Below are 66,530 nucleotides of genomic sequence, written 5' to 3'. Positions count from 1 at the left end.
TTTCCATGAGAATAATTGAGTCCAGCCTTACATGGTCCTGATAGTTAAATGCTTCCTTATCACTTTAAATATCTTAAGACAGGACCTCTGTTTTAGCCACAAATGCTAGTATATATGATTCATCACATACACGTGCACGCACACGCGCACACACACGCACGCACACACACACACACACACACACACACACACACACACACACACACACACACACACACACACACACACACACACACACACACACAACCTCATCATTGATAACGACAACATCGACTTGACTCCTCTTTCTCCAGGAGAATAGAGGTAATAAATATTCTATGTTGGCTTTTTAACTTATTAAACAGATGGTTGAGTGTAATTTGGGCTGAGGAGATTACTTCTGTCGGATCCACGGCTGGCAGTGTTCCCAAATCTGAAGCCATCAAGAGTCAAGATTAATTATTGAAACCCAAGCACAGACACTGAAACATTCACAGGCACGAACCAAGTACAGACAATGCTCACAATCATATCTCAGGGTCTGTTCCACGCAAGTCAAGAGCACAGATAAGTCTTAAATAAAGTAGGATGTGTGGGGACTTTATTTTGGCTTAAATACATCACTATCTATAATGCATAAATCATGAGGAATGTGTGCAAGTCATCCCTCTAAATGCTTAGAGAACAGATGGGGCCAAGGATGGTGCATGCGCTGCTGTCAGCAGTTCAATACTCCAGTGACATTAAGATGGGGCTCCGCTGATCACGTTGCATGGCAAAGAGAGGGGCTCAGCCCTCTGGTGAACTCACGCGGGCTCCTGGGGAGCAGGAGTCTCAACTGGGGAGTTTGTGGGAGAGCCAGAGCTGGGGTAAGCCCCGCAATCCCCAACATTACTGCTGTCTTTACCAGTAACTTAGGCATGGTGTTGTTATCTGGATGGCATGACACAATCTGTGTCTACACTGACAAAGTAGTGTTTTGCCTATGTGTGTACCTTTACCCTAGAGATTTTTACAATTTCTAAATTATATCAATTAACATATGTATCCTACACCTTTTACCACCACCATGTATATGGCCCTTACAGCCTTGCCTGGTCGACATCGTCTGAAGGTACTAGTCATGTAGACACAGAGATCCGACAGACGCAGAGAAAGAACAGACGGGAGCACAAAGCACATGCTCTGCCCTACTGAAGAACAGTGATGAAGAGCCCCCACCCCAGCCCAGCCCTCCCCTCCCCTCCAGCTCTGCTGCTCCTCTCCTCTCCTCTCCTCTCCTCTCCTCTCCTCTTCTCCTTCTGCCTCCTTCTCCGACTCCATTCTGCGTTCCCATTTCCCCCCCCTCTGGAGTAATGAATAATAGAGGAGTGCTTGTCCTCCCTCCCTCAGCCAGTTAATCAGCGCTCGCCTGCTCGCCCTCTCCTCTCCTCTCCTCTCCTCGCCCGACTCCTTCCTCCAATAAATCATTCAGGCCCCCAATACAACACATCCATCAGCGCAGGCTAAGTGAGGAGAACACCACTACACCCTTTGACATGTCTACCCTCCTCACCCGCTCCATTGCTAGCGTCTGCCCAGCTGCACGCCTCGCCATCCCTCTTCTCACTTCCCCTGGATATACCTGTCTGCCTGCTCGCTCCATGTTTGCTTTTACATGTCCTCCACCTTGTCCATCCATACCTCTTTTACTCCCTACATCTCATGCTGGTCTGCAACATGGTAACAGAGCTAACAACTGTCACCTCACTCTCTCACTCTCTCTCTCTCTCTCTCTCTCTCTCGTACAGCATGTTTCCACTTCAGCTCTCAGTCCTCTAGTGTCCTCCAGTTACCCCTCCCTCCATCCTTTCTTTTTCATTACCCCTCCTCCCTCTCTCACCTCTCACTCTTTCCTTTTTCCTTCAGCATGCCTCTCTCATCCCCCTCTATCCGCTCCTTCTCTCCGCCATACACACACTTTGCATTGCAGCAGATGACGTCAGCCCAGCGGCAGGTTTTACACTGAATAGATGTCCTAGGCAAGAGGAGAACCGCCTCTACTCTCCCAGGGACAAAAAGCAGCCGAGGCAGAACTGTACAATTCCTTTGAAAGAAAGAGGCACATGATGAAGTGGGGAAAGGAGCGCAAAGAAAAGATGAAGCTAAGAAATGTGCAAAGCATAAAACTGCCAGTGTACTTTTTCTGTTGTTATCTTTTCTCTGTTTTTTTACTGATCATTCTGCTCTTGTCTCTTTCTACAGCTATTTCATTTGTCCAACATTTCCCCCGAGGAATATTGGATTTCATTTCATAGTGTTCACCACCACATCAAGCCTCTCTCTGGCATCTGCACTGGGCAGGGTGGCAATTACCATAGTCTCCCCCCGCCACACCACCACTCCTTGGCTCAGGGTATTAATCGCTTTAATTGTCTAAACGACTACTATTCTCCTTCCCACACACATACACATACACAAGCACGCACGCACGCACACACACACACACACGCACACGCACACGCACACGCACACACACATACACACACACACACACACACACACAGACACACACGCGCACACGCACGCACGCACACACACACACACACACACACACACACACACACACACACACACACACACACACACACACACACACACACACACACACACACACACAGTCATCCTCACAAAAACAGGCACACACGCTCATTGTTTAAGCCTTGAAGGCTGAGCCGTGACTGTCTCTCTGCACAGAATTGCTGGCTGGGTAATTCTCATCCTCTTAAACGGCCACTTCAGCACTTATTTCATTATTTATAATTTTCCTCATACTCATCAGAATCCCCCCCACAATGCCTGCGAGTGAGAATCGGAGTAAGCGGCTCAGATTGAGCCAAATAGTGTGTGCTGGGGGTGGGGGGTGGGGGGGGGGGGGGCAGGGGACAGTGTTGATAGCGAATGTAAATCAGAACCCTAGTGAGAGTCAGACAGGGGCCAGGACAAATGAGGATGAGAGAGAAAACATGTCACACGTGAGTTGAGTGATGACGTCTCATGTACGTTAAACAAGAAGTGGTGTTATATGCAGAGTCCATTTCTTTTTCCTCCAGACCTCACTTTTATTTTGAAGGTGACAATTATTTTTTTCCTGTCTGATTTTAATTATCCTTGTCATGTTCTCTCTATCTCGGCTTCCTAATGAGGAGCTACAGTGGTTCCTTGTGAGGTGAATGAAATTAGCCTTCAAGGGCTGAGAACAGAAACATTACAGCAAAACAACACCACACATCAATAAGTCTGGAGGAGAGTTGTGTAATACTGCCATTAGTGGCTGTGACCTCTGCTAATAGCATATTCTCCCTAGTGTTTTCCAAAACAAATTACATGCTACAGCCTACAATTCCCTTTTCACTTGGAAGTAGCAGAATTAACAGAAACAAACAAAGGCAAAACAATTATCACACAAACAAAAACATGTTTTACTGGACTTCCCACATTCGTATCATTATGCTCAATAGCACCCCTCAGGGCTAGACTACCATAGGATACATTCAACACTGGGCCCAGAGTATCATAGGAGATGATGTCCAAGCAAATATGTGTAACACCATAAACCCTTGTGAGGTGAATGTGGTGCGCAAGTGGAGGTGATCAAGGACGAGAAATGGAAGAATGTAAGGTGTAGCCACTGTGCCAGACCATTGAGACCATGGGCTAGTCGCCTTGACCGGAGGACTTGTATATGCACACTCACCGGTCACAAATAGCTAACAAACTATCTGATGGCACACGGTTGCTAGCACAGGTCTGCCTGTTTGCTGACATGAACTCACCTGCCTTTTATACTATCATTTATATTCAGAGCTTTTTTATTTTCAGAAGGCAATATGATATATGCTTGATAAATGCAGGTGGAGAAATTGCCTTCTAAATTACAGAAAATGCATAATAATTTGACATTTTGAGACAATCACCTGGAAAGATCCTCAGCATTTAGGACATTTTAGTCAATATAATAGATAAAACATGACTTGCAGAAGATCTTACATGCACTATACTGAACAAGCCATCTCATCCTAGACGAGAAATGTCAAATACAGTCCCCTACTCTATAGTTTTCAACTACTTTCTTTCGTTTGTACAACTGTAAGCAGATTTAGTTGAGCCCTACAATAACAAATATTTTAAAGCCTGTCAGAAATGGTGGTTTGAGTGCGTATGTCAGACCTTGTATATTTTCCATGTTTGTTTTGCAAGGGAAAAAATTACTCTCAAAAAGCCTCAATTTTAGTGTGCAAAACAAAACCATTTGAACATAAATGTGTTTGTTTCCTGTGCTGCAGACACATGTCTATTGCGTGTCTGTGCAGTCTCCCTTCCATTAGTGCGTGTGTGCTTTAAGCATCACAATGATTTGGAGGAGAGAAATCTGAAGAGGTCAGCTCATTTGTCTGTTTGCTTGCCTTGCTGTCACAAAGGATTATTTTAGCCTGTCTGCCTGATCTGTCCCATTCAATATGCCTGGATGATTTTTCATGTGTGAGGACTTGGGACTATGTGAGGACACTGTAAATGTGCTTGTGCGTGTGCATAGGGTGCTTGTGTCAAACAGCGAGAGTGGGGAATTCTGTGATTACATTCTCTCTGTTTGTTGTCCTGTGGTACTTCTGGGTCAGGCCTCCTAGAGGTCAGCATTTAAAGTGGATGCTTGGCACCAGTCCATTTAATTACCTGGAAAAATGAACGGTGTTGCCAAAAGATGTTAGACCCCTGCCAATGGTATTCTTAGAGTACTCTGTAAGATTACATCCACAGTGAGTGTGTGTGTGTGTGTGTGTGTGTGTGTGTGTGTGTGTGTGTGTGTGTGTGTGTGTGTGTGTGTGTGTGGTTCAGTAATAACCTGAGTGGTTTACTGGCAGAGATCTCAAGCCCCCTCTCCCAAACCACACAGTAGCCTACATATCTTCCAATGTCACACCTGTACTCACAGAACACTTCTTTCATCTGTGGAGAGGTCAGGGCAGGGGTCACTATGAGATTTCTATCTATAGTCTCTTCAGCTTAATTTCCCACTCCCATTGTCCAGCAGCATGCCTCCATCTCTCTGACCCTACAGGTGGGGAGGGTGGATTAGAGGAGGTGGGGAGCTGTTGTCCACTTGCATGTTATTACAGCTCCAAGGTCTTCACACTCTGGAGTTTATTAGTATGTTTTCCTTGCACATTTTTCTTGCCTATGATTGCAATGAATGTCATATGAGTCAGACACCTATTCCACAAATGAGTGGATTCATTTGTTGCTTCACCAGCGCCTCTAAGGGAAAAGAGATCAATTTCATCTTTTTCATTTTTTTGAAAAGCATGCCACTTTCATACATAGCAGTAATATACAAAACGCATACAAACCTAATCAGTTTATAACCACAATTTTGTTAAATGAGCATATTCTCAGTCAAAGGGTAGACTAGACTGCACAAAACCTCAAACCTTCATTAGTTTTATTTAGTTTTAGGGAGTAGTAAGGTCACAGGGTCATTTTGAAGATGGTGATGTTATAATGCTTTGAAAAGTGTTAGTTTAAAGTTGCCAATTAGTTTCGTGTAGCGTATGTTTGTCTCCTGAGAATGCTTTATCAGCACATTCCCAGTCATTGTGTTATATGATATATAAATTTAATAATAAATAAATATATAATATAAATAAAATGATGAAACCAATGTGCAGTGTTGCTTTCTCTCTCTCAGTCATCTTTATTTTGACTGAAGGTAAACAGAGATATTCTTACTTAGAACATATATTATAGTTTATAATACAGTTTAGGTGTGTCTAAAGTGTCAGAAGACTCATTTTATCAGGCTTTTCTGAATGCCCACAGATAGAACTGAGGGGTTTGGGCATGTGCAGGGAACTTTATTAAATAACCTGCATAAGCCCATGGGATTTTTATTGATTGCTGTCATCTCTTTGCAAGCTCCTTTTAGTAAAGAAGGAATGTAGGACAGCTTTCTGTATGTACTCCATTCCATCCATTTTTAAATGTGAAACTTAATTCCAAAAAAATAGCAGCAGGAGTGGAGAGTAAGTGGGTCACAGGGGTGAAGCTCAAATGAAAGAGCTTACAAGGGTTAGCATACTCTATAGCTGGAGGGACACTTCACAATCTGGAGCAGGACAGGAGGTTTCCGTACTTACTCATCGGTGTTCAAATAAAACCATGCTTTGCTTTTTTTCTTTTCTGTTTTTCTTTTCCTTCTTTTCTTACCTTCATCTGTCAACTTCATACACCGACACATTGGCAGCTTAATGGCATTCAGCTGTTATGTCATTGTTAAGAATTCCGTATACACTTATATACTTCCACAACAAAAAGACAAAGGCAAGCTGTGAAGAGAGGCAGACAAATGTACAATGACATTGAGAAGAAGAGCGTTTAAGTATTTATAAAGGCATGGCTGGAATGGATCCAGATACTCAGCATGTGACTTGGCTGGCTTTAGGACCCAGTGATTTGTTGGGGGGCTGGACAACATAGCTGAGGAGAGCAGAAATGTGACAATGGGTAAAGAGCAAAACCAAGAGAGATGAGGAATGAAGAGAAGGAGGCAAAGGTAGCTGTGAGAACGTATAGTGCTGCTTGTTGTAAATCACTACAAAGCTGAGCGTGGTTGAAAACAATATTGCTGCTATACACTTGCAGCATTTGAAGAGCTACACATCTCTACGTTGAGAAAGGACATTCAGGAGGAAAAGGAGAGGAAGGAGAAAAGAAGGATAAAGGACATAATGCGGAAAAGAGGATGAACAAATGCAGAGCACATCACCAGAAACTTCTGTCCTCGCTACAGACACGTTCATCTGGCAGCAGCGCAGGAAGATGTGAGCAGCACCTGCAACCATAAACAGAAGAGCAAATGCCTAAAGCAGGATAAACATCCACCTGGACAGCCAAACTTCATCACTCACACCCATTCACGTCTGCTTTCTCACAAATACGTACTATACACTCAACAACTACAACGCACGCTTCATTGACAGGACAAAATGAGTGTGATGCTTGGATCTTCAGGCAGGAATATCTTGTGTTCTGCTTCTATCCAACGTTAAGCTGAAGCTGAGTAAATGCCTAGAGCCCAGACCAGCTCTGGATGAGCAGAGGTAGAGAACAGAACAGGGTAAGTCCTCCTCAAGGAGCACTCAGAGATCACATTAACTACACTGGGACTGAGTGGCTTTCTCTTTGCGCTGCTCACGGGTATAACGGTCATTAACTTGATGGATGTCTTGATGCAGCAGGCTGTGGAAACAAAGAAATCAAGAGTAATGGAATGTTCCAGTTCTACAACCAATTTTCAATTCATAAAGATTCTAAAATGTGACGCATAAAATAACGCATGAAGCTAATGTTGAGTTTAATTGTCTTTAATTGGCATTTGTTTCACTGCTTTGTGTTAAAGTACCATAAAGCCAGAGGCTCCTTTGTGACAATTAACCATGGATTTGTTACATCATTGCCACAGGGGATAAATGTAATTCTATTAAGGAAAGGGCACATTGTTTAGAGAAGAGAACCGCCCAACCAACAATGACAACACTGTCTTGTGTAGTCCTCTTGTGTATGGTAAAAAAGGTTTGCATGATACATAATGTTGGCCTGTCATACCTGAGATTGAAACAGAGTGAGCATAGATACTGTATGGCTTTGGCAGAGAAAAGGGTGCATTACAGTAGGCTGTGTAACAGTGTTTCTGACACAAAGCATCCCCCTGTAATTCACAGACTGACGTAATGTAATTTTTTCCACCTAAATACACTCACGTGCAAACACACACACACACACACACACACACACACACACACACACACACACACACACACACACACACACACACACACCTCACTGGCCCCACTGTTGTGATTCACACCCTGGGCATATTTTAATCTGCACAGCGAGGGTTTCATGTGGGCTGTCCAGTGATTGATACTGAATATTGTGTGTGCCCTCTGGGTGGTATGAAAGATCTGTGGACTGAATGAGCTGTCCAGCCTGAGGAGGTGGGATCCAAGGCAATGTTTCTTCTCTTCTCATGCCCACGCGCTGGCCTGTGGGCTCATGCCATTCTGGTTAGGGCTCAGCCACGGGAGCGCTAGACCGCTGTTGATCTTAGGAAGCAACAAACATTGACTGAATAATTTAATATTTACAACAATATCCAATTGAAAAGATTTTTTTAAATATAATTCCACCAGTAACCCCCCCACCCCCCAACCCACACCCCCATGCTGGGGTGTGGCCAGATACTGATCTTAAGGTGTTCAGGGTACATGTTTGACCTCCTTTGCTAAAGCTTATAGGAAAGCAATCACACAAAAGCCCATGTGCTTTCCACTTTAGGATTTATACACCCACCCCGACTCCCACTCCATCAAACCAAGCATCCACAATTCAATAACACGGCTGAATGCTGCAAATGCAGGATGAGCACAGAGAGTATCATTAAGACGGCCCATTTGTCATAAAAAAACGTTATCTGCGCTCCTTACCCTCCATCACATCATCTTTTGGAATTCTTGGCCAGGTTGGGGGATTTCTACAACAGTTGTCTAAAATAGACTTTGACATAAATATCAACAGAACATTTGGTGCTTGCTGCTTTTGTTAATTATTATGTTGATTTGATATGGCAGAGCAATGGTGTGTTAACGCTTTTGGACTTGGGAGGTCTGGCATGAAAAAAATATCCCAGTTGTGCAAGAGGCTGAAATAATAAGTGCCGCAGGTGAAATGTAATAAACAAAAAAAGCAGCTATACACAAATACAGTACGTCCAGTCAATTTCACACACAGATACACACATCGAGTGGGAGAAAGAGAGCGAGAGCGTGATAATAAAAACAAAACAACATGGGGGGAAACATAGCCGTGGGCGAGGAGACTGCTGAGCCTCTATACAGTATGCTACCAACATTTCCATGGAAACCCCTATACGTTTGCAAACATGCTCATTCTTTTTCCTCTCTCCAGCCTGTTTTCTTTTCTCAAGTGCACATAATAGTTACAGCTATATCAGAATGGGCTGAAAATGATCCGTTTCTTAAGACATTCCCACAGCCCCTCCTCATCCTTCCTCGGAGAGCACAGATGTACTGCTGAGGGGTGGAACAAAACAACTTGGTTTAAGAGAAGACCTTAATCACCCAGCCAAGATGCTATTAGTGCAAATGACTCCACAGAATGACAAACTGCAAACCTAATCTCACCAAATATGCTCATTCATAGGGTCATCTCAAAAGGAAAGCTTTTATCCTTTATCCCATTCTAATACAAAGGAACATGATGGTGTGAGTGAAACCATTTTGTTGATAGGCTCAAGGTCTATGCTATTCTAAGCTGTCTGGTGCAATAGAAGGTTAAAAAGTCAAAGTCAGACCCAGTTTCATTTAATAGGGAATGAATTTTATAGATTCAGTAGTCCAGAGCAAATGAATGCCATGATAATCCATACTGCCTGCAAACTGTCCATAGTTTCTGATTTGGTTTGGTTGTGGACATTTTCTGGACATCACAGACAGTACACAAAAATATTTGTCATAACAAGCTCCTTGTCGATGCATTTTGCTATTGTGATAACTGCCTGTGTACCAGAGGAAGACGAGGCATGGAAAGAGAGAATGAGAACTAGAGGGGGGTGCACTAGAATATCTTTTCTCTTTAAAAGTGTCATTGGAGATTTGCTGTCCTGGTATCCTTTTCTCAACCTGACGGGATGCTTCATAAGAGAGGCAGAAATCAGGGAGGGGAGGGGAGCAGGCGCATAATAGCGCTGACGGAGCTGCTTTGATGGTGAATAGGCACTCGCTATGAGAGCATGTCACGCTGAGTCTGTCCTGGATTTGTCCTCGTCCTCCTCTTCTTTATCTTCTTTTTTTCTCTCTCATCATATTCTTCTTCTTCAGTCACAATCCAATTCCTTCTTTTTTCTTCATTCCTCTTATTATTATACCAGGGCCAGTTTTATCTCCGCTCTGAGTTCTCTACCTCAGCCTCATCCTGTACTCCTCAGCACCCAGTATTGCACTTACAAATCATTTTGGTCTTAATGTCACTCTGTGACAATGTTACTAAAAAATGCAATGGTGGAAGTAGAGAGAATAGCAACAAGTTGCACAGAAAATCCAGCACGCAAATATAATGGAGGTAGAACTAACTGTACATGCTTGTGTATCATCAAATTGAATTTAAGGATTTCCATCCCATTTTCATCACCAAACTAGCAGATACAGAGTTCCATCTGACTGCCCTTGAGGCTTAACGGCATAGTACATTAGTGAGTGTCAGGAGATAAGGTCAAGAGCTATGAGGATCGGCAGGACTTAATTGTTGACCTTGGGGAATGATTTTCATCAAACAAAGGACAAGATGTTTTTGTTTTGAGCACTGAGCAAGTTTATTATCAAATTATGAAACAGCTTAAAAACAATCAGGGTTGGTCCAGGCATACACCAATATAGTGACACAACACACAGCTGATTTTAGTGTCCACCACAATTCAGCGGCACCATACAGGGATCTGAGCTGTCTTACAAATGTGTTGTATTTAAGGTTAGCTATCTATGGCTTACAGCAGGGTTTTTCAACTGATTGTTGACCAGGGACCACCATTTTGACTAATTATGTAACCCCAGGATCACCAGTGAATAAAATACTGATTCCTACATTGCAACTACATTACTGAATCCATGATCACAAGTAGGCTGCGGACCACTGGTTGAAAACCCCTGGCTTACAGAATTGCAAAGGAGGAAGAATTAGGGCAAGATTGTGGATGGTTGACTGCAAACACATGTGAAAATATGTGTAAACCCAAATATATTATGGCAATTTGTTGGTGTTGGACCAATTGTCCAATTGTCCCCCTGTCCAATTCCAGGTTGGCACATGTCTCCATATACCCAGAGGAGGCTCAACAGATCTTCAGATGTGAGGTTTCAGTTTACAACATCACACAAATGATTTGTCATCTGTCTCATTTTAATTTCAGCATTGCCATGGTGTACCTGTGGTGAATAGCAGTACCGGCACCAGAACAAAGACCACCTCCACTGTCCTCCATAGAAGGAACTGGAACCTGTACTCAGCAGACCTGATGCATTAAAAATGCATGTCCCCAGGGGACAGCTACCAGCACAGGTAACACACACATAGCCATCTGTGGGACTCTGATTTCCTCAGTGTGGTCCTTATGTCTTCAAACAACAACATGACAATACGTCTGTCTGGATACTAGAGAAAAGACACAAGAGGTCACTGCTTATATGGCTCCATGTCAGATGTATTGTTGGTGTAAAGCTATTAGGCAAAGAACTAAGTGAGTCCCTGAGGGAACTGTACATAGTTTCTGTTCTGCATTCATACATCATTTATTTGTTACAAGAAAGAAGGACTTCCTTAAAAAAAAATTGTATCTTTACAACAGTATATCAAATTGCTTTTTTGTTTAACTTTTAGGATACAATAGGAAACAATTTTGGACTGAATGAAATATTTCTTCAGAGATAACAAAGTAATTGACCAAATGACCAAAACATGGACAGACTATAACAATGTGTGGAATGGACAATGTATGAAAACCCTTGATAGAATTGTCTTACGTTTTCGATGTCAGAGATTGTACTCTCTCCCAGCTGTTCATACAGATCTTCCATTGCTGAATCTTATGCACAACACAAACCATTAGCATACTGATGAACACTGAACCACTCTATCATGTAACATAAGAGATGTAGAGAGGAGACAGGCCACCCCTGGGAGCAAATAGTTCCTGACATGAAAAATGTGGGAGATTAGAACACTAGCACACTCTCTCTAGGCACGGTCACTTGTGAATATTAAAAACACGAGGACAAGCCAGGAGGATTTTCTCTTTCCATCACAATTTCTTTCTTACCCGTGTCTGGGAATAAACAACACAATACAACACAAATTGAAAAATTGGATTAAGCATGGATTATTGTGACATCTGCTGATTCAGACTGGCTAAATCTCTATTCTTAATCCAGACATATTCTCGAGGGGCGAGGTGAGAAAGCAGGCCACTGCTGGCTGCTCATCATACTTCCGATCTGTCGTATCAGTCTGGGAACAGAGCAGTGATGGAGACTTTCGATGAACTGGAGCATCCCTTGCTAGGTAACAGCCCAAAAGGCTCTTGTATGGGGCCAGAGGTTAGTGGTGGAGTCTACAGAGGCATTTTGGTGAGGTGTGAGGATGAGAAAGCACTTCACTCTCTGGCCTGGAGAAGTTACTGTGCGTCTGCAGACATCCACCACCAGCAGTTTCTCGATCCGTGCTCTCTTCCCAACACTTTGGACTCTCTCTACTCCACTGGCCCCATGTGGGTCCCCACAGACTCCCTGGGCCTGCATAGTAAGGACTATCTGGAGACCACCTTTGTGGACATTGGACCCAACTCCCCTCTTGAGAGGAAACTGCTGGGGGAGGTCAAAGATTCCCACAGCTTCTCTTATAGTATGGATGATGAGGATGACCTTCTGCCAGATTTTGAGGTAAGAAGGTTTTGACTATCATTAACTCAGGTGACATACAGTCTTATGCTTGTCTTGCTGGTTATATTTACCAGTGAAGAAAAGCAAAGAGGTCAGATTCAAGAGTAAAGGGTTTTATAGAACTGAAAGGAAGTCTTCTAAGAACAAAATCCTGTGATTAAAAAAAACTTGAAGATTCTATCATTATGCAGCTCTGGGTTACTAAAACAGGGCAGAAGGGGAAAAGGGCTATAGTATTAAATATAATGAAATGGAGGACTGATGGATATTGTGGAGAACTGCACTAAGCCTAATTTATAAAGCAGGTGCAAACCTGATTACTTGAAGAACATGATGACAAGAGGAACGTTCTATTACTGATATTATATTATATTATATTATATTATATTATATTATATTATATTATATTATATTATATAGAATGTTCTATTAAATATGTGATAATACTGACATGCCAATTAAAGGTATCCAATGTAGTTTTGGATTGGTTTAGTTACTGGGCAGTGTCAGAGTATTTGTATTTTACACAACTGTCATCATGGCTAGCACCCTCCCCCCTAGGTACATGTAGATTTGTTTACAAACAGGCAAAGATCATTTCTGGAAAGCCATGTCGACTGGTATGGCTGGTATGGCTGGTTCTCAGTAGAGGGCTAGGAGATGGTTCTCGGTAGAGGACTAGGAGATGGTTCTCAGTAGAGAGCTAAGAGATGGCTGGTTCTCAGTAGAGGGCTAGGAGATGGCTGCTAAGGGTGCACAATTCCCCCTATTACAAGTTAGTTTACCATCAAAATGATTTTGAAGCTGTTATGTTGAGGTAAAACAAAACTTGCATAGTGTGAGAGAGAGCATTTACATTTAAAAACACTAATACTGTCTATGCAGTACTCCATGTATTGGAAAATAATGTATCTATACTTATGTAAAGGAGAACTATACAGTTTCTTTTAGCTTAATTTACCTTAACTCGACAGCTTTGGAGTCATTGGAATGGTTATATGACTTTTTCTGGGGTGAATGGTTGGCATCTCACTTCCCCCTAGCGTCTGTGAGCGGAAAAACCAGCCTTGCAACTTTGAGGAGTTGAGGAGATTGGAGATTGAGGAGTGTCATGAAATATCTACTCTGAAGCTGTAGGGGGAGCTCTGCAGAGAAACCTGCGAGCAAAAAGTGAGAAAACAGCAAAGAAATTGTCAAAACTGCATAGGGCTTGAAATAGTAAAACCAAAGTCCTTTTAGGCAAGTTCCTCCACTCGGCGGCCATATTACAACGCTTTTTGGGCACTCATCGGGCATCCTATTCGGCAGAAATGCGCGTGCGCAAGGCTTCACAACACCAATCTTGCTCCAGCGGCGAGTTCACAACACATGATTGGCACGATGTCTTCACAACACATATGATTGGCTCAATGTATTCACAACACACCACATGATTGACTCAATGTATTCACATGTCGACGTTTTGCCAAGGAAGGGGTGGGATATGTGTAGACAACAGCCATATTGGCGTTACAAACTAGCTTCATGCATTTCTATGGAGGATTTTTTTGAGTGCTGTGTCTCCTCATTAGAAAGTCTCTGGTAAAACTCAAATACAAAATATAAATCTTGTTTTTTGGCCATGAAATAAAAAATAACCTCTGCTCAGCTCTCACCCAACAGCACCGGAGGATTTGGCTGTCATTGCACAACAAATATGCAATAAAGATAATTCAAAGACCATTTTTCTGCATCAAAACAGAAACATATGTGCAGTTCACGTAGAGCACAAAGTAATTTAGATGTAGGCCCTCTTTTGGGACATGCTCCACATACAGTCAACACACAGATCAAAATGACGCTCCTCTGTGCTCTGTAACCCAGCCACCAGCCGCAGCCAGGTGCTCTGTCTCCTGCCGCATTCATGCCCCTCCAGAGACACGATCTGTCCTTCATTATTAAATCAGACTGACTGAATCATGACAGGAGCCTTTAACATTCAGCAGAATGAGTAACAACACCAAAGACATAGACCACCTCAGACCAAAAAATTAATCTAGTGCATTCTTGCATCCTTTCTCTATATCTCTATGGCAACCCAAAATCAGCACAAATGATCAGGCTCAAGAGAATGAAAACAAACTCAGCTCAGATCATTTCAGTATACCTTCACCCTGAAGTGTACCAGACCTTGACCTTTGACCCCACAATCTTGAATACTCAATCTGAAGATGCTGCCTTTGAAGTGATTAACTATGATATCACACAAACATGTGGGGCACAATGTGACCTTGTCCTTTGACTCAATAACCTCAAGTACCAAAACAGACCATGTAGGCTTTTTAGTATAAAGTTTGATGAAAATCCTTCAACTTCATTGTGAGATGACAAACAAATATTGTGCTGTTATGGACGGAACCACGCACACATGCACGGTCGGCGATCAGAATGCCTGATGGAGGCATGATCATGCAGTTATTCTGAAGATATGGTGGCGGTGCTAATAGCACGGTAATATCAACGCCTGCAAACATTATAAAGTTGCAGTTAGAATGTGTAAATTTATACAGCAAAAGACTACTTTGGCTACTTCCTGACTGCTGATATAGTTTATTATCAGTTTGTAAAGGTTAGGGGATAGAGGAAGTAACATTAAGAATCTTTGATCAAATGCGATTGGTAAAGCTCAATGATTTTGAAGCTAACTCAAAGTCTATGCCCATTACGATGCTATGGTTGGTAATTTCCCAGTGGAGAGTAGCCAGACTCTCTTCGTGAAGTGAGTGAGTCTGGTGAAACCAGGCTATGAATTGCGCAAATTTAGGGTAATTTAGTTGAGAAACTCAATTTTAGAAGCAGAGACAAAAAGTTACTGCAGAAGATAGCTTTATGCTCACAAAATGGACCAGGTGTTTAATCTAGTTGGTAGACTTGTGTGCCAGATATATTAATGTCTTAATCAAAGATTGTTCCAGGAACAGTCACCAGGAACGTGGTTCCAAAATCTCTACATCGCCATATGTTGTAATTCACTTTTTCTGTGATAAAAGAAAGAAAAACTGAAAATATTTGTTGAATTTCATAACAAGACAAAATCAAATTATTCTCATTCGAAGGATTCTTCAAGTGATGAGTTCAGTGATACAGACAGCGAAACCAACTTCCCATTGATGGTTCCTCAGGACTACCTTGGGCTGGCATTTTTCTCCATGCTCTGCTGTTTCTGGCCACTAGGAATCGCAGCTTTCTATCTATCACAAAAGGTATGTTGGTACTCAATGACACTGAAGGGATGACACTTAAACTGACATCACTGGATATAAAAACTCTGAATCAGTAATAGGTGGGTACAGTTCGCTCTTTCATTATGTCCCGTTTAGATTACTGCAACTCACTTTTCCTTGGTCTCCCCACTAAAACCCTTCAAAGACTACAATATATTCAAAACACTGCAGCCAGGCTCCTCACCCATACCAGACGATCAGCACACATCACCCCCATTCTCCATCAACTCCATTGGCTACCAGTTCCGTTCCGGATCAAATACAAAGTACTACTACTCACCTTCAAAGCCCTCCACAACCTTGCTCCCCCCTACATCTGTGACCTCCTGACCCCTTACACTCCGTCCCGCTCACTCAGATCCTCTGACCAAAACCTCTTGGCTATCCCCCGCTCCAGACTCTCCACCCTGGGTGGCAGGTCCTTCAGTGCCTTGGCCCCCAAACTCTGGAACTCCCTCCCCCAACCCCTTCGTGCCTGTCCTTCTCTTCCTTTCTTCAAAGCACATCTCAAGACCTTTCTGTTTAATGATCACTTCTCCTCCACACCCAACACATAGTTCCAAACAGATAACTTGTCTTTGTTGTATTGTTTTGTTTGTTTGTTATTGTGTTTCCCTGCCTTTGTCTCTGTTGTATTGTTTGTTTGTTTATTATTGTGTTTCCCTGCCTTCCTACTATGTAAAGCGACCTTGGGTTTGAGAAAGGCGCTATATAAAATAAACTTATTAGGCTATTATTATTATTACAGTAATGCTTCCATAATACATAGTGCATAAGGCCAACACTGTTTAAAATCACAGTCACAATCACCACTGGTGATCATCTTGGCCTTGCCATGTCCAATATTCATACCAATTCAAATACCTCTTCTCTGTATTACTATTTCTTACTTCCAGAATGCCACTAACCTTAAAAGAATTTCAGTTCACAGCATTAAACTGGAAATAAGGATGCTTTGATAAATATTTCACTGGATGAGTTTTTCTCACAGTAAGACAATACATGATCATGATGAAAATGAAAAACCTCATCCTTGGGGACATACTTCATCTTCACTAGAGTCATATAATGTAATTTATAACAAAATTATCAGCCATTAAATTTAAATTGATTGTCACACAAATGGATGAGTTGTCGCACTGGATTATCAAACAGAACAGATAACACATACTTGTAAAAGTTGGTTTATTTTTCTCACATAGCCACTCTAGCCAGGCCATTGTCTCAACAGACTACTATCACATTCCAAGCCACAGTTCTGGCAACCAGCCATCACCTTTTCTGAAGTGCCTGCAGTATGCGCCTACAGTATTTGTTGCATTTCACACCTGGAACCCAAGCCTCCTCTGCCAGCAGTTAAAATAGTTTCACAGAGATGAGGCAGAGACATTATTCCTGATCAGCATCCTCTGGAAATGGCTCCTCTTTGTTGCTCATTTCTTTGCCTAAAATGTTCCTTTTCTTCCCTTTCTCCCCATTTTGCTTGTTTATCACATCGCCTTTCACTGACCAAATTCACACGTGGCTACACTGTATTTAAAACATCAAATCACACACTATTATCACCAACACAGGAAAACATAAAATGTAAATAGTAATGCTTTAAATATGACATGCTGTATGCCATTTTGTCTGTGTAAAAGAACAACCTTGACCTTTAGTAAGGCAAACATGTTGAGTCATGGGGGTGAGGAGTCACAAAATGTATCAATTTCATTTTTGAGATAGCTCCCCTCATTTTGGAGCAAGTGTGACAGCTCACCCTACATGTCAAATGCTGAGATATTGCTTTCTAAAAATAGATAAGAGAGCAGAAAGGGCAGGTAAGGATATCTGGCACATGCTAAAAAACTTTACAGAGATTTGGTAAATTCTGCAATGCAATGGCTACTAGCATGTGAGAAAATTCACTAAAATATTTTTTGCTTCCTTTATTAAAGATAAAGTGTGTAAATAGTATTATAACATAATTTTAATGTTTTGTATGTGTGCTTTCTTCTCTTTCAATGGTGTTCATCTCAGACTAATAAAGCGGCAGTTCAAGGGGATTTCCAGAGTGCTAATGCAGCGTCCCGTCAAGCCCTGTGGCTCTCTGTGCTCTCCATCATCTTCGGGATCATCACATACATCTGTGCTGTTGCTGCCCTCATTTCCTACCTGTCTGGGAAACCACCATAGGACAAGTCTACCTAAACCACATACACAACTCTTGTACATGCACACACACACACACACACATACACGCACACACACACTGTACTCACTATAGTGTTTATGGTAATTATGTTTGTAAAGCAAAAACTACACTGTGTTACGAAAAGTGATCCATTTCTTGCTCCCAACTGGCATAGATATAAGTGTCATGTCAATCAACTGGACCAAGCAACATACAGTATCCTTAAAGACAAACAGAAAGCAGTCAAGAACAAACCAACAGAATGGGAACATGTTTAAAACAATGGTGTTACACATAGAGTGATAGACATGAGTAAATACACATTCTTCACATATTACAGTTTTTTCCATTCAGCCTTAACTAACCCTCACCTCTCTCCTACTGTATGTTAAATGTACGGCAAGAACAGTCACTGGAATATTGGTTTTGTTTGAGGAAAATATCAATGACAGACAACAAGCAGACGCATATCAGATATCAGGGTTGATGGAAGGCAAAAGACAAAAACTGAACTCCTGCAAGGCACCATCCACAAGAGCTTGGTCATTTACAACCAAAGTCCATGGAAGTGCTTACAGTTCGATTTCCAGTGTTGTGCTTAGATCTTAAAAAATACATTTGTTGTCACACAGAAAGGTCATGAGGGAAAAACTAGTAGAAAGATTGCACACATCTAACTAATAAAAAAGGGAGAGCTCTATAGCAACATCTTTCACAGCTTGACAAGGACATTTTTTTGGAAGAGCCATGGCATACACTCCTCAATCATTCTATAAGGTTCCCTAATATGCTTTTGTAAAGTCTACAAGATTTTTAGCTTTGGCTTTCTCATTATGTTCTAGCATGCTCTGAATACCATAGGAAAAATAGTCTGATTTTGCAGCTGAGCTTTTATTTTGATGTTTCATGTACATGCATAATTGCACATGCTTCACTCTGACTTGTGAACATCTTTAGTTGTATTGTTAGATTGCTAACAGGGGAGGGAGCTTACTAAATGAGAGCAATGTGATGTAGAACATACAGTACACTTTTCTAATTTGCCCATGCTCTATGTCCATTACCTTCCTATATGGTCATTTCAGACAGGGAAGAAAACTGTCAAATTTAAAAAGCCCAGTGCATCCCCTGGTCACAGCGACACATTTTATTTCAAAACTAACAAGGCAAAATGTTTTACTGCGGCATGACCCCTTTAATTATTCCACCTGCTGATGATGAAGCACAACTGAGTCCCGGGGTCTTTTTCTCCTCAGTGTGACAGCTACGTGAAGTCAAAACCTTGAAAATATTACATTTCAGAACAGCATTTTATAGACAGAAATTTACACTGCAGCAATTGAAGACATCCATCTATTAGCCTGGCTTAGCATGTCTTCCGGCATGCATGTCATTAGTGCATTTTTAATTGTTTCTAAACCTGCTTAATTTAAAAAAAAGGCCTTTTGGTGTCCTTTTTTGAATTCATGCTGGATATGACCCAAGGTTGCAAACACTAGTTCAAGGAGTTGAATCGGACTGTGAAAATGGCAGGCCACAACGCTGAGATGAAAGGAGAGAGCCATTTCCTTGTCTCTATGCACACACCTGCCATCCAGAGCATGGCTTTAAAATCACTGTCAGCATGCATGGTCATTTTGCACTTCAGTCAGTTACTGACTCCAGCATCATATGGATAAGCCTTCGTGATGGGGATGTAAGGGTAGTTTGCAGTGGACACACTGCCAGTAAGTGCTCTCATGACAAAATGTGCCAAAGGCAAACTTTGCTGCAGTGGCCAGTATGGGGTAGCTGCTATGAGAAGAAAATGCCAAACTAGTCATGTGATTTTGTACAATACACACATTATGCAACCACCTTTTTTCCATTTGTTGTTTAATACTTTTATGTATTCATGACACACTGTTTTTGGTGAAAAAATGTTGTAAATGTATTCACTGTTTTTCTTTTCAGCAACTACTCAGTACTTACCTGTTTAAATACAAGGGTGTAACAAGATATAGAAGTATGTGACCTAAAAAGAATGGCCATATGTCCACATTTAGTTCTGGTGGGGTTATCTAGACAAGCATACCTCCACTAGCACATCGTTATTTCAGTGGAATCAACTTCTTCCAGCCCTACTAATGAAATGGCCTCTATTAAACGTTTTAAGTATTCTGTGTGTTAATGGGCCATTGCATGCCAACTTGCCAAGAGCCTCCATGTTCATGTAAAGGATTTTCATGAAAGATCATGTTTCATGAAACAAAAACTAATCATGTTTCATAAGAGTATGCAAACGTTAAGTATCAAGATTCATCTTTTTTTTTTTTATCAATCTTAGGAATTGTATTATCTTTCAATAACACACAGAAGCGCCACATTCAGATCAAAATGCCCTATGAATTGAACATAAATAAATAAAAGAATTCATTAAGGGCGCTTCCTGACACCCAGCTTCGAACTACAAGTGAGAGACCAAGCATGGGCTAAAAATTGAGGCAAAAGCTAAATGTGTAAGTTAGGTTAATAACGGTACTGTAGAGCTGCAGACTTGAGTAATGAGGTCTCTTCCCCATCACTTGTAACAAGGGTGAAATACTGCAGTTAAGTCTTTTTCAGTAAGTAAGACATGAGACCTAAACTGATCAGGATGTTCTGTGAGATTCTCCTGTTCACTCTGCTGATGTTAATGTAAATATAAACAATGCAATTCCTATACTGATTTAATAAACTTGGTTTATTGCCAGACTCTTTATCATTGTGTGTCGTCTGATGCCCAACTCAAATGTCAATTCACTTAGTCATAGCTGCACTCAGAATGGCTGATAATGTAATCATATTCCATAGGAACCAAGTTATGGTGGACCAGCTTTTAAGTTATGTGAGCGGACACACACACACACATAATTACAATAGCCTCTGTCCCCTATTACGGGGTCAAGGGTAAAAATGATTGTACAATAACTTGTCATTTGAACCATATGCTGATCAAAATCAGTCATTGTGAGCCCAAAATGTAATATACCGGTAGGTAGTTTATATATTTGATAGATAGGACATTTGATATTACTTTGTGCAGACTACACTTTATTTGAAAATCAGGAGTTCCCCTTGCATTACAGTTCAAAACACTAATTCCACAAGGATGAAATACAAAAACATTTAGATTAGAAGTTAATTTTAGAAAACTTAGACAAAACAATATACAAAACAAATGAATACAAGTTAAAACAAACTGAGGTTTAATTTGCTGCAGTCTTGGAATAGCGTCGACGTACCGAACTTCTGTAGAACTGAAAGATTCGCTCTGAAGTTCTCTGACTCAAAGCTATAGCTTCTTGAAGCTAGGAGAGACGAAACAAACAACATTAATGTTTGAATATTTATGCATGAAATGGATTATCACACAATGAAAATAACAACTGGCTAAATGTACTCAATATAGCATACACTGTAAAATATATCACTTTAAAAAACTATTTTGAATCAGAAACAAATGACAAACATTTAACAGCCCACATGAAGCCAACATATCGGAGGACAACTGGATGTTAATTTGGTTCGAGCAGTAAGAAGTGCTGAGTATATCTTAAGGTTGTTTTCACATACCTCTTGAACTGAGATAGATCCTTTAGTTGAAGACATCATCACTCTTTTGTCAATGCTGTCAATGGCAAAAGTCATCAAAGCTCTGCTGTCCTATAACGTGTAAAAGCTCCTGTTAATGACAGAAACTATAGCCAAATTTGAGGGCAAATTTATCTTTGGTCCAAAGCAAAACATTGGTCGAGAATATTGTCCAGACGTACAGAAGACTATTGCCATACCTTTTCTTGTTGTAACGTCGGATCAATGATAATCTGCCCATCCATGTTTATGACACAGGTTATACCACAAAACAGGCAGCTCATAGGTAGACCTGCATCCATCAGGGCCATGCAAGCTGCATTCAGGCAGCAAGCCAGAAGCTAAGCTTGAGTCAAGAACCATAGCCGATGAATAGGTAATGGAACACATGAATCTACATTTACGACATACAGGGATAAACCAAGTGAATTCTCCTAGAATTAAATAAATGTATACTACTACCACTACTGCTACTACTAAGTGCAGGCGTTCACATTTCTTGACATGTGCATCATTAGGGGCTGGAAAGGATACAGAGCCATCATCATGGATCTCCTGTAGGATGAGGGTGAGGGAGGAGCGAGGGTGAAGGGAGGAGAGAAGAGCTGCTTCGCATGTCTCCCGTACACACTGCTCTCTAGCTCGCTCTCGGACACCTGAGAAAGTTGGAGTTACACATGGTTCAAGCTACCCAAAAGCATTATGTGTGCACCACCCAGTGGTGCAAAGTACTACAGCATCAGTCATGTTATCAGTGTAATCAACTTTCTACATTGTTGAAATCAAAGTAATCCTGTGTACCATGTCCTGCAGTGCCAATGGAAGGCAAGAAAATAATGTAGTCTAGACTTACAACATTACAGTGCGTGTGTGTACAGTCAGGCTCTTCTAAGAAGAGGTGCTAAAAATGTAAAACAGAGATAAACACAGACTTTCACCCTACAGAAGGTTTGATTGCTATAACCTGCTAGGGCACAAGGGAGTAATACTCACTAATGACCCTCTGAGAGTCTGTCACAAAGTATACGTATTTGCTACATTATTGAGCAGTCTATGTTTGACATATTCAATGTGCAGTAAATGTGCAATGCATGTTTTCAAGAAGATGATGAAATTCCCCATTGTCAATTTTCAACATACTGGATACCCATTTAGTGCTAAGGGGATACCAAATTCAACTAAAATCACCAAAAAAGGGCATGCTTCTACCCGCAACAACATTATATAATGCAATACCAGGTATTCCAGATACTCTTTTCTCCTTAATCTAAGTCGGTGTAGCATCAAAATGAGTGTGTAGCTGTTACCGGTATTTCAAGGCAAAAAGAAACAGTGTATTGCTTTCAGCCCCTTTGAGAACCTGCCAAGTAAGAGATAAAGTGACGGCTATGGTCCTACATTCAAAAATGACCATAGCTGTCAGAGACATTCCCAATGTTCTTTCAACAATTAAACTGAAAAATTGATACAGTAACAGCTCAGTTTAGAGACTGAGTTAATAGAATATGTTTTTCTATTTCAAGACAGTGCAGTTAAAAAAAAAAACGCTGCTCAGTGTATACATAAATTTCTATGCAACGTCACGAAAACATGCGTGCGCAACTAAGAGGCAGAAAGCATAGAGCAGTACTCTTCTTGAAAAGAATATGATTTTTTGTGCTGAAAACTGTACCAATTCGAAAATCATGATGGTTAGAGAATGTTCAATATGTTCAATATCCCTAACGGAATGCATGTCTTCGCCAAAAACGCCAAAAGACGATGTGATGTTAATAATGCAAATGAACAACAAACTCTGAAATAAAGTCTGAAATGAGATGTTATCATCATTGAGACAACAGGGATATACAAAAAAGTAGATTACAGTAGCCGACTATTAGGTAAAGTTTATAACGTTGTGGCCGACCACCAAGCGTCTTCTGCCCCACGGCTGAGCACGCATCTAGTTTTGTTGGTAAACAGGAAACCCGTGAACATGGCACACAGGACTTTGCCTCATCTATGAATCTTATCCTATATAAAAGTACAATAAAAGATTTTCAGGCAGAAATTTTCCAGAGGATGGTTCAACGAAACCCTTATTGAAGACCAAATCCACCTGTGATAAACAAACTGATACCAACACCAAACAACTTTCTATACACATAGACTATGCAAACACAATGCATATAATTTCCTTACCAGGTAAGCCTACTTTTGGCTGTATCAGGACTTCCAATGTGGCACGGTCATAGATCTCCTTGCTAACCTTAACCTCTGCTGGTCCGTAAACTGCAGCCAACACATTGGTATTCCCTGTGGTGGAGAAAAAGTAAAATGAAAATAAGTATTTCTGAACAGTTCCTTTGTTCCAAATAGGAAATAAGTTGTCACAGTGTAATCAACTGTAAAATGTTGATGTCAAATGGGTTTCTGTGTTACCTGCTGACTTTAACATTACATATTTATTTGACCTTTCTCAAAAACTTTTCTTCAAGTTCACCACTCAGTGAAATACGTGATGAAGACCTGTGAACCATAGATATATCCTATTCTGTTCCATGGACTGGTGCCTTGTCGTGGCGGAACAGCTTGTGAGTCATGACCCTCAGAGCTAAGCTGGCGGGGGCCTTGCACCCCTGGTAGCTCCAAGCAAGCCAGACAGCTAGGTCAAAGGCGAGAGACCAGACGAAACCCTGCTAGCCCGGCAGCAGGGGCTGGTACGCTTGCTGCCACAGCAGAACTACACCAACTGGCACACACCTGTGTTCCGTTATTTGGGTACGCATGCTTTCACTTAATTTTGCCCGGGCGCTCTCCATCTCATCTCTCCATATGTGCACCATCACCAATATCAAAGCTTATCAAATTCTTCCCCTCTGCCCCTCTACATCAATGGGGGCGGGGATATGTAGCCTAGCTAACTTATCCATGACTCTTTCCTCCCTACAGCTTTTGAATTGCTTTTTAAACTATTTCTTGAAGCATTTTTTTCTTTTAAATTAAAATTCTCTGCTATATTTACTGTAATGTTTGTCGCCATTCAGGATGTTATGCTTGTTTATGTACCCTGCCCTGTCAAAGTTTAATAAGTAACACCTTTCTCTGATAGGAGACCAGGTTTGTTGATCCTTGTATTGAAGAGGTTTGGTATAACAAAAATACCAACAGTCAACTAGTTGACACTTATGAAAGCATCATTTTACATGGACGTTTTAGGTTGTTTCCTGACTACATGTTGATTATGGCAAAGGCAGATGGAGTCGAGTTATCATGTTACCCCATAACGCAAGGAACATTTCGACCTACGTTCAGTTCATATACCTTGAATGAATGATGCTGAACCATCAGGTCTTGATAGAAGATTTTGCTCACAGCCGAATTCTCTTGTCGCTGGACTAGCTTCATGCACTTTCAAATCCATTTCATAGAAAATAGTTGCACGACGCTCATTAATTTAACGTGAAACTAGCGAACCATTCACCATGCTGATGTTGGTCAAGTACTTCCGCGCGCAGAGGTTCACGGGAAGAAAACGCACACGTCAAATTAAAAGTCAACTTCTCATTACTCTTATTTTGTCAATCCTTCGTTCCTTCCTTTCTTATGCCGTATTTTTACTATGTATCCCACTTTTTAACACCATTGAGTCCTGTGTCCCAAACTACACTCTCTTTATCCCTATAGGCATTGTTAGGATAATGGATACAGTTAAACAGAAAGTAGGCCTACCACCAGGCACCCTGTAGCCTACCTGGGCAAACATAATATGATGTATGTATAATATATTACATGCTAGATGAAAGGGTTCAAGACATCAGACTACCATGTAGCCTACTGTGTGAAGGACACGCTGTTTCTTAAAAGAGAGAAAATTATGGAAGGCCCATGAGTGGTTGTTGTATGACAGCATCCCAGAGTTGAAGGGAATTCTACCTGATAAATCCTTGATCCAGCCCATGACAAGACTCTTGTGTGGTGACAGAATCAGCATAGGTCAGACTCAACGAGCTGAGGAGCTCATCTGTTGCAGAAATGCAGTAGGCTAGCCTACCTTTCTGGCATTGATCACATGATCATAAACACCTCTGCCTTATGTTGTGTGTGGACCCCAAAGAGTAGCCTAGCTGATGTTTTCTGTATCAGCTAATGGGGATCCAAATAAAATCCTAAATCCGTATGGACATGGAAACAGGCGGTTGCATGAAGATGATTAGTATTTAACTTCAAAGGATAAATCACAATATAGGCTAAAGGTTAGATTTACGAGGAAAATAAGTAGGCTAGAACTATATTTTCTCATCACATTGCATTGGCGGAAATATCAGAATTTGTAGGTAGCCTCCTCTACGTAGCGTGTGGACCCGACCATAGACATAATATACATAGACGCCGCATCGACCGCTGCTCCCTACTAGCGCTGACGAGATTTGGAGCCGCCATCTTGGACCGGTCATCCACTCCACTCAGTGTAATCTGTTTGGCCGGTGCAATGAGCTGTCAGCACACTTAATTAATCATATCTCACTGAATACCGAACAGATTTTCACGCGGTTTTTTTTGCTGCAAAGGTCATACATGTAGCTATGATACAGGCCACATTGTTCGAAAATACAAAATACAACCAATAGTACGGTAATGTTAAATCTTACTTGTGAAAAGTAAATCCCCCGAGTATGGTCCGCCGATTTGAGCAGGAACATGCTGCACAGTGCTGTCATCTTGTGTTTTCTGCTGCAACGCAATGAGGAGTATGACCGGTCCAAGATGGCGGCCGCATTTCTTGTTTCCAGCAGCCAATGCGGCGTCTATGTATATTATGTCTATGGACCCGACAGCCTCCGCATTTCAGCAGAAAGATGGCGGCAATCAGAGGAGTGAGACTATTCAGAATTGGATGCTATGCCACTCGGCAGAATCCAACGTCGAAAACACCCCGATACCTTCAACTACGGGAGTTCCGCGTAAATGTAAGTTTAATTTTGAATAAGTGTTATACATGCTGGAAAGACGTGTTATCATGGCAGGTACAGTGAGTGTATTGGTTGCAAGTTGGCTAACACGCACATAATAGCAACAACGTTAACGTTAGCAAGCTAACGTTATTGACATACAGGTTTGTTTTGAACGCTGTTATTCAGCAATTGTAGGCACTGTGAAATCAGTGGTAGCTGTTACAGAATACACAAATACAACATGTTCAGGTGATAGTGGTAAATTAAAGTGGCTTAACGCATGTAATATAATGGCATGCGTCTGTACCTTTGACCTGTTAAGGCTAGCTAAAGTTGGAAGGGCAACGTATGTTACGCATGATTTTCGAACGTTAATATCGATGTGAGCACAGTGGACAGACAAAACGTAATGTCAGTAGCTTGTGAGAAAAGCATACATTACTTGATTCAAACATGTTACATATTTCAAATAGCAGTATGTTTTGCACACAATTCATCAAGAAACACTTCGCCGGTTCCCTGCAACATGATTGGTCAAAGACGGGGGCGTGCGGGGGCCTCCTGCTCGAGGAGGGAGGATACGTATTGATGCTCGTTTTGAGATTGGATGGACAATTCTTGTACTATATATGTATTAACTATATTGTAGCCATCTATTCAAATATAAGCTGGGTGCAGCTGCATTAATATGTGAATAATATTTCCCCTCTAGCCTGCTCCTGGGACCCTGCATATCTTTCCCTGTCTGACTGAACCGGTCAACTGAACTCCCCAGATATTGTTAATCAAGCGTGTGCTTGGAGCAGGGGGAAATGGGGAATATGCAGAGAATATGTAGTGGCAGCCCCAGGGCCAAGGTTGAGAACATTTGCAATATAATGTTTGCATAACAACATTAACTATGCAGAGCTATAATTCAGTAACAGTATACTTTGACTGCATTCAAGTCACTATGCTGGCATCCATCAACTCAATCTGTAATTTTAATTTAATGTTAACTAAGATATTTTTTGTTGGCATTTTCTCTTAAATCCGCAAATGTATTTTATGATAGTCACATGAAGGTGGCTGAAACATCCTTCCAAACGTCCTAGTTCTGACCAAGTAGTTTTGGTTCAGTCTTCTTTTGTTTTCTCTACCATAGGGAGGGAAAGTAATCTCATCGCCACCTAGTGGTTGCGTTCCTAGAGTTTAGCGGAGTGGATGGGATTTTTTTTTTAGAAAAAATATATCTCGGTGCACATTGGGATCTTAATTTAATGCCTTCCATATGTTAGGCACTGGAGTCACCTCTTGCTTCTAGTGGTCATACCTTATTTTTAGGATCAGTTGAATTGTTTTTTTGTCGTAACATGGTGATAACAAACTACAGTTGCGTGTGACGTCACATGTTTGGGTGCTTAATCTGTAACTGATCAATACGGCGATTTGCTTAACTGTCTTAACATGTTTTTGTAATAACAGAACGTGATGTAAACCGCGTGGTGATCACCTTTATGTCTGGATAACTGGTGTTGTGCTTCTACTCACATGAAGAGCTAGCAGTAAGTGTTAAGTGTCAATGCTAGCCAGGCTAATAAACAAACCATGCTACCGTGAGTAACGTCGAAGGGTAAAGTCACGTGACTTCTTTTGTAGTCCGTTTATGAAACAAAAGGAGCAATTTCGATTTTTTTTAAATAAGGCAAAATAGGGTCTGATATTTTCACAGTTAGAAGAGTATTACTGTATAGACACTGAAAAATATTTTGGTGGATAACATCGCTGATTTGGCTTCAAAATATTTTTTTAAAAATTGGTCTATGGGACTTAACATTGGAGCTGCTCTTCGATAGGAACGCAACCACTTGGGGCGCTGGTTTTCACTTTCCCTCCCTATACACCATACAAAAGGGCTGTGTCAAAACGCATAGTTCCGTCAGTACACTGCTAGTGGGCACAGCGCTTATTGTCCCAATATCTGCACTATATAGAGTACTTAAACTAAGTATTTGAAGTGTGCAAGTAGGCGGTTTGAGACACATGTCTAGCCAATCAACATGTTCCTTGAGTAGCATGGAAGGGAGGGATGTAATTTCATTGGGTGTTGTTGAGCTCAAATGGCAACAACCTTTTGGATTACAGAGGTTCAACAACCTTTTAGATGACAAAGGTGCCCTTCTACTGTTATTGTATCTGTTTCAAAGATGAGTTGAATATTGATATGGCAATTATGTGTAAAGTCAATTAAATTAAGCATTTGACCTAATTAAATAGTGCTTGGTTATTTTGAAGTGGAGCAAAATAAAAGTTTGGAAAATGTGATGGTGCACAGAAGTGCAAAGAATGATCAGGGAATTGTTTGGCCCTTCAGGCAAGTGTGTGTTGTGACCAGACCAATATACTCAACAAACAAACATCTTTCTTTTCACTCCCATTATTCAGAAATTGAAGTAGATGTACGTTTTCTTTCAAGCCACATTCCTCTCATTGTTTACAGTTTGTTAACTGTGGCCTATAAAAAGAGGTTGATTAAAGGAATTATCCGGAGTAAAATGCACTTTAGATCGATTTACGGATGATTGGGAGTACATACGTTGAGTTGACATCCAAATCATGTAATTCGGATGTGTTTTGAGAAAGTTCGATGTTACTGTTTTTAGTCAAAGCTCGTTAGCGTGGAAGTGAGAAGGGCATATTATTTCGCCGCTACAAAACGCTATTTTTATACCTCTTCTACAGTTCCAAACAACATTGCACTTACGTGGTAGTGAGTAGAGGGTCCCTAAAGCCAAACCGAAGTATCCCGAGGTCTTTATGTAAAATAGCGAAATTCACAATTTCGTCGCCGTTTTAAAAAAAAAAAACATAGTCCAGTATTTCTTTTGAAATTGAAATGAATGGACTGAGTTGTATGGACTGGACTATTTTTTTTTTTTCTTTTTTTCTTTTTTTAAACGGCGACGAAATTGTGAATTTCCAGAGCACACTTGGCAATAGACTCCTACGGACTTTCCCCTTAAGATGGCAGCAAACATGGCAACATTTCCGGAAAGGTACTGGCTTGATGAAATTCATTCTGGACTCTCTATCCAACCACATAAAGACCTCGGGATACTTCGGTTTGGCTTTAGGGACCCTCTACCAGAGACTTTCTAATGAGGAGACACAGCGCTCAAAAAATACTCCATAGAAATACATGGGGCTAGTTTGTCACGCCAATATGGCCGTTGTCTACACATATCCCACCCCTTCCTCTGCAAAACGTCGACATGTGAATACATTGAGCCAATCATATGGTGTGTTGTGAAGACATCGTGCCAATCATGTGTTGTGATCTCGCCGCTGGAGCAAGATTGGTGTCGTGAAGCCTTGCGCACGCGCAGTTCGACCCAAAGACTGTGCCCGATGAGTGCCCATAAAACGTTGGTATATGGCCGCCGAGTGGAGGGACTTGCCTAAAAGGACTTTGCCCTCTACTCACTACCACGTAAGTGCAATGTTGTTTGGAACTGTAGAAGAGGTATAAAAATAGCGTTTTGTAGCGGTGAAATAATATGCCCTTCTCACTTCCACGCTAACGAGCTTTGACTAAAAACGGTAACATCGAACTTTCTCAAAACACATCCGAATGACATGATTTGGATGTCAACTCAACGTATGTACTCCCAATCATCCGTAAATCGATCTAAAGTGCATTTTACTCCGGATAATTCCTTTAAACAGCATGAATAGTGCACAGATTAGTGTTGCATGGTGCACCGATACCTAATTTTATTAGTATTGATACATCTAAGAATGACCTTGTTCTTTTGAACTAACGTGTGTGTGCAAGGCATGCTTCTAGTGCCTCCTCCCCTAGGTTGTGCGTCTTTTCTCCTTACACACACTAGTGTTGCACGGTGTATCGATACTAAAAAGGTATCACGATGCCTTCACGCAAAAAACGATACGATTGCCCTCCCTCCTCTGCTGCTCTCACTGCTCCTTGCACGCATCTAGGCAAGTGGGCGTGTCAAGCAGGCAGCTCTGAGTGAGTGAGTGCGCAGCCAACGTCAACATACAGTAGTTCTTTGCCGACCGTCCTCGGCCTTGTGGATAAAACAAAAGGTGAAGTGAAATCTGCAACTATTTCGGATACATCACGAATAGGGAAGGCAAGCCATCAGGTACACAGAGGCCCGTTTGTGAAATATGTTTCAAAGTCATTTAAAAGCAGTAGGCTACGCATGGAACTTGGCTAAACACCTTGCAGACATATCCCAACATTTTTGTTTAAAGAACGACATGTTAACGAATATGCTATAGAAAACACAACTACATGGTTAGTGCCAAGTTCTTCTCTTCTGTTTTAGTCTAGCCTAAGTGAAACGAGTATGGTTCTCTGGGATAAAGCGAACCTTCCTTCATCAATGAATTTGACGAGACATAACGAGCTGTAATCATAGGGTGCTAACGTGATGAAAGCGCAATGTTCACGCCAGAATAACATTACCATAACTTGTAAACAATCTATTTCATGTTCGGTCAGTACTACTGGTAATATTTGTCATGGCATGTAGACTGCAATTTGTTCAATAAGTATTGCCCAGATGTAGGATAGGCTACCCGAAATGCGCTAATTAAAGCCCACAACATATAATACCACCAAAGTGTGTTGAGTCCTAATAATAATAGCGGGTTATTGTTACGTGGTAGCAAATCATGTTATCAAAGAAATAGACGTAGGTTAATGTAGGAATGCACACAGACATATTGCAACAGGTAATGGTGTAGGCCTATCTGACGAAGACCCGAGTGGTTGGAACGTCGTACTTGTATTGTACACTGGGCGCAAAGAAGACTATCCTCACATTTTTCCCTTTGCAACTGCCAAAGAAATCTCATGAACACGGGAAGGCCTAGGGAAGCCTATACTGTACATCAGATGGCCTAAAGATTAGGCCCCTCTGCATAGCATTCAGTGATTTGCATGCAGTAATTTCAACACTGACCTTGATCTAGCCTAGTTTGGCTATTTAAAGCTACTTTATTGGCAAAACACAACACAATGTAAATGAACTATAACAAAAAATAAAGGACTTAAAGGAGAATTCCAGTGTGATATTGACCTAAAATGTATTGAAACATGATACCGAGTGTGAACGTATGTCTCATAGCCCATCTCGGCTTGTCCCCTGCACTCCAAAATCTGGCGCTAGTTAGCCGATGCTACCAACAGCTTTTTCAATAGTGGTGCTTCGGCATCGGGCTAGCCATGCAAATAAATCACTGTTTTACACCCATTTACGAGGCTCAATGTATCTCCACACTTCATTGGTAGACTTCCGAGGGCCCTGACATTTAAAACGAGACATTGAGAACTTTGAAAAAGCACTGGTAGTTTACTTACAAGACGATTTATACAGACAGTATCTTCACAAAGTTTAGCGTTTGCAGCCATCTTGAATTTAGTCACGATAAGTCGAGCAACGAGTAAGAATGAACAGGCATGATATAAGGGATCAGATTCCAAAAATAATTCAGTGGAAATGCATGGATTCCAGTTTCTTCCAGTAGCAGCAAGCATGCCTGTTCATTCTTACTTGTTGCTCGACTTATCGTGACTAAATTCACACTCGGTATCATGTTTCAATACACTTTAGGTCAATATCACACCGGAATTCTCCTTTAATCACACAAAGTCGGCCTACTATTTTACTAAGTTTGTTTTACTATGCAAAACAAACTTTTATTTGGAAACAGTTATAGTATGTAGTATGTAGTACCATGTAGTAACAGGAGTCATAGTTGATAACAACTGACAGTTGAAATGTCTAAACAGTTAAATAGTTGATGGGTCCTAGTAGTGAGCAGCTGGAAGTTGATACAGGTGCAAATCAAGTTAATTAGCCCATTGTGATGTCATCAGCCCATGTTAAGTCTATGGGGAAAAATAAGCTTGTTTTTTATTAATATCGCAAAAAGTATAAAGTTTACAAAAGTGAAAAATACATTTCAAGACCTACGTTACAAAGTTTGAAAGAAGTTTCTACGTTAAACGGTTAAAGCTGAATTAGATGCAGAAATTTGGTGGGAATAATAATAATAATAATAATAATAATAATAAGAAGACTTCGGATAACAGAACAGTGCATTTTCATGCACTGTAATAATTATGTAGGAAGTTTAGAACCCAGAATTGACCTGCACACTACAAAAGTGCACCGAATTCAACACAAATGACTCAATACACTTGGAGGAGGTATGAGTCCTTTCTTTTCCAGATATCTTAGGATTTCGCCGTAGTATCGTTTCAGTATCGAGCATCGTGATATTTATGTCAGGTATCGTATCGAAGTCATAATTTTGGTATCGTGACAACACTAACACACACATATCACAGCTGTCATGTCATAAACAGTGAGACATGGCTGCTAGTTTAATTGCTGTTGTAACACATAATAATAGGCTAATATCAAGTTGCTAACCTACCTAGGCTATGGGATTTAGATAATTTAGGCCTACTATTGGGTTTAACATAGTTTAGAAATAGGCTACACAACCGTAGCAAACTTTTACGTTTGGAGAGAGCTCCCGCTAGCTGTTCGTCTGTCTGTGCTAGAGGTCTTTCATTCGTGTACTAGTGGTCCGTCATTAATGAACGTTTCAAGACACTTATCTCTTCTATAATCCCAGAAAGATTTTCTTCGACTTGTTCATAGAAAACATAATAAATTGCATCCACATATCCTTATGCACTATGCACTATGCACTATGTATGCACAACTATTATTCACTAGCCTAAAACCCTGAGACTAAAGGCTAATTACTCTCATGTATTTCTTAAAGTGACAGGCAGTCAATTACACATACACACAACCATTGTGCACTCAATTAAGTGTAATAGTTTAAAAATCAATATGAAGTATTCAAATTACAATTTTGTTTAGCTACTAGTAATTATGCAGATTATATATAAATACTATACATTAGTAACAAAAATATATAAACGTTATATGAATTCCAAAATATATGAAATAGAAACATATGACAAGCCATCATTTTCTGTGTGTGTCTGTGGAGAGAGTCAAGCAGAATCTAGGATGACCACTGGTGTGAATGATCACACTATAATCAATATTACTGATGACGTTAAGGTGGTGGGACCCCCCCAAACCAAAACTACTATTTACGTTACCAAATTAAACATTATTTAGGCTACTCACCAACAGTAAGTGACCGTATTAGGTACCATGCAGTCAAAGTCAAGGTCAAATTCCATCTAGGACATGTGTACAAGATGACCGCAAACTAAGGGACACTTTGCATTGAGTTCACCTTTTTCCCTGGTGCTTGCAAGGTCTGGCATGGCTTTCATGTAGTTAGCTTGTTAGTTTTAGACCAACACACCTTACTGCTTCTTTAATAATGATGATCAATGTTGCAGGGAGTTCACCGGCAGCAACCCTTTGACTCCTCAGCGGAAAAGCCACAGTTTCCTGGAGCATCTGCTGAATTTGTCGATCAGCTGGAGTTCATCAAGCCCAATGTAATCTCGGGGATTCCTGTGTACAGAGTGATGGACAGACAGGGACAGATCATCAATCCCTCAGAGGATCCACAGGTTGGAAAATATCTAGAGCTCAGTCCTCCTTAGTGTTTTTGTGGTCTAGACATCATGAAATATTCCTCAGATTCAAATATGCAGCAGCATAATGCACATTGGCTTGGTTTTCTTTTTAAGTGAAAGACAATATTTGGGATACAGGGGATACATTAAGGAATAATGTACTATTCCAGAAGTTGGGGAGGGGATACATTAAGGAACACTGATTTTCTTGTCATGCTGGTGCTTTATTGACATTTTTTACTTCAAATTTCAGCTGACTAAAGAGCAGGTCTTGAATTTCTATCAGAAGATGACATTACTGAACACCATGGATCGCATCCTGTATGAATCTCAGAGACAAGTGAGTCCCAATGTAGCCAACTGTCACTTTCAGTGGAACATGTACAACTACTAGCTTAGGTGCAGGGTTAACTTAGGTTCATTATTTTTAATCTCATGCAAGGTTTTGCGTATACAAATCAGGTGATGTTCAAGGGTTAGTTTGATTTGTAAAAACCTTTTCCAACAGCATAATAGGCAGGTAGACTGATTTTAGCTTGACTTAACCTGTGTGCACTCTGGCTACATAATATGCATATAGACAGTGAGGAAAAGCCACCCAGGGGTGCATTTCCCAAAACCATAGTTGCTAATCTGTTAGCAACTTTGTTGGTTGGCAATGGGAAATTGCATTGCAACCAACAAACTAGCTAACTTAGTTAGCAACTATGGTTTTGGGAAACGCGCCCCAGATACATTTAATACAACTGTTAAGGCCATCCTTAAAAATATTTTTGTTTGCAGTAACAGCCAAAAAAAAATAAAAATGGGTCGGTAGGTAGGTCAATATTTTTTTTTTTCAAGATTCAAAGTAAAAAAAAAAGTACAATTTTGGTCATGATTACGTAGGAATGAATTTACACAAATGTGCATATCGTGACGTAACTGACTGGTCTTCAACCCGTGCCTTCAGGCGCACCATTGCAAACCTCATTCTGATGCAGGTTATATAGACCAGCCTTTCTCAAACTTCTTTGACCTGAGGCCCGGTCATGGCAGACTTTTGGGTCATAAGGCTCATCTACATGTACCCAGAAAGAAGGCTACAATAGCTCTTGGCCACGTTATATTGAAATTTGACTATACAATACTCAATGCTATACAGTGTATTTTACAGTCTCTGCTCTGTTTCTAAGGAAGTTCCAAAAAACAACGTCGTTCTATTAACCCTCTAGGCGCCACAGTCGACTATAGTCGACAAGATGCGGTACTGAATAAAACGGCCGATTTAGTTAAATAGGGTGTCATATTTCGTTCGACTTCCACTCCACTAGATGGCAGACATGTCATACGTCATCCCCGAGTCGAAAAAAGGGCACGCTTTAAACAAAACTTTCTAGCTACAGCGCATTGAATCAGTGCGTGAAATACCGGAGCTAGTGTGCGTGTGAGCCACTTTGTCAGAGCGATATTGTCAACGTCAGCGAGTATTTGCATTAGATTATCGTCTAATGGTATGAAAAAAGTTTACCTGAAATGAAGTGTTGGGTCTTCTATTCGCGGACCCTGATTCTGAAGGGGAATATCTGCCTTCAGAAAATGACGGTGATTCGTTTAGTGAGGCTTCAGATGCGTCCCTGCCTTGCAATGATGCAGCTGGACAAAGTGAGAGTTTACTCCATAGTTTAGCTTACACCAAGCACAAACGTTGAATCGTTTGCCCAATGTCACTGGTGGGAATAATGTTTCACGGGTTCGGAGTGTTCATCGGGAAGTTAGCAGGGTGATAGTGGTGTGGCGAACGAGGCTGGAGGTAGCATAATGGAGGTAGCATAATGTCCATAGCGCTAGCTCCTGTCTTATGAACGTGTGCCTCTCCACAATCGCGGCGACAGTAACGTGGTGGAGCCTTTGTCTAATGCCACTGGGTATGTTAGACGAGGTCGAAGTGCTTATAGGACAGTTAGGGGGGAACGTAGTGGCAGTGTGGGGAGTCGCAATGAGAATGACAGTAGGCCTAGTCCGAGCTGCGCAAATTCTCTCCACTCGGCGCGCGCGAGGCAGATCTGGCCATGCTGCTCGCATGGTGGAGGTGGTGACACGCTCTCTCCCTCTCCCTCTCCCACACACACACACACATTAGGTCATGCATAGTCTATCACAAGATGATGGGAATGCCGGCCCTGTATGGATAGGGATATTCATTATCATTATCTCTACAGCAAAAGGCCTGCTACATAAAAAAAAAAATGTCAGCCATTTAGTAATGATTTACACTGTTGATTTGCTATCTACTTCCCTGATCATTTAGGACATACAGTACACTTATGTGTTCCTTTTTGTGTGTTCATGTCCTTGTGATGTGTGTGTCTTTGTCAGCTAAGAAAAAAAACAAAAAAACATCAACAAAATCAACAAAAAGAAAAAAAATACTAACATTGTCTCTTGTCTTGTCTCGTCATCTCACTCCTGATCTGTGCCTTGCCGTGGCAAATGAGCTTTTGAACTAAACAGGTCTTGTCTACTTGTGTTTGTGTGTCATCTGAATAATATATATGTGCCCCATACATGGAATCAGAGTGCCTACTGTATGTAGTAAATGGAAAATCTCTACAGCAAAAGGCCAGTCTACCGCTACATGCATTTGGTTTGTTTCTGCCATTTATTAGTAATGATTTACACAGTTTGTTCACTACTTACTATTTACCTGAGCATTCAGTATTGTGCAATATAGCATACAGAAGGTGAGGGACATTTTGGGGGGAAAGAAGTGGTGCATTTTATCATTCAAACATGCGACTTTTCATGAAAATTCTGTAATCCAAGATGGCCGCCACCATATGACGTCATAATATGCAAATTAGATATAAACATTTAATCTCTACATAAACTTTGGGTCATCCTTAATATTTCTCTAATTTACAGAAAGTCTCTATCTCTTATCACTTTTAAGATATAGCCTTTTGAAATGAAGATGTCAAAATTGATCGTTTCGGAAAAAAACCTCTGGCGCCTAAAGGGTTAAGTTTCGTTAAATAAATAAATAGCCTTCCAACAGGTTGAAGCGGAGCTTTGATACCAACGTTATCGATTAGTTTCAGTTTCTCTCGCGCAGACGCGCATTGAATGAATGCTCATACCACCACTTAATTGTAGGGCTCCATGTTTAATGACATCGATAGCAGAAACGTTTGTTTTCTTTTTTCGTCGATCCGCGGTTTCTTGATAAACTGCGCAGCAAATTATCAGATGAAGCACCGGGCCTAATTTCACTCCACGACTCCGCGGACCAGCAGTCTCCATGTTGCGGACCCATATTTTGAGAAATGCTGAATAGACCACAACCAATTTCAATACTCCGACATGGTCACCGTTAGACTAGGGGGAGAAGGGATGAGAAAAGATCTGGCCACAGTTCTTCCAGAACTTCGTGCCAAGTAAAAGCGTTATCAGTTTGTGTGAATGAAACGAAGCGTAGGCCATAGTGTGACATGCGTAAAACCAATGGTGTAGAGATGACGCCACAGGTTTTTTTTTAAGTGAGCCACGTTTGCATGTAGGCAATTTATATTCACAATACTTGGGCCTACTAAAAGAAATATTATTTTATTGCATTTGTATTGGTTGTTTAGAGTAAAAAAAACAATCGGTCGGTATTAACGCAAGTTTACAACCGGCAAGTCGGTCGGACTAAAAGGGGAAAAAAATAAATATTTGGGTCGGTTCTAAATTGACAGGGTCGGTCGGGTTACGGCAAACGAAAATATTTTTAAGGATGGCCTAATGGAATTGCAACAACCCAGTCTGATGCTAACATGAACAGTGCACTTAGCTCAGCTGACTATAAAGTAGGAGACAAGTAGGCACCAACATGTTATGCTGGCTATTGAAAAGAATAGGTTGAAGGCTAGGCTCTCTATTGTCAGTAAAAATGTATTGCACATCATTCTCATGTGACATTTATGCGTTTGTGTGATCAACTGACTTTGATTGAAAATGGTAAAATAATAAAATGGCATATTCACTGAACAATTATGACTATTCTTGCTGAGACGTGCTTATGAAATCAGCAAACTACCTAAACCTAAATAACGTTTCTTAAAATGGAATTATTTGCCCTTGCCTCAGATTTGAAAATAACTCAGACCTATTGAAAGTTGTCAACTTCCTTCTCAATGTGCCTGCTCTACTGTATGTGGAACATGTACTTTTTCATGGTCTTGGTCAGGTTACAAGTCTGAAGCGCTAACCAGTAGGCCACGGCTGCCCCAATTTTGCCCTTGCCTCAGATTTGAAAATAACTTCAGACCTCTTGAAATTTGTCAACTTCCTTCTCAATCTCAATATGCCTGCTCTACTCTACTGTATGTGGAACATGTACTTTTTCATGCACAAAGGGTGTTGGTCAGGTCATGTTCTATCCGTGCACTGAGAAATGTTAATGGCTGCTTTTTGTAGGGTCGTATCTCATTCTACATGACTAACTATGGTGAGGAGGGAACACATATTGGAAGTGCTGCAGCATTGGATCCCAATGATCTTGTCTTTGGCCAGTATCGTGAAGCTGGTAAGAAGTTAATTTGGATAGTGTCCCCTATACCAAACAAAACATTAAGCTATTTTGAAATGTCTTCTGTATGCAAGTTGTACACAACACATTATTAAAAAGAATAGTTCTGCATTCTCAGAACAGTTTGCTTTTGCATCAAAGATTTTGATTGATTTGAAACTGGGTTTGTGTTTGTATTGGCGATGTAATAGTGAAATGAATGTTAGGTGAAATCGCATATATGATTCTGATTTCTGTTTTATTTTAGGTGTCCTCATGTACCGTGGCTTCCCATTGGACCTGTTCATGGCACAATGCTATGCAAATGTTGATGACCTCGGGAAAGGCAGGCAGATGCCAGTCCACTATGGTAGCAAAGACCTGAACTTTGTCACAATCTCTTCTCCGCTGGCAACTCAGATTCCACAAGGTAAGCATCCCACTCTGTCAAACTCTATGCAGCATTACAGTAAACAACCTGCCTTTACTGGCAACATTACGAAAGGCTATGACAACAACATTTGTATAGAAAGTCTATAAAGTGTAAAAATGTTGTACAAATGTAACAGAGCTATCAGTTGCCAAAGTAAAATTGTATATGTGTTGTGTAAGTGTGTATGAGGAGACAAGCAGCGTTGTTTGATTCACATGCTTCTCTATTCTAGCTGCTGGGGCCGCCTATGCCTTGAAGAGGGAGAACAATAACCGTGCAGTCATTTGCTTCTTCGGAGAGGGGGCAGCAAGTGAGGGTGATGCCCATGCTGGGTTCAACTTCTCGGCCACACTGGAGTGTCCGCTAATTTTCTTCTGTCGTAACAACGGATATGCCATCTCTACACCTACCAATGAGCAGTACAGGGGTGATGGCATTGGTGAGTTCCTCAACCAACAGATGTGTGTGTGTGTGTGTGTGTGTGTGTGTGTGTGTGTATATATATATATATACACAGTTAAGAACAAAATTATTCATACCCCTGGCTAATACTGATTCAATGTTGATTTTGTCTTTATCGATATGTTTGTTCTGACTGAAGATGACAAAAATCCAAAATTATTCATACCCTTTTTAAATAATCAATGGAAACATCTGATCGATTCCCACTGACACTAGTAAATGACGCTAGGCGTTGTAGACTTCAGCAGCCAATGAGAATTGGACTTCAGCCCCTGAATTTTCTGATTGGTTGATGAATTGTGGAACAAACGTAACGTTGTCGACAGTTTTGAGCGAGCACACAGACTAAGTTGAGCGAGCGCGACAGAGATCTCCTGAGCTAGCAGAGGAACAGTTTATGTGAGCACATACAGTGAAACTGAAAGAAAGGGGGCTGATGTTGCACATACATATTGATATTAGCAAACAGGCAAAGACATTTGTGGAGCACAACATAGATTCCTGTTTGCTCAACTACAAGTTTTTTTGTGCTCGAGTTTCATTTTTCCTCAAAATATTTTTCTGCGCTCATTGTGCCATTGCTCACTCATAAAAGTGGAACAAATGTAACTCCATACTAAAAAGGTGCGGTCTACAATCATTGTGGAGACATGGAGCGGCTTGGTACGTATTATAAGAACCATTTTGAGACCTTTGATTGCAAATAAAGATGTTTCCAGTGATTATTTTAAAAGGGTATGAATAATTGTGGACACGCCATTTTTCATAAAAATGTTAAAAAAGATAAAAACGCTTATTTTTTTGATTCCATGTTTTTACCGCATTGTCTTACAACCTACTGGCATGTGGCAGTGTCATTTTCAGTCAGAAAAAACATATTGGTCAAGAGAAAATCAACATTAAATCAATATTTGCCAGGGGTATGAATAATTTTGTTCTTAACTGTATATATTCATTTTGTAAGGCAGTGATTTGGCTTTTTGTTGTGAAGCATTAAAGTAGAGTTGAACTTTCCACTCTTTTTCTCCTACACCTCCTAGCTGCTCGTGGCCCTGGCTATGGGATGATGTCCATCCGTGTAGACGGCAATGATGTCTTTGCAGTTTACAATGCAACAAAGGAGGCTCGTCGCAGGGCCGTTGCTGAGAACCAGCCCTTCCTTATAGAGGCTATGACATATAGGTACGTGATGCTCTGCCCCCCCCGGGCGTGTTCTTTGACATTATTTTGAATTACTTTACCACCAGGGCTTCCATAACAGTTACACTACTTAATTTGTGTAACCTAAACAAAGAAGTGACAGAGGCCAGAGGATATTTCCTGGTTAATTTGTTGACACAACCCACCAAAACATGTAGCTTTTTGGCAGGGTGGTGGTATAAGGATTCAATAAACACTTTGCCTGACAAATACATGGCAGATAGATGATTTAGAAGATAAAGTGACTGCTTAAGCATCTCCTCCTCTTCTCTCCTTTCAGGATTGGTCACCATAGCACCAGTGATGACAGCTCTGCATACCGCTCAGTGGATGAAGTAAACTACTGGGACAAGCAAGACCACCCCATCTCACGCCTGCGTCACTACATGAACGCACGCAACTGGTGGGGTGAGGAAGAAGAGCGAACCTGGAGGAAACAGTCTCGCAAGCTGGTCATGGAAGCTTTTGAGAAGGCTGAGAGGCGGCTGAAGCCCAAAGTTGACCTGCTCTTCTCAGACGTGTATCAGGAAATGACTCCCAACTTGGAGAAGCAGAAGGATGCTATGTGGAGACATATTCAGCAGTACAAAGAGCATTACCCTATTGACCTTTATGACAAATAAAATAGCTGGACTAAATTTGGAATATTAGGACTGGTGTGTTGGTTGAAATATTGTAGTGATTATATATGTGTGTGTGGGTGTGGGTTATAGCATCATGAGAAATGCTGGACCAGATGGTTGAGAATGGGATGGTGTTCACGTTCTCCACCAGGGGCCTCAACAATATTGTATTTTAGTGCCTTGAAATGCATTGCAGCTTTTCAAATCTGGAATGACTGCTCATCACAAATAGAAACTTGTAATTTGTAAGAAATAGAAAGTGAAGCATTTAATTGTTACATAAATGCTGTGGTCCTCATATAATTCATATTGGTTATTTATTCTACTCTTGGTTGTTTATGAGGTGTTTCGGAAACACAACTCCCAAGGTCTCATTTGAAAAAAAATTGCGTTGTCACATCTATCCTGGTTTTTCCCCATTCTTCAACCAGTCTGATAAGTTGTTAAAGTAACACTGAGTTTTTTTTTTTTAGTTTTTTTTTATTGGTTATTTAATTTCCTGTTCAACGTTCTATAGACACATTATTTAGTCTTTAGTCTTCTGAGCTAGGAAAAAAAAACATTCTTGAGGAAAAATTCAGTTGGATTGTTTTTTTTTCCAAATTGAAATTTTTGCAATTCCAATCACATATCAGTATTGTCTTTGTGAAATGATAGAAAATCAACTCTAACTTTAACAAAGTAACAGGCCATTGGCAAGACATATTTGTAATCTTGGTGCAATTTTGGTTTGAGGTCAAAACAGTATTTAAAACCACTACATATAGGGATGGGGATAAACAGTAGCTGTGACTTTTCGGAATAAATGACATTCTAAAATACTTTTGTTTGTGAGACTGTTGTCTGTTGTTGAGACACTGATGAAAACATTAATATTTACTTAAAGTGGAAATACAACGGCGAGATAAATACATATGTATAACATCAATTCATTATTTAAATATACCACAAGAAAATTGGTATGCTTTACATTGCATTTGTTACTAGGGCGCAGCCATTTTTGTTTCGTTGCGGGGTGATGTCACTAGAATATGGCACAACAACTAAAAGGTCTGTCAAAATAATGCCTCCACTCGTAGATATACTTCTTCAGGAGTAAAAAATAAACGCCTGGGCGTACAGACGCCATTTTTACGTGTGCCATGCACAAAAACTGCGTCTGACGTCAGAAGTAAAAAATGACGCCAGGACAAATTGGTAGAACTGTCAAATGTATGCTTTGGAATACATTAATTGCTGGCTGGCAGTAGGCATTGCAGCAAATCGTTTTTTTTTTACTTCTGACGTTAGACGCAAAGTTTTTGCGCTTGGCACACGTAGAAATATGACATCTGTACGCCCAGGCGTCTATTTTTTACTCCTGGAGAAGTAATATATCTATGTGTGGAGTCGTTATTTTGACAGACGTTTTGGCCCAGTTGGTGAGCCATGCTAGAATACTTGAGGGGAGTTCAGCACGGTTCAATGATGGAGCACGAAACTCAGGACGAACTGGAAATACAGACACTCCACATCACACACCCAATTGCCTACGCATTTGAGCCAGTGAGACGAGAGAGAGTGTTTAGAGACCCTCAGTGTCAGACTCAGTGACAGACAGAAAATGTGGGAATATCGGCAACAGAGGCTGACGAGCTTATTGGGAGCAACAGTTGGTGCCAGTGTGCAGCTTGTATCCCAATGCCAACTATGATGGATAGTGTGTGCAGCACAGAGGTCAACCTGGATCATCTCCTCCGTGAAACCGACACTTGTATTACTCAAAAACCCTGTGGCAGATATTGTGTCGAGAGAGAGATGCTGGAGAAGTGGACTGTTCCTATAACTAAGTTCCTGTAACTATTTAGTTGGAAAGAGACTTATGCCTACTGTCTTCCACCAGATCAGTCTGGGTACTGGCATCCACTTAGGCTGCCATGACTTTCCTCCAGTTCCTGACAAACTTCCTCTCCACTGGCACTCCACCAGCTTCCTGCCTGCTTCTGTGACATGAGATAGTCTAGTGCAGTGTTTCTCAAAGTGTGATCTGGGGACCACTGGTGGTCCGCAAGGCTATCCCAAGTGGTCCGCGAGCAGACGTGGTAAAATATAATATAGATGAATTGTTTGCAATATTGAACCAACTTGTATGTAAATCCAAACAGTTCTGCGACACTGCCTATGTAAGGTATGTAAGTTTAAATCATATGAATCCTCTGACACAATAAGCAAGGCGGAAAGACAATAAGCAAGGTGGTTCAGTGAGTAGGCCTATTATATAGTAACATACTGTTGAAGTAGGTCTACTGTTTTTTTTTTTTATCTAGGTGGTCCGTGAGTTTTTTTTAATTGGTTAAGTGGTCCAGAACATACGTAAATAGCGCCACGATCTTGGTTTAGGCTTCTCCTAAAGTCTACTGTCATCTCACGTTCTTCTTGGGGTTTAACTCCAGGTAGTTCTGACTGCACCATTGAACCAGCTGTTCCACCTCCTGTCTGTAAGCAGACTCGTCACCATCCTGGATCAAACCAATGACGGTGGTGTCATCTGCAAACTTCAGGAGTTTCACAAACGGGTTCACTGAGGTACAGTCATTACTGTAGAGGGAGAAGAGCAGTGGGGAGAGGACACACCCCTGTGGGGCGCCAGTGCTGATGGACCGGGTTTTGGGTGAGATGCTCCCCAGTCTGACATGCTGCTGCCTGTCAGTCAGGAAGCTGATGATCCACTGACAGGTGGTGGCAGGCACTGACAACTGGGTGAGCTTCTGATGTAGGAGTTCAGGGATGATGATGATGATGTTGAACGCCGAGCTGAAGTCCACAAACAGGATCCTGGCATATGTCCCTGGGGAGTCTAGGTGGTGCAGGATGTATTGCAGTCCTATATTGACGGCATCATCCGCCGAACTGTTCGTCCTGTAGGCAAACCGCTACCTTAGAATAATAAGGTTCTATCTGCGTTTTGAGTAGTTCTGAGATATTGAGCTTCAAAGTTTTAGAATTCCATAGAGTTACATGGTAAATGGAACAAGTTCTTTTTGATATGAAGTCCAAATATGTACACAACTTTAAGAAACACCTCATCTGAACTTAAGAAACTTTCAAAGAATAAAATAACCTTATTATTCTAAGGTGGCGAAACTGCAGGGAGTCCAGCAGGGGTGCTTCTGGTGGCTCAACACCAGTCTTTCAAAGGATTTCATGACCAAAGACATAAGGGCGACGAGCCTTTAGTCGTTTAAAGCAGGAGGGCACTTCACACAGCTCCAGGGACCGGTTAAAGATCTACATGAAGATTGGCGCCAGCTGTTCAGCACAGACTCGCAGACAGGAGGGGGACATACCATCAGGTCCTGGAGTCTTTTGATCTTCTGCTTCTGAAAGGCCAAAGAGTGCAACATCCCAGAGCTGAAGGAAATTCTACCTGATAAATCCCAACTTCATTGATCCAAGCTTGTCCATATGGCATTGATCACATGATCTAAAACACACGTCTGTCTCTATTCACCTTATTCACGCAGCGGCCATTGTAAACCAAAACGAGGCTACAGGGTACACAAACCATAGGATTGTTGTGTTCTATGCATTCTCCAGTAGGTGGCGAAAACACATTAATAATATGTGTAATCCATATACTCCTGTGAGTTTACACAATGGCCACAGTATGAATAAGGAGAAGCCATAGACAGTAAAAGAAATGGACAAACAGATCCCATAGACTTCGACGGAGACAAGTGAAGTCAATTAGAAGCACTTTTCTGGTGACGGCTGAGTGTACTGCACCGCAAACTGAACTTGATCACGTAGATGTGACGTGGGCAACCTGTCTCTACCAATCTCTACTGTGCGACAGAAAATCACGTGGTCATGTCATCATCGTTAGCCTATTTTTACAAAGAATAGCTGCTACAGGGCCATAACGTGAGGTACAAGGTAATGGAGCCTTTCATAAATTGTTAGATTGTTAAATTGTTACATAAATAGAGTCTTTAAACGCTTCAGATGTAAAGTTATTCGTTGTCAAAGTGATGCAAAAATGAATGGGGTTCAATAGAATGCTAGCAGTAGGTGATGGCTTGTTAGCCTATGGAATCTTCCATAGGGGGTGCGCTTTCCGGATGTTCGCTTACCCCCTTGGGAGAAGCAAGTAGTGTCAGAAATTGGACTCATTCTGCATTGTCAATATAATACTGCCTTGATGACAACCGTAAACTTGGAGGACCCGACTTTAAAAATCCTGAAAAAAAAAGTGTGTTCATGAAATCAGCTCGGAAAACAAATATTATGGATTCCTGCAGAATGTACCTGTTGGTTGTTTTGTCTTTAAATTTGTAAAGTGTATTGACACCATGTATGTACTGCTATGTATGGTGATGCTGTACTGTAAACAATAAATTTATTGATTCATTGATTTCTTAATGTGTGTTCTTTTCATCTTAAATTCATGCCTAATATTAATGCAAACTGATGACACGAGGGCTCAATACACAAGCATGTGCACTATGAACCAAATATAAACAGGCAGTTGCATGAAGATGATTAGTGTTACTTCAAAAGATAAAATCATATGTAAAGGTTAGATTTATGATCAGTAGGCTATATTTTTCTCATCACATTGCATTGGCGGAAATATTAGAATTTGTATAGTCTACGTCAGCCTTTCTCAAACTTCTTTGACCTGAGGTCCAGTCATGGTAGACTTTGGGGTCATAGCCCCCCCCATCAAATTATCATTATCACAATTATTATTGTTATGTGATATTGTTATACATACACATCAGAGGACTGCTTTACTAATGTAAAATAGTAAAGTTCCATTGCTTTTGCATGCTTACATGATGCTTGAATGAGATATACTGTAAACAACAGCAATTATATGAGTGCTATTGTTTGGGATGTTTCCCCCATGCAAGCATCATACACTGGTAGGTAAATGGAGAAAATATTGGCATGCTTTTTAATGAGATTTCATTTGAATGTATGAATGTAAGGATTCATGAAACACAATACCAGTTATTGTGTATGGTAGGCTAATCGGCAGAGCAGATAGGCATAAATCACTGTTCTGGAGATCTTTAACAGGAAGAATAATTAAGCTACAATAGCTTTTGGCCACGTGTTATTACGTCTTGGCTTCCCATTTTAAATCCTCAACTTTCTCAAAGACGATTCAGAATAATCTGCTTGAAGCTAAATTTCATCATTTAAAAACAAAATAGACACAGCACCGTTTTTATGTGGCATATTGATAAGCCCACTTGCCATTTCATGCAAAGTATTGATATTACGTTGATGTGGCTGGAGTGATTGATTCAGAAACATTTTCTAGGATTTGTCAATGTATCAGGAGGCAAATGCCACGTGGAATTTTAGTTTTGTAGAGAAAATGGCAGTGGCAGAAGCAAACTGGTTGGTCAAACATATGCCAGAGCAGCAGTCAAGGTATAATTTCTTAATCTGAATTTGAAGTGAACGCTGCATATGCACAGTTTGTTGTTTGTTATATGCATAAGGTTCAATCTAATGTCAAGGAGCGGGTATCCCAGAGGCAAGAATGTGTCTCTTAATAGGCTAGAGCCTGCATTAGTTAATTAGTAGCTTAGAATATTGGAAGGTTGTTGTGGACATCAACAACTGGGCATTAATACACTGCAAAAACTGCTTATCTAATACAGTCTAACCAAGTTTTATTCATCTTATATCAAGATCAGAAAATATAGTCTCCTGTCAGGTCTCCTCCTGACAACAAGCAAACTTGTTCCAAAACAAGCAAATTTGGCTGCATTCATTGAGCAAATTTGTCTTAAGACTCCTAAAATAAGTCTTCTTAAATTAAGTCAAAATGAACTTTCGAGAAAGTGCTAGATAAGTCTCTAATACTAAAAACAATCACAACATAATTTCATAACTCCTTCACTAGAAAAAAATACCACCAGCCGCCACTGCTTTGTAGCCTTCGGCTGAAGCGGAGCTTTGTTAGCAACGTTATCGAGTGGTTTTAGTTTCTCTGCGAGATGTACTTGGAGACGCGCGCACGCATGCATTGAATGAACGCTCATACCACCACACTTAATTGTATGACTCTATGTTTGATGACACCAAATTAGCAAGTATTTTCTTCCTGACTCCAGAAACGTTTGTTTTCTTTTTCTGTCGAAAAAGCGGTTCTGTTCTGTGGTTCCTAGATCAATTGCGCAACAAATTATCAGACGAAGTATAATTTCACTCCTCGGCTCCGCGGACCAGCAGTCTCCACGGCCCATAGTTTGAGAAAGGCAGGCCTAGCGTTGGAACCCGACGGCCCCCAGCACTTTAGGAGGAGAGATGACAGCAGTCAGAGGAGTGAGACTATTCAGAATGGGATGCTATGCCACTCGGCAGAATCCAACGCTGAAAACACCCCGATTCCTCCAGCTACGGGAGTTCCGCGTAAATGTAAGTTTAATTTCATCATGGCAGGTAACAATGTAGGCCTACAATTTAGGAGCAGAATATCGGAGTTGTTCCTGTTCAATGAAATATGGTGAGGTTCGAGGAAACGTACGCTCGTTTTGAGATTGTATAAACCCAACTAGGCTAATTGACTAGTTTTTCCATTTTGTTTCCGTTTACAACAGGTTGCAACAGGTTACATTTGCAAGCTAGTCAATAGGCTTAAAATAACATTAAATGTTCAGTGCAGAAGGAATGCAGTCAAACCAGAAGAAGATGCTAGATTTAATGAGATTGTTGGTTTTACTTGATGCTAGTTTAAATTAGTGAACCCATGTCTTTACGAATAGCAAATAATCTATTTTTAAGCATGAATTATGATGATGAATTAGATGACCTAGGCACAACAACTTCTAGCATGATGACCCTCAATAGACTGTGTTATTATGAAGTGAATGGGGTCTGTGCTTTGTGACAGTCAGACAAAATAAGTCTCATTTCCATAGTATATTTGTAGACGGTGCTTGCCACTCAGTCTCCGAAATGAAAACTGCGCACAAACAGACCCACAGAAGCGCACTGACTTTACACCATTAACCTATTTCAGTACAGTCTACGGTAAAATCCGTTTTTGTTTGTCGAAACCACACCAGAGATGGTTGGCTTGAAAATGTATGCTAATAGCTTAGTTCTGACCAAGTAGTTTTGTGGTTCAGTCTACTTTTTGTTTTCTCTAATATACACCATACACTACTGTATGTCTAGCCAATCAACATGTTCCTTGAGTAGGACGGAAGGGGGGGGGGGGGGATGTAATTTCATTGGGTGTTAAGCTCAAATGGCAACAATCTTTTGGATTGTAGCTTTTACAGCGGTTCCCTTCTACTGTTACTGTTATCTGTTTCAAATATGTGTTGTGTTGAATATCGATATGGCAATTATGTGTAAAGTCAATTAAATTAAATATTTAAACAGTGCTTGGTTATTTTGGAGTTATTTGGTTAGTTTGGCTCTTCAGGCAATTAAGTGTGTGATGTGACCAGACCAATATAATCAACAAACACATAAACCTTTCTTTTCACTCCCATTATTCATGAATTGAAGTAGATGTACGTTTTTGGTAACACTTTACTGGACAGTATCGACATAAGAATAACATGACACTGTCATTAACACAAGACACTGTCATGACACATGAACCCTAACCCTAACTCTAACCCAATCCTAACCCTAATTTTTTTATGACAAAAACCGAATGTCACTTAATAACAGAAGCGTTATGTCATAAACGTTTATGACTTGTTTATGACACATTCATGACAGTGTCATGTCACTCTTATGTCGATACTGTCAAGTAAAGTGTAACCAAGTTTTCTTTCAATGCACACAACTTTGAAAGTTAACACACTGTCACTGATGCCAGTTTAGGGAAGTGTGCAATTGGTATGCTGACAATGTGAAAGTGATCACTACCATGTAGGCCTATGTTACAAATGTAAAGGAACCTTATGTAAGAAATGTATTTCAATTAATCATAAAATGGCCCTGATATGTCACTAGATATTAAGAAATCATGTTCATTTTAAATACTTATATCACTGATGTTGATGTCGTCATGTTGTGTTTTGGCCTGATGCGCCACCCTCCACCTATCTACTAATCATGAAATCAGTAGTGTTTTGACATGCGGGTTGCCAGCTCTGCCAGTCAGGGGGGAGGGGATACACCGCTCTACAGTAATTTGAAAGTGATTGCAGTACCAGTTTTGGCCACAATCTTACATACGGTTCCTTTAAACATTATTTAGGTTACTCACCAACAGTGAGTGACCGTATTAGGTACTTGCAGGTGCCATGCAGTCAAAGTCAAGGTCAAATTCCATCTAGGACATGTGTACAAGATGACAGCAAACTAAGGGACACTTTGCATTAAGTTCACCTTTTTCCCTGGCGCTTGCAAGGTCTGGCATGGCTTTAATGTAGTTAGCTTGTTAGTTTTAGACCAACACACCTTACTGCTTCTTTAATAATGACGGTCAATGTTGCAGGGAGTTCACCGGCAGCAACCCTTTGACTCCTCAGCGGAAAAGCCACAGTTTCCTGGAGCATCTGCTGAATTTGTCGATCAGCTGGAGTTCATCAAGCCCAATGTAATCTCGGGGATTCCTGTGTACAGAGTGATGGACAGACAGGGACAGATCATCAACCCCTCAGAGGATCCACAGGTTGGAAAACATCTAGAGCTCAGTCCTCAGTGTTTTTGTGGTCTATCATAAAATATCCTCAGATTCAAATATGCAGCAGCATAATGTACATTGGCTTGGTTATCTTTTTAAGTAAAAGACAATATTTGGGATACAGGGGATACATTAAGGAATAATGTACTATTCTAGAATTTGGGGAGGGGATACATTAAGGAATAATGTACTATTCCAGTATTTGATCTACACTGATTTTCTTGTCATGCTGGTGTTTTATTGACTGACATTTTTTACTTCAAATTTCAGCTGACTAAAGAGCAGGTCTTGAATTTCTATCAGAAGATGACATTACTGAACACCATGGATCACATCCTGTATGAATCTCAGAGACAAGTGAGTCCCAATGTAGCCAACTGTCACTTTCAGTGGAACATGTACAACTACTAGCTTAGGTGCAGGGTTAACTGTTCAAGGGTTAGTTTGATTTGTAAAAACTTTTTCCAACAGCATAATGGACAGGCAGGTAGACTGATTTTAGCTTGACTTAACCTGTGTGCACTCTGGCCACATAATGTGCATATAGACAGCGGGGGAAAACTTTGTTACATTTAATACAACTGTTAATGGAATTGCAACAACCTAGTCTCATGCTAACATAAACAACTATAAACTGGGAGACAAGTAAACACCCAAATGTTATGCTGGCTATTGAAAAGAATAGGTTGAAGGCTATGGTGTGATCAACTGACTTAATTTGATTGAAATGGTAAAATAATAAAATGCCATGATCAATCACTGAACAATTATGACTATTCTTGCTGAGACGTGCTTATGCAATCAGTAAACTAAAGTAGACCTAAACAATGTGTCCTAACATGGAATTATTTAAGTATAAGCAAGTATATACTCTTGATCCTGTGAGGGAAATTTGGTCTCTGCATTTATCCTAATCTGTGAATTAGTGAAACACACTCAGCACACAGTGAGGTGAAGCACACACTAAGCCCGGCGCAGTAAGCTGCCTGCTACAACAGCGGCGCTTGGGGAGCAGTGAGGGGTTAGGTGCCTTGCTCAAGGGCAGTTCAGCCGTTCCTACTGCTTGGGGTTCGAACTGGCAACCCTCCGGTTACAAGTCTGAAGCGCTAACCAGTAGGCCACGGCTGCCCCAATTTTGCCCTTGCCTCAGATTTGAAAATAACTTCAGACCTCTTGAAATTTGTCAACTTCCTTCTCAATCTCAATATGCCTGCTCTACTCTACTGTATGTGGAACATGTACTTTTTCATGCACAAAGGGTGTTGGTCAGGTCATGTTCTATCCGCGTACTGAGAAATGTTAATGGCAGCTTTTTGTTGTAGGGTCGTATCTCATTCTACTCGACTAACTATGGTGAGGAGGGAACACATATTGGAAGTGCTGCAGCATTGGATCCCAATGATCTTGTCTTTGGCCAGTATCGTGAAGTTGGTGAGAAGTTCATTTGGATAGTGTTCCCTATACCAAAACAAAAATTAAGCTATTTTGAAATGTCTTGTGTAGGGAGGTTGTACACTTAACATATTATTAAAAAGAATAGCTCTGCATTCTCAGAACAGTTTGCTTTTGCATCAAAGATTTTGATTGATTTCAAACTGGGTTTGTGTTTGTATTGGCTATGTAATAGTGAAATGAATGTTAGGTGAAGTCACATACTGTAGATTATTCTGATTTCTGTTTTATTTTAGGTGTCCTCATGTACCGTGGCTTCCCATTGGACCTGTTCATGGCACAATGCTATGCAAATGCTGATGACCTCGGGAAAGGCAGGCAGATGCCAGTCCACTATGGTAGCAAAGACCTGAACTTTGTCACAATCTCTTCTCCGCTGGCAACTCAGATTCCACAAGGTAAGCATCCCACTCTGTCAAACTCTATGCAGCTTAACAGAAAACAACTCATTACGAAAGGCTATGACAACATTTGTGTATAAAGTGTAAATATGTTGTACAAATGTAGCAGAGCTATCAGTTGCCACAGTAAAATTGTATATGTGTTGTGTAAGTGTGTATGAGGAGACAAGCAGTGTTGTTTGATTCACATGCTTCTCTGTTCTAGCTGCTGGGGCCGCCTATGCCTTGAAGAGGGAGAACGATAACCGCGCAGTCATTTGCTATTTCGGAGAGGGGGCAGCAAGTGAGGGTGATGCCCATGCTGGGTTCAACTTCTCGGCCACACTGGAGTGTCCGCTCATTTTCTTCTGCCGTAACAACGGATATGCCATCTCTACACCTACCAATGAGCAGTACAGGGGTGATGGCATTGGTGAGTTCCTCAACCAACAGTTGTATACATATTCCTTTTGTAAGGCAGTGATTTGGCCTTTTGTTGTGAAGCATTAAAGTAGAGTTGAACTTTCCACTCTTTTTCTCCTACACCTCCTAGCTGCTCGTGGCTCTGGCTATGGGATGATGTCCATCCGTGTAGACGGCAATGATGTCTTTGCAGTTTACAATGCAACAAAGGAGGCTCGTCGCAGGGCCGTTGCTGAGAACCAGCCCTTCCTTATAGAGGCTATGACATATAGGTACGTGATGCTCTGTTTTTTCCCCTCAAGAATTGTGTTCTTTGACATTATTTTTAACTACTTTACCACCAGGGTTTCCATTACAGTTACACTTCTTAATTTTTTTAACCTAAACAAAGAAGTGACAGAGGCCATAAGAGGATATTTCCTGGTTAATTTGTTGACCACTCAACCCACCAAAATATGTTGCTTTTTGGCAGGATGGTGGTATAAGGATTCAGTAACCACTTTGCTTGACAAATACATGGCAGATAGATGATTTAGAAGATAAAGTGACTCTGCTTAAGCATCTCCTCCTCTTCTCTCCTTTCAGGATTGGTCACCATAGCACTAGTGATGACAGCTCTGCATACCGCTCAGTGGAAGAAGTGAACTACTGGGACAAGCAAGACAACCCCATCTCACGCCTGCGTCACTACATGAACGCACGCAACTGGTGGGGTGAGGAAGAAGAGCGAACCTGGAGGAAACAGTCTCGCAAGCTGGTCATGGAAGCTTTTGAGAAGGCTGAGAGGCGGCTGAAGCCCAAAGTTGACCTGCTCTTCTCAGACGTGTATCAGGAAATGACTCCCAACTTGGAGAAGCAGAAGGATGCTATGTGGAGGCATATTCAGCAGTACAAAGAGCATTACCCAATTGACCTTTATGAGAAATAAAATAGCTGGACTAAGTTTGGAATATTAGGACAGGTATGTTGGTTGAAAAATTGTAGTGATTATATATGTGTGTGGGTGTGGGTTATAGCATCATGAGAAATGCTGGACCAGATGGTTGAGAATGGGATGGTGTTCACGTTCTCCACCAGGGGCCTCAAAAATATTGTATTTTAGTGCCTTGAAATGCATTGCAGCTTTTCAAATCTGGAATGACTGCTCATCACAAATAGAAACTTGGTTGTCGCTTGTGTGTTTGTGTTGTCCTTGTGTACCTTGTGTATCTCTTTGTTTTACATTCTACGCAGCCAGTAGCCACAAGTGGAAAGGAGATGTTGGCATAGTGAAGCATTTAACTGTTACATAAATGCTGTGGTCCTCATATCTTTTATATTAGTTATTTATTCTACTCTTGGTTGTTTATGAGGTGTTTCGGAAACACAACTCCAAGGTCTCATTTGACAACTTTGTAGACAGCAAAAGCTTTGTCTTTCTAATTGCAGTGTCACATCTATCCTGCTTTTTCCTCATTCTTCAACCAGTCTGACAAGTTTTTAAAGTAACACTGAATTTTTTTTTTTTATTAATGGGGTTTCATTTCCTGTTCAACTTTCCATAGACACATTATTTAGTCTTTGGCCTTCTGAGCTAAGAAAAAAAAAAACATTCTTACTGAAAAATTCAGTAAGAATTTTTGGATTGTTATTTTTTTTCCAAATTGAAATTTTTGCAATGCCAATCACATATCAGCATTGTTTATATTCTATTATATTCTTTGTTTGTGAAGTGATAGAAAATCAACTCTAACTTTGTAACTTTAGCTTGAACAAAGTAACAGGCCATTGGCAAGACATATTTGTAATCTTGGTGCATTTTGGTTTGAGGTTTAAAACCACTACATATAGGGATGGGGATTAACAGTAGCTGTGACTTTTCGGAATAAATGACATTCTAAAATACTTTTGTTTGTGAGACTGTTGTCCGTTGTTGAGACACTGATGAAAACATTAATATTTACTTGCTGATATTTTGCAACCAAACAAATATCAGCCAAACAGATCTACAATACTGTACATCCAAAAATGTTCTAAGCTTATTCAGTCAAATGTCCATACACTGGATAGAAAACAGTTTTGTGTACTTGTGGTATAACCCTAACCCTTCACTATCTAGTAGTCTACATTTTTGAGGTTTTGAGTTTGTTTCTGGATTTGGTTCTATTTTGACCACTAGAGCGCAGCAAACACTGGTTTTATGATACCACACAAACTGAGCCTAGATGAATGAAATGCTCACATGACAAATGGACTAAATGGAATTTCTGTAAGTTGCTTGTAGATGTGTGTAATTGTAAAAATACCAAACTTATTATTATTTCACTTTCTATCATCCAGATATGTTGTATGTTTTCTTTTTTTGTTTGGCCAATTGTATAGTCTTTTCACTTGGCGCATAATCATATACCTATAACTCAGCGGTTCTGATCTTATTTTCTTTCATAGTGTGACCTTTATGTTGGCCACATTATAAAAGTAACCAAAAAAACAAACATCATTTTAACTATGACTCCCTTTAAATATCAATCCGCTCTACACAACAGAATGTGCTACTTTGAGAACTAGTCTTCCTCTCCTTCCATGGTAAAAGTGCCTATGGGAACCTGGACTCGACCCCTAACCTTGACCATAGTGTAAGTGTTTAGTTTGTAGGGACATAATGACTAGTGAGTGTAATTACAGCATGTGTCACACAGGTATGCAACTTCAAAGTGCTCTGGACAACTTGTAATGTTGAGGTTGTGCTTGCATTTTAAAGGTGTTTTTAGTTTTTCCTTTGAAAGGGGGGAAATATTAGGAATGGGATTATCAAGTGTCCATACCTCTAATAACTCTTAGATCGATCCTTAAAGATGATGAGCAGTGGCTTGCATCTAGTGAGGGTTAATATTTTGTCTGATAATTATGATCAATAAAGAATGTTATAATAATATATAATAGCTAACAAAAATGGATCAAAACATTATACTTGTACTCATACAAAAATTACTATTAACAATATTTGCATATATTTTCAAGTAGCTTTCCCCCTGTAATCTAGAAAGGACTGGTTAGGAGTGGGGAACCTCTACTTAAAGTCCCGTATATTTCATATGTCACAGCAGTCCCTCTGAACCCTGTTTGCTATGCTTTTCCTGATCATTTAGACTCTGTATATCATCTTGTGATGATATGTTATGCCCTCTCATGTTATGCCCTATTACAGTGGAGGGTCACAAACGTTGTCTCACATGCATGGGAAGGAGGCCACAAAATCCAAGCCCACATTCCTGGGCCACATTAACTAGAGGACAGAGCATTTCATCCCAGCTCTTGGCCAACACTGACTTTTGCCTTGGTGTCACCCACGCCGTAAATCAGTGATTGGACTTCAAGTAATATTATTGCCTGAGTGAAATGTTTGCAGCTTTTAATTGTAGTGCACTGGCATGACTAATGTCAGAGTAGAGGCTCTGTAATACTTGTAGAGAGCTATATCTGGCCTTGAGCAAAGTCCTCCCCTCAAGAGACTGGTTAGCAGGTTTCACCTTTTTATTTACACTTTTCTGTTATTCTGACTGCAGTTTTATCTCTCTATCTGGTTCTGGTGGCGCCATTAACACATATTTCACCTGCCTGGAATGCATTCATTTACATTGAAAAGGGCCCAATCAAAGCATTTGATCTCTACACACAGAGTCCATAATAGACATGACTATATGACTGTTTTCAGCTTCCATAGACTTTTTTACAGCACACACAACATGGAATGCATACATCATAAACTGAATATACTTTTTAACTATGGAAAATGTTTTAGAATTCCAGTCATACAGGTAATGCGTCACCTTGCTGTCTCACCTGAAGTCTTTTTTTGTCTCCATGGAGATGGAGCCATCACAAATGTCACACACCGCCCCACTCTTAACTCACCACCATCTCAGCCTGGCTCTGCTGTCAACATGTGTCACCCAAATGAGCGGTCAGACTTTGTTTTAGACATTGTTTTGACATGCTTTCCAATGTCTGCATCTTTGGTCTTTGAAGATGATCTACATTGTCAAAGCAAAACCTGGCTCACATTTTTGTTAGTCAGCTGGCTAAGGCGTTTAGGAAATATTGTAGGCCTTCCAGCCACTAGTGGTAAGGACAATGTGTACTGTATCCTCAGTATGTCCACATTTACTTCGAAATCTGGACTGTTTTTAATTAGTGAACCCTAGTTAGTACCATTACATTCTATGATAGAATATTTTAAACAAGCTGATTCAGTTCATTTTTAGAAATAAATGTTGCATGTGTGAAAGTATTGTGTGCATATTAGAGTTGGGAATGTGTTTATGTGAGTGTGTAAATGTACGTGCATGGTTGCACCTTGCAAAACCACTAGGCCTACTGTTTACACATGTGGCTACATACTTACCAAGCAATAAAAATGGTCCTGACATCATCATGACTAATTATTTCCCACAATTGGAGGCAACTGTTAAAGGTGTGGTTAGCACGTACATGCTTTCAAACCAATAGCATTTTTTTTGTTACATTCAGCGAGTACACTGTAAATCAAAAACATTTTCTGTAGGCAGCCCAGGCACCGAAAACTGGAAACAAACAAAGTGGGGGCAGTCTGTCCCCGAAACAAAAAATGAAACACTGTGTACAGTTTCTCTGGGAATACTGAAGGGAAAGGGGAGCTACCTCTCTGTTGTGTTTTGTTTGGTCCTTGGTTAAAATACAGGGCTCTACAGTGCGCCCATTTAACTCGTACATGCGAGTAAAAATGATGGCGTGCGAGTGCAAAAACATATTTAGGCGCACTGGTGCGAATGGCTTCTAACCATGTCAATGTTTTTCTACAAAATACACCGCAACATCGAGAAACATTACTGGTGCAAACCATAGAATCACGTAGCGAATGCAGCATAAAAACTACACCTCCCATCAACGTTAGCAGTTTCGCGTTGTGACTCGCTAGTAGTCGCTTCTATCAAATCCAAGAGCGCATAGAAAAGCGGAAAGTTAGACTATCCAGCCAAGATGCAAAGATTGAAGAAATTAGTTCTTCTATCCACCGAATTCATCGGATATAGGAGGAACAGGATGAGATTCTGAGAATGCAGTGAGAGAAGGAAAGGTAACCTAACATGCCTTTTAGCCCAGTTGACGTATTGGCTGCAATATGCAAAATATAGCTAGCGAACAGGCACAAAAGTAGCCTCCCGTAATACTAAAGTAGGCCTAATGTTTGCCTAACTGCCCCCATCAATGCAGATATTTTAAATAAAAAATAAAAGTATAAAAAATATATCCTTGATTAGACTATGTTGGGTTTTGTGGAAGAGCAAATGGACTGTTTTAGTAGTAGTATTCAGTATGCAGTCAGATAGGTCACCATAGGCATATTTGGATTAGCTAAATTAACAAAATGTAGGAAAATAGAACAGACTGAAAATAAAGTAGGCACTGATCTTTAAAATCCTGTTTCCTGTAGCCTAAATGTCGTCAGTCATTCTGAATCTTTGCAGTTGGTGCACTGGCATGTTTAACTGTTAGCTACAGTGTAATGTTAGATTATGTGTAAGTTAAGTACAGAACTGACTGTGCGCCCAAATTTGTGTCTGTGCTCCTAAATTTTTTAACTTGGGCGCACAAGTGCTCCTGGAATTTTTTTTAGTGTAGAGCCCTGAAATATAATGTATGTTGTATTGGACAAAAGCATCTGATATGAAATTCAGACATAAACAATGCAACATCATCCACAATCGCTGACAGCACCTTTAAATGACGTAAGAAAACTGGGCTCTTTTTATAATAATAGACCATATATTTAAAAAAACAAAAAAACATTCAAAACACTTTTACACATTTATTTCCAGCATTGGAATTGGATTACTTTTACACCAGCATTGAACAGTTATGAAGTTGTTTACAAAGTGCCAGAGTGAGAGTAATCTCCTCCCCAGTGGATCTGAGAGTGACTCATCCCTCCATTCCCCTGCAAACTCTCTCTTTCCATAGACGAGCAATGAACAAACAGGCTCTTAACTCTGAGTCACTGTCTCAAAGAGCTGTGTGCTTGTATGTGTGTGGTGTTTGTGTCGTAGGACGGAAGGGGGCAAACTCTTCTTAAAGGTTTGACTTCCTTTCTAAAAGGTGAATGCCAAGAAATGACATCATCCCCAGCACCTTCCATGCCCCATGTGGAGGGCCTTGCCAACTTACAAGGGCAGATACGGAGACCAGAGAGAGGAGACATGTGCAGACACAGCCCTGCAAGCTTCTTTTTTTAACGACTTCATGGATGGAAGGGCCAGGAGGTTCCAGACAACCTGGCTGTCGGCTTGATTTCCATTACGCTCACTCTTTTCACTGCCTTTGACTTTTAACAAGATTTTGGGAACCCCCTAATGTGGCACAATGTCAGCCACTATTTCTAAAAGGTACTGCACAAGTTTTACACCCTTTTTACGCCCATATTTCGCTGGACCCAATGAATCAATGTGGTTACCCACAAATACTAGCCTGATGAGCCAGACCCACATTAAAATATAGGGTCTGGGCACTCACCGTTCGCAGTGCTCAGTCCGAGGGGCGGGATAATCAGTTGTCTTTCAAATTCCCTCTGCACGCAATAGGACAGCGGCAGCGCTATGAGTCCCATGCGTTTCCCACCAGCGGAGCTAGTTGGCTAGTTCAAACGTTTGCCAACTTAATAAAAGCTTAACTCGTGTCACACTGTTCGCCAACAGCAACATCCATCTTAATGGGAATTCAAGCCAAACCGTTGCAACTCTGCCATCAATCATTATGTTAAGCCCACCTAACGACTCTATACACGATTTTATTGGCCTGATTGAGTTTCGATTTCTGGAGCTCACAAGCCAACGGAGAGTTGCTAGACTAGCCCTGGCAGCAAATGTAATTTGCTGCCGCTAGGGGCGCGTCTAGATTTCTAGGCTACACAAATACGTCAGCAGCATTTCTTTCAAACAGACATCATGTTCTCTGTTGTCCATTATGCAATGATCGATTATGCAAATTTATTTTAAGTTCAAAGTGTGGCTCATTGTAAAAAGCCACTGTGTCTTTTTTGAATAAAGGACAATATGAAATCAGTATTGACCTAGACTTTGAAAATGGCCTTTTCTATTAGAACTGCAGATATATTGTAATGTTAGCAAATGTAATGTCTTGTTTACGTGTTCCTATGGGTGCTCATTATCCTTCACGGCCTTACTGAGAACATGCATTTACAACAAAAACAGGCATGAAAAAAATGCAGAGGAAAACTACTTATTACCCTGGTTTGAATGAAAGGTGGTTTCAAATTTCATGAGTTTTAAAGTAAGTCCTGGCTTAGAAAATAGTTATTTCTTCCAAGGTTGTCAATGGTTGCCCGAGCCTGGCCTTGATTTATTCATGGCGACTGATAATTGCTAGTGTCTTGTCATCTGTCAGAGACTAGGGCAAGGATACTCCTAACTACACACTTGAAGCATTCTGTGCAAAACAATAAATCTGCCAAACCCAGTCATAAATCAGTGGCTCTCTGAAGAAGGCCGTATATGCACACAAACCCGAGTTAGTCAGCACAGAGGCGGGGAAGAATGGCTTGAAGTGCGAAAAAAAAAAAACATTTCCGTTACAAATTAATCAAGGATGTTTGCTGCCACACATCTACTGTAATGCACTGTGTCGTAATTACAGTGCAGCAGAAAGTGTACCGTCAGTGGGGAAACGGATCGCTTCCGATTGCTGGTGCTGTGGACCAACCCACTGCTCTAGAGTTGATTGAGGGAGTCTCCCAAGTTATTCATTTAACATGGAAGGCCTCAGAATCAATAAAGTTATTTCAGTAATTGCACAATAAATATGTTTAGATTAATAATTTCGCTGTTGTTTTCCAAGCATACACCAAACAGCAGATATCGGTATGCCAAAAAAGAGCTAAATCCACCTGCACATAAGGATACTTCAAAATATGTTATCTAGACCCCAACAAGTTCTGTGTTATGGGCAAGTTATGTGAGAATGTGGCAGCAGAAAGACACTAAGGAGCCAACGTTAGATGCACTTGTATAGGTTTAATTTGAGTGACCAGCTCTCCTGCTCTAGGAAGTGGAGGTCACTTTTGCCGAGCAGTTCAGGTGAAGTGCTCCCTGGAGGACAGGTTCTCAACCTCTGACCTCACACACAAAGCCTTCACTGCTGTAAATCACCTTCTGGGCTGGTTAGTATGAGGTGTAGAAATGTGCATTTGCAAGTTCAGTAAAAAAAGTTTTCTTTTCAGTTTTTTCTTCTTTTATTTGACACCACTAGCTTGTGAATTGTTGTGACATTTTTTGTTTGGGTATCATGAATGAGTTGTTCAGCTACAAAAAAGTGAAAATCGCTAAAAAATCTCAAGCTTTTTCATAAACCTATTCATGCATCATATCATCCTTTTTAATGATAGCCTGTGCAACACATACTCATTGCTCGCCACCCCTCTGTGTCAGAACAGAGAAAGGTATGGGAGAATATAATCAGTTCCCACGCTTGGGCCTTCTGAAATCAAGCCTGCAATTAGCTGGTACCTAACTCCCCCTGCTTGGTCCCCCTTTGCCCTCTCCTCTTATGTCCAACCGATAAACTTTTTACTACAGGTAATTATGTGGTCAGCCCCAAACCACTGGGACAGTCTGGGTCAGTCACATGACTGGGCCTTCAGGGAAACCTGTCCAGTGTGTGGACCTCAAAGGCGGTTGGTAGAATTGGGGTCGAGAACAGTTAAGGTCACGGTCACAACAGAGTATGATCTGTGTGCTAGTCCTCCCAGGGTACCCTTAGGTTACACAGTGTTGAATTTCATTGTTTAATAACAAATTACAAGACTCATATCAAACTTAAACTTTAAAATTAGAGTGGCAGGAATTTAGTGATAACAGAATAGATATAACCTTAGATGCATACAGTGCAACCAGTACACTACAATTACTGTATGTGGAAAACTTGAAAGGGTCTGAAAACTTTCCGGTTGCACTATATCTTTCCATGGTCCTATTTCCACTGCAATGGCATAAATAGACATCATCAGTTAAGGAGGAATTGGATGTATGGTTCATACAATGTATCAGTAGAAAAAGGGATACAAGGGAGTATGAGTAACATGTTCCTTTGGGAAAAAAATTCTGAGTTTCTGACCCTCCATATGCCTTCACTGAGCCAACCTATGATTAGCATGCAAAGGTTATGGCTTCTACAACTAATTTCAAATTATAGAGAGGGGCACCATGACACAATTCAGGAGCCTGTGTTTAGCCAACCCATACATTATGCTCTAATTGTAGAACAAGAAAAGGAAGGACAGTGTTGTTATTCTGCCACCACAAGAAACATTTCATCTTTTGCCACTGGAGTGGAAAACACCTTGAGTATTTGTACTTGAGTAAGTGTAAATGTCAAAACAACCATTACAGCACATTATGTCCAGAAAGTGTTGCTCATCTCATGTCAATCAGGACATGCGAAGTAAACTGTATAATAAAGTCATATGGCAATTCCATGTGATGCATTTGCACATACTATCCAAAAACCCTCACCACGTTGGAACCACAAGTAGAACTTGGTAGTTACCTTCAATGAAAGTGCAAACTGTATTTGGCACATAAGATCTTTTGGAAATTTTTATGAATTTGTTGAATTACAGCCCGAACATACTGTAGCCTGTATAGTCTATTGATGTTTGTCAACATCAAGAGACTAGCAAAGCCTTTCTTCTCAGACCTGTGTCCAAATCCCCTACACACGTGTCAGCCCTAACATGCCAATTCAAGCTTGGATTTAGGTTCCACCAAACCTTTTTTTGTAGTATCTATTTATTAAAACAAGCACCCATGCCCCCCAAAGACATATTAGATTCTTAAACAAAAAAACAATAGTTTTAATTTCTGCAGGTGACCTTATTTTTCCCATCACCTGAGATATTCTTGATTTTTGGAGAAAACAGTTCTGGATCAATTGGTCTGGTAAAGATAGAAATCTTGGCTCAATTGCACATTATTCTACTGAAAAGGGAAGACATGGATCGAGACCTATAGTCCCTTAGAAGTCACCCAGTGAAGTGGGGCCATTTTGATTTAACAATGACCATAAATGGAGGAAACAAGTGATTATGAAATTACTGAGGCTGTTAGGGGTGGTAGTGATCTTACAACACTTCCAAAGCCCATCAGCACTACACACTTTCTGCAGGGAACAACCAAAAACAGGTCCCCTCCTAATGGCCTGCTTAGTGGCCCCGCAGTAAAATGAGTTCAGGAAGGAAGCAATGTGTTCAAATGACCTCTCGTTCAGTGAGAGGTTATGGCACCGCCACCCTCAGCTGATATGATCACTGCAGGGGGGATTTCAGCACAGAAGAGGAATTACGGCTGTGCCTTCATTATTTTCAGAGAGGTGCTAAGATTGTCAATTATCAGATCAGATAGAGCAGGAACATTTTGTTATCATTTGGAAAGAAAAACAAACAGTGCTCAGCTTAATACATACTGGCAGCATCCCTCATGTGAGTATTTACTATTACAAACTAGGAATATGAGGTCCCCAGTACAGGGGCTATGGTGTGGACACATCAGATGGTGTGTGTGTGCAGTCTGTGCACGTGTGTGAATACACATGAGGCATGTGATGAACACAAATCTATTACGAGACTAGTTTGATGAATTAGATTCTACTGAGTTAGGATTATATCATGCATTCACTTGTAACAAAATGCTCAGTTTAAAATGGGCCACAGAGGGTAGGGAGGTGGGAACCGGGGAAAAGGGGTGGTTTGGGCAGAATGCAGGGGCTAAAGAGAACCTGCGCCAAGAGCGATCATAGGTGATAATTGTAAAATATTTGTGTTCCTCCATCCTAAGGCTTTGAAGTCCAGGCCGCTGTCTGTTCTTGCCCTGATGGGACAGTTGGAGCTGATTTATAGGGCTGCAGACACCCAAATTACACTGTCCGTCCACTTCTGCACAGGCAAGGGGGGTAATCGCTTAATGCAACATGCTAATTGTAGTCATGAAGATTATTTGGAGTTATGCGACCCTTGGATAAGTGTTTTTCGCCCTTGTCCCAGGTGTGAATAGGAACTGGTAGGGGAAAGGAGCATATCTGATAAGGCTGCAATTTGTCTCAATTTTTCACTCAACAGGCTCTGAGAGAGATTACTTTCAATCCATCTTTATTCCAGCCGAAATTCAAAGTATTTTGTTGTGAAAAAAGGTGTTGTCTGTTTAATATGAAATAGCATTAAGATTTGTTTCTGATTTAATACTGTAATCTTTTTGTCATTTGCATTGTGTAAAAAAACAAAAGCAATTGTAGGTTACAAAAAGAGGATATGATTATGGCTATTGCAGCAGTTTTCATATATTTGCTTCACCTCTGCGATCGGAATGAATATGAGCACAAGGATACCAAATCAGAATAAAAAACAAATAAACAAGTCAACAGCATAAACAAACCCAATTGACAATCTACACGATCAATCAATGCTGCACCGAAATTTGAGTTTGACAAAAGCTATCTGCGTTTCTCAAGAGTTGGACACAGTAAACAGAAGAGCAGTTGAAAAGAGCCGCAGAGATTCTGTATCCAGTGGGGGTGTGCCAAAGCAGTTGAGAGATGGCTGCTTGAGTTTGCCTGCAGGGAGCTCATAAACACATAGCGCACCTTTGCTTATAGGCAAGCGCACCATGTGACACATTACTAGTCAGCCTTTAAAAGCACCTCTCGCCTGTCAGAGCGAGTCACAGGTAATCACAGAGCAGACAGACAAGGTGGAGAGGGACTGTTAGAGCAGGTCGGTGCTAACAGACAAAAAGCTGGTTTTGAGTACGTGCCGAGGATCCCACGAACACAGCCTGTTTGCTCCAACACAACAGGAGGGTCAGAGGGTTTGCTCTCAGAACAGCAGCTCCCATCGCTGATATAGAGTGCTGAATTTGAGGACCAAACCGCTAGAGTTGATCTCAACCAGCCATGAGCAGTCTCGCCAGCAACACAGAGTCCGAGTTTTCTGATGAAGAGCTGGACAGCAGTCCCTTGGGCCCGGAGGATGATAGCAGTGGAAGTGAAGCGAACTTCAAGAAGACCGCTCTTGAGAGGGACAATGCTTCAAGCTCCGGTCAGAACCAGGGGACCTCAAAAGCTGGCAGTAAGAAGCGGAGTAGGCCAGTGCGCTCCAAAGCCCGCCGGGTAGCGGCCAACGTCCGTGAACGTAAACGTATCCTGGACTACAACCAAGCTTTCAACTCGCTGCGTATGGCCCTTAACCACGACCTCAGTGGCAAGCGGCTGTCCAAGATTGCCACACTGCGTCGTGCCATAAACCGTATCTCTGCACTCTCCATCTTCCTAAGAAACCATCCAGCACCGCCAGCAGAGAGAGCCTGTAGCCACACGGAGTGTGTCCATGGCCCTCAGGAGGAGCACAGAAGGCTGGTCCCAGTGAAGGAGAGGGGCTATCAGTCGGAGAAGTACCTCGTTCACCAGCAGCCTGAACTGCAAACCCCACAAACGCACAAACCTTACGGTCACATGATGCCCTCTGAGCCAGCCCAGCCCTACCTGGACATACCACTGCACCCTGGGACCACATGCCCACCCTCGCCACACTATGCCCAGTACTCAACAGACTCCCAGCTGTGCATGGGCCAAGGACTCTACAGCCACCCACGTGAGGAAACATTCAACAACAACAACGACAACAGTGGCCAGTTCTATGGTGTGGGACCAGGCTACCAGTACGGGGTAAAAGCCACTTGTCACCAAAATCATGTGGACAACTTTGTAGACTCCTCTGCGGTGCCTTTTTCTTGGCAGTTTGGTTACTTGCAGGGTGCCAGCTACCAGCAGTCTCTTAGTATGCACTGACACATCTGGGACAGACTTTAAAAGATGCAGACACTTGAGTATGCTGGAGAGACACTTTCAAAGCTGTGCACCTATCAAAGTATGCAGGATTAAATAGACAAAAAAGATTGTGTACCTTTCCTCAGGAAACAGAATGATTCCCTACCTTGAATGCTGCAACTGACCTTGCAAAATGACAGTGTGATGGCAGGTTTTTATATGGTGTGGGTGTGAGGCACATTGAATGAGATGGCTATATTTTCTCTACGGTAAAAAGCTCTTTCAAACACTATGGTATAATAAATCTCTTTGAATGCACATTTCGAATAGGCAGGCTGTGACAGTGTGCGCTTTTCCCCAGTACAATGCATACAATTTAGACGGAGTCTGAATGTGCTTTTCCATCTTTGGGGCTGCTCTAAAAATGACCATGTAAGAGGTGTCAGCTTGGATGAGAGGCCACTCAGGGAGGAAATGCCTCTCAAATAGGTATGCATAGATTTTAGAGAGAGAGAAATGTTAAGAGTGGATAAGCAAGTTTGAGTGGGAAAGTGTGATTCATATATGTGAGTGAATGTATAGTATTTTTCTGTGTGTGTGTGTGTGTGTGTTTATGAGAGAGAAGTAAAGGCATCAATGTTCCTCTTCTCTCCAGACCCCAGAGAAAGCAACTTGTTACTCTTTGTATTTCAAACCATGATGTCAGTGATGCAATATTTTATTTTTATAAGTTCCAGTGCCTGTTTTTTGACGAGTTAATAAAGATGAGTCACTCCATACAGATATTGTTTGTATATGCAAAAGAAAAAAATATGCTTAATCTTTCTTCCTCAACTTTGAGAGCACACACAAACAGAAGAGTATTAAGGGCTATTTTTCTTGTCGGTTACGGATACAATATAACTGGTTTGTTAGCTTCCTCCGCTCTCTCTGTGTTGGAATGTGTGGGCTTCAACAAAACACCCCCTATGACTTGCGGTACATATTTTTTTCATCCTGTAATTACCATCAGTTGTCAAATTCCTTTTCCTGAATGAGGTGGTTCGTCCACTATGGAAGGAGGAACCATTCAACCTGATAATTTGAGGACCACAACTGGTATGTCCAATGAAACCCCAAAATGAAAAGTAAGCTTAAAACTAATGAACGGGTAAATGTTTACTTCAGGTGCAAGAAAAACAGTTACCAAATCCAAAAAGTTAAAACTACACTACAATGCATTCATTTCATACAGCGGCATACAATTCCACACATACTAGTGACAGATCAATCAAAATGTCAGTATTTGAAACACAGCCACATCCTTTTACATTACATTACATTTGGCTGACACATTTTTAACCAAAGCGACTTACAACATGGTAAACAGTTTAAGTTTTAAAGCAATTCTCTCAACAATTATAGGACAATTTAAAAAAGGTAGAGTAAGACTA

The 66,530-nt window shown here is 40.9% G+C and overlaps 5 protein-coding genes across 6 annotated transcripts; 4 read left to right on the top strand and 1 right to left on the bottom strand.

Moving 5' to 3' along the window:
- Positions 1-6,533: 6,533 nt before the first annotated feature.
- On the top strand, positions 6,534-20,701 carry tmem91 (transmembrane protein 91). Its single transcript, XM_042063884.1, has 5 exons — positions 6,534-7,132; positions 11,000-11,148; positions 12,018-12,524; positions 15,620-15,766; positions 17,810-20,701. Exons 3-5 carry the CDS (start codon positions 12,111-12,113, stop codon positions 17,963-17,965), a joined length of 717 nt encoding a protein of 238 aa, XP_041919818.1. The 5' UTR covers positions 6,534-7,132; positions 11,000-11,148; positions 12,018-12,110; the 3' UTR covers positions 17,966-20,701.
- A 313-nt stretch (positions 20,702-21,014) lies between these two features.
- On the bottom strand, positions 21,015-25,694 carry exosc5 (exosome component 5). 2 transcript variants are annotated; one of them, XM_042063886.1, is made up of 6 exons: positions 25,491-25,694; positions 23,757-23,870; positions 22,110-22,231; positions 21,776-21,916; positions 21,558-21,647; positions 21,015-21,292 (listed from the first exon to the last, which is right to left on the bottom strand). In XM_042063886.1, exons 1-6 carry the CDS (start codon positions 25,546-25,548, stop codon positions 21,191-21,193), a joined length of 627 nt encoding a protein of 208 aa, XP_041919820.1. In that variant the 5' UTR covers positions 25,549-25,694; the 3' UTR covers positions 21,015-21,190. The 2 variants fall into 2 exon arrangements, with proteins under 2 accessions (XP_041919820.1, XP_041919819.1); XM_042063885.1 differs by lacking the exon at positions 25,491-25,694 and adding an exon at positions 24,879-25,085.
- A 45-nt stretch (positions 25,695-25,739) lies between these two features.
- LOC121683985 (2-oxoisovalerate dehydrogenase subunit alpha, mitochondrial-like) lies at positions 25,740-42,167 on the top strand. Its single transcript, XM_042063882.1, has 9 exons — positions 25,740-25,913; positions 26,381-26,524; positions 33,918-34,094; positions 34,354-34,440; positions 38,538-38,646; positions 38,897-39,058; positions 39,294-39,500; positions 40,564-40,705; positions 41,004-42,167. The coding sequence occupies exons 2-9, from the start codon at positions 26,414-26,416 to the stop codon at positions 41,344-41,346; spliced, it is 1,338 nt and encodes a 445-aa protein (XP_041919816.1). The 5' UTR covers positions 25,740-25,913; positions 26,381-26,413; the 3' UTR covers positions 41,347-42,167.
- A 5,170-nt stretch (positions 42,168-47,337) lies between these two features.
- On the top strand, positions 47,338-54,135 carry LOC121683987 (2-oxoisovalerate dehydrogenase subunit alpha, mitochondrial-like). The gene is made up of 8 exons (XM_042063883.1): positions 47,338-47,763; positions 49,808-49,984; positions 50,267-50,353; positions 51,319-51,427; positions 51,685-51,846; positions 52,055-52,261; positions 52,382-52,523; positions 52,837-54,135. Exons 1-8 carry the CDS (start codon positions 47,653-47,655, stop codon positions 53,177-53,179), a joined length of 1,338 nt encoding a protein of 445 aa, XP_041919817.1. The 5' UTR covers positions 47,338-47,652; the 3' UTR covers positions 53,180-54,135.
- Positions 54,136-64,017: 9,882 nt separating this feature from the next.
- On the top strand, positions 64,018-65,804 carry LOC121684047 (class A basic helix-loop-helix protein 9). The gene has a single exon (XM_042063975.1). The coding sequence runs from the start codon at positions 64,225-64,227 to the stop codon at positions 65,116-65,118; it is 894 nt and encodes a 297-aa protein (XP_041919909.1). The 5' UTR covers positions 64,018-64,224; the 3' UTR covers positions 65,119-65,804.
- Positions 65,805-66,530: the final 726 nt, after the last annotated feature.

This window comes from Alosa sapidissima, chromosome 15 (genome assembly GCF_018492685.1).
Source record: "Alosa sapidissima isolate fAloSap1 chromosome 15, fAloSap1.pri, whole genome shotgun sequence".
Classification (NCBI taxonomy): Eukaryota; Metazoa; Chordata; class Actinopteri; order Clupeiformes; family Clupeidae; genus Alosa; species Alosa sapidissima.
This window is presented reverse-complemented; position numbering and strand designations above follow the sequence as displayed.

Bases quoted from the DNA above. Each gene is read 5' to 3' on its own strand.
- LOC121684047 (XM_042063975.1), top strand. From the start codon at position 64,225: ATGAGCAGTCTCGCCAGCAACACAGAGTCCGAGTTTTCTGATGAAGAG.
- LOC121683987 (XM_042063883.1), top strand. From the start codon at position 47,653: ATGACAGCAGTCAGAGGAGTGAGACTATTCAGAATGGGATGCTATGCC. The intron at 49,985-50,266 runs GTTGGAAAACAT...TTCAAATTTCAG, and splicing joins ACCCCTCAGAGGATCCACAG to CTGACTAAAGAGCAGGTCTT. The intron at 50,354-51,318 runs GTGAGTCCCAAT...TTTTTGTTGTAG, and splicing joins TGTATGAATCTCAGAGACAA to GGTCGTATCTCATTCTACTC.
- exosc5 (XM_042063885.1), bottom strand. From the start codon at position 24,978: ATGGATTTGAAAGTGCATGAAGCTAGTCCAGCGACAAGAGAATTCGGC. The intron at 21,917-22,109 runs GTATCCTTTCCA...ACTCAAGCTTAG, and splicing joins AGATCCATGATGATGGCTCT to CTTCTGGCTTGCTGCCTGAA. The intron at 21,648-21,775 runs GTATGGCAATAG...TACACGTTATAG, and splicing joins CGACGTTACAACAAGAAAAG to GACAGCAGAGCTTTGATGAC.
- tmem91 (XM_042063884.1), top strand. From the start codon at position 12,111: ATGGAGACTTTCGATGAACTGGAGCATCCCTTGCTAGGTAACAGCCCA. The intron at 12,525-15,619 runs GTAAGAAGGTTT...TCTCATTCGAAG, and splicing joins ACCTTCTGCCAGATTTTGAG to GATTCTTCAAGTGATGAGTT. The intron at 15,767-17,809 runs GTATGTTGGTAC...TGTTCATCTCAG, and splicing joins CTTTCTATCTATCACAAAAG to ACTAATAAAGCGGCAGTTCA.
- LOC121683985 (XM_042063882.1), top strand. From the start codon at position 26,414: ATGGCGGCAATCAGAGGAGTGAGACTATTCAGAATTGGATGCTATGCC. The intron at 34,095-34,353 runs GTTGGAAAATAT...TTCAAATTTCAG, and splicing joins ATCCCTCAGAGGATCCACAG to CTGACTAAAGAGCAGGTCTT. The intron at 34,441-38,537 runs GTGAGTCCCAAT...TGCTTTTTGTAG, and splicing joins TGTATGAATCTCAGAGACAA to GGTCGTATCTCATTCTACAT.